General features: G+C 44.5%; 1 protein-coding gene and 1 pseudogene across 1 annotated transcript; both read right to left on the bottom strand.

Annotated features, from left to right (window-relative positions):
• Positions 1-11,675: 11,675 nt before the first annotated feature.
• LOC103260356 (sulfotransferase 1C2) lies at positions 11,676-41,484 on the bottom strand. The gene is made up of 8 exons (XM_008058003.2): positions 41,410-41,484; positions 35,465-35,639; positions 34,912-35,037; positions 27,819-27,916; positions 15,834-15,960; positions 14,946-15,040; positions 14,636-14,816; positions 11,676-11,940 (listed from the first exon to the last, which is right to left on the bottom strand). The coding sequence occupies exons 1-8, from the start codon at positions 41,476-41,478 to the stop codon at positions 11,828-11,830; spliced, it is 984 nt and encodes a 327-aa protein (XP_008056194.2). The 5' UTR covers positions 41,479-41,484; the 3' UTR covers positions 11,676-11,827.
• An 11,141-nt stretch (positions 41,485-52,625) lies between these two features.
• On the bottom strand, positions 52,626-53,024 carry LOC110595632 (annotated as a pseudogene).
• Positions 53,025-63,685: the final 10,661 nt, after the last annotated feature.

Raw genomic sequence — 63,685 nt, 5'->3', positions numbered from 1 at the left:
ACCTCAGCCTCCCAAAGGCGCGGGATTACAGGCTGAGCCACCGAGCCCGGCTGGCTGCTGGTTTTATGGATTTGTCTTTGGACTGTCAAAGTCTGAGAGACCCAGGAATTTATTTGGACAACAATGCCCGGGGTTCAAGAGCATACTTAAATATGTGGGGGTGGGGTGACAAATGAGAGACAACTTACCAGAGGCATGGAAAGGTGTACTGTGTAGTTATTAATGTTTTAAGGTTTTTGTGAAGTGGCTTTGCCAACAAGAAAGAAAATAGCAAACAAACCAAGCACTTTGTCTTTTACCTGTCAGGTTCTTCTTGCCTCCCTAGGGAGTGGCCCTAGGCAGAGGCCATCAGTTGCCCTCCAAGATCCAGTCCAGTCCACAGGGAAACTCAGAAATCTTGACTAGAAGGAAAAACTATAGTTTTTTACCCTGTCCGGCTGCAGAGGTTTGATGTTTTTCCCTGGGATTTTTGGCATGCTGAAGTGCAGCCTTAGTCAGAGTTTTTAGTTGCCATCAGGTTTTGACATAATCCACAGAGGGTTACCAGTTAGGAAACGAGAGAGAGAGAGAGAGAGAGAGAGAGAGAGAGAGAGAGAGAGAGAGAGAGAGATTTCAGAAATCTTGGTGAGACCTTCAGACAATTTCAGGGTTAGGAGGGTGTGGAGGGGCACAGCACTGCTGGAGCTGGTATGCTGGAAGTGCACTGGTAACCAAAGATTTGAGTAACACAGAGATTTGCAACACAAAGAGATGAAGAGATTTATTTAAGAAAAGACTACTTTTCACAGACAGGTGCTTTGTGTGCAGGAGGTAATGGAGCGGGATTTGGGGCTTTTGCAGTGGGACTGGAAGCCTTGAGGGTTTGACGGTGATTAGAAGGGTGGGAGGAAGACAGAAAGGTTTGAGCAGAGATCGGGAGGTGCTGTGTCAGGAGCAGAGGGGGCTAGGAGCATTTGAGAAGTAGAGCAAGGTTTACAAAGAGAGGGTTGAGAGTGAAGAGTGAAGAAGCCCGAACAGAAGGGATTTCTGACCATTTGCCTTTGCAGTGGTCGATGTTATTGAGGTCCCGTACAGTTTTGTAATGGAGAGCTCCCCTTTCTGGCCACTGGGATCCATGACTGAGTTTGTATTGTGGCCAGACCGTATTGCGAGAGAAGATAAGTCGTTTGGGTTTAATTTCCTCTTGGAAACCCAAGGCCTTTAAGTTTTGGAGAAGGCATTCTAGAGGAGTAGATTCTGAAGGTTGGGACTGAGGATTTCCCGTTGTAGCCGAATAGGGAGAGTGGTCCAAGGATGAAGAAGGATGAGGAGAAAGGTCTGAGACAAGGCATCCCTGTTCCCCAACCTTCTCAGAGAGCAGCGACGGCCTGCCGGGGAATGAACGTCCTCAATTTCAGGGCCAGACCCACTCGAGGGTTGTGGGGACCCTCCCGCCTAGCTCTAGGACTTGGAGACGAGAGACAAGAGAGGGAGAGAGGATACGACGAGGAGTTTCCCTCACCCTCGTGACCGATGGATGAAATGTGAGATGGTGCGTGGATGGCGATTTAGCCAGGCCAGGGGAGAATCCCGTTCCAGGGCTTGTCTTGGAGTCTCGGCAAGGTTAAGGGGGGCAGACCACTGGAAGTGGGCTCGGGAGAGAAAAGTCCACCCACTTGTGGTGGATATTTTCCCAGGTTGAAAGGAGCACACACTTTACGTTAGCCGGAGAGATTTTAAGGTGTGTCCTTAGGGCCGGTTTGGGATCAAGCCCTGGGAGGGAGACGGGGGAGTGGAACGAGAGAGGGGGCGATCCAGCAAGTCCTAGACAAAAACTGGGTTTCGGCACCAAAAATATAGCATATGCAGAGGAGGAAGAGATGAGCTGCTGGTGGTTAAAAAGGTTTATTAAAGAAAAGAAAAGGCGGGGGCTGACTCTAGAGAGAGAAACCAGCAGCCTTTGTTCTCTCACAGGCCACTTATAAAACCCCAGTCTTAGTCGGGCTCGGTGGCTCAGCCTGTCATCCCACGCCTTGGGAGGCTGAGGTGAGTGGATTGTCTGAGCCCGCGGGTTCAAGACCCACCTGGGCAACTTGGCGAGACCTCATCTCTACAATAAATCAAAAATTAGCTGGGCGTGGTAGCGCGCACCTGTAGTTCCAGCTACTCGGAAGGCTGAGGCGGAAGGATCGCCGGAGCCCAGCAGGTCGAGGCTGCGGTGGCCGGGAGCGGCCACGGCACTTCAGTCTGGGCGACAGAGTGAGACTCCAACTCAAAAAAACAAAACAAAACAATCTAGTCAATCAGGCATAATTAAACTATACTTTTTATCCTTTCTCATTACTATACTACTTGGAACCCTTTTAATTATTATCTAAAACCCCAAGTAATTTCAAGCACAATAGTCTTGGCTTATCGGGCACTCACCTGGCCTTGAAATGCAGATGTCGGTATTGCTGAGGCCAGTTCCACGGCCTTGAAGTGCAGATGTCCATATTAAATCGTCCACATTAAATCAGTCACTCTTAGGATATTGCTAATTACTTGTCTCTGAAATGTAGTTTTAGGAAAGCAATCACTGACCGTCAGTACCAGGATGTTATCAGTCACGTAGCTTTGGGATGCGGGTTTCGGGAAAGCAGACATTGGCAGTAGAGCAATTAGTAACAGGATGCTGTTAGAGCACAGCGTTAGCTTTTGGGCCGTTGCCTCTCTGTGCTCCGTTTGCGAGGTTTATATGATGAGTTGTTTTGATGACAACCTCCTCTTCCATTCCCCTACAAACCCTATCACAGCCCGTTTTCTTTTCTTCTGTCTCACTCCAGCAATCCGCTCCGTATCACTTCCAATCTGCTCCTCTTTCCGTCTTCACTGTGGTGTCCTCAGCCCGGACGCCATCATCCATCACTGCCACACAGTTGCCAGTGCCTGCAGTATTGCTGCTTCTTTGTCCTTCCGTTGTACTGTGAGCCTGGGTCAATATTGGCGTTCTCTGCTTCCAAAACAGGGACGGCTCTTTCCTCAGCCTGTGTGTTCTCTGAAGTCGAACGCAGCTCCTCTCGTGGCTTTACTTCCCGGCCGCGGGTGACCCCCATCCACCTCTTGAGTCTCGTACACAGGCGCCTCCTAAGCCCCTTGAAGCCCGCCATCCCCCAGAGGCTCGAGCCCGAGGCCTCCACACCCTCCACAGCCCATATTCCACAGCTCCCAAGTCTTTAAAGACCGCTGACTCTGCCCCTTTCGGCATTCCTGGCTCATCTTCTCAGAGCCCGGGGCCGTGCCGACCTCAGCCTGAGGTCTGGCCGTCACCACCACGGGTGTGGTCTCTGGCTTTCCTTGTTGGGCTTCAGCCATCCCCACCCTTGAGTGCCCTTTCTGAACTGCAGTTTTGACTTGGCCATTGGGTAAAATTCTTCAGTGTCACCCTTCTACCCTCATGGAGAGGCCCAAGCTGGAGTCTGCCACAGATGTGTGCTGTAGATCTCACATGGGTTGCCTTAGGTCCCTGATCCTGTTGGCATCTGGCCTCAGACTGTTATTCAGCAATTTCTGCCGCCTGCAGAAACTGGTTGCTTCCTGAGCAGACCAGGAGGCTTTCTGACATTCTAAATGTGCTTTTCTGGCCTCTCCCTTGTTCCAGAGGCTGATGGTGTCCATGAAGACTCAGCTCAGGCCTCACCTCCTTGGGACAACACCTGACTCCTTCAAGGCTGCTTCAGGTGTCTTCTGACCTTGTCCTATCGCTGTCTTTGTTGCGACGGTCATTACCTATGCCCCCGGTAGAGCCGTGTCTAACCTGGCTTTGGTGGATGGTGGTGACCTTGCAGCCACTCAGTGAATAGGCAAGAATGGGTTTATTTTGTAATCTGCAACTCCATTTGCTGTCCTTTACAGGTGAGTTGTTTGGATTTGATTTTCAAGAGTGGACTTGGACTTGGCAAGGACTACGTTCTTATCTTTGAGAAGTACAATGGAAATAGCTACTAATTCGAACCAAGAGGGATCTTTTTTTGTGTCTCACTCTGTTGCTCAGGCTGGAGTGCAGTTGCACGCTCACGGCCACTATGGCCTCGACCTGCTGGGCTCCAGTGATCCTTCCACTTTAGCCTTCCAAGTAGCCAGAACTGCAGGCATGTACCACCATGCCCGGCTAATTTTTTTTGATTTATTGTAGAGATGAGGTCTCACCAAGTTGCCCAGGCTGTTCTTGAACCCATGGGCTCTGGCAATCCTCTCACCTTGGCCTCCCAATGTGCTGGGATTATAGGTGTGAGCCACCATGCCTGGCCAAGAGGGACCTTTTTGTGTTCACCTTTGTACCCTGGAAAAATTTATCTTGGTGTTCAGTACATGAAGATACTAACCGATGCTTTTGCATCAAATAACTCTAATATATGTCTTGAATGTGAACCGAAAATATAAACCCAAACACTACAGGGAAAAAAATCTACCGGAAGGATCTTGCAGTCTTGTCTTCTACTCTGCCTTGTTACAAAATCAATTTCTGGAAGCATGTGAGGTTTTCTTCTTGATTCATAAGCATGTATCAGAATCGTCCAAGGACTTGTTAAAAACACAGATTGCTGGACTTCATTTCCAGCGTTTCTGATTTAGTAGGTCTTAGACGGGGTCTGAGAGTTTGCCTTTCTAGCAAGTTCCCAGGTGACGCTAATATTGTGGGCTTGGGGTCCACACTTTGAGAACCACTGACCCAGGAGCTAAGAAAGCCTGTGGAGATGGAGCACTCCTGGCAATCAGCTTGACTCTAGAAGCTGGTGCTGAAGCCGCCGAGTTTCTCATTGGAAAAACGCATTGAATTGGCTCTGTCCACAGCCAAAGAAGTGAAATCTTGACTCACCAATATTTAGCCGTGTGCCGCTGATCCTAGAGAGTGTCCCAAGGTTGGGACTTAGTGTGACTCTGTCACTATCCTCTGAACAGACAAGAGCTTCCTCTTAGGACGTGGAATCTGTGTAAAAGCTTTTTTTCCCCACCTCTTGATTATGCAGGAACAAAGGCAGTCCGTGGCTAAATATTTTCTCTCGAATGCATTTCCTTGGCGGTTCTCATGGTTGGTCTTATCTGAACAGGGAGACCTCCCGGGCTGGGATGGTGAAAGGGTCACACGCGACTGCTCACCAGACTGGCCTTCTGGATAAAGCCATTTGAACAAAGGATGCTTGCTGTGTCCAGGTTCTCGCGGGCATTCCTCAACATCTCCACTGTGGACCGTCCGGTCCAAACTCTCCTGTGTCCGTGTCACCCCTGGCTGGCTGCACTGCGGGGACAGTGGAGTGACAATGCTAACTGCGTCTCGCGTGCCTTTCGATGGAATCCCTTGCCTCTGATGTTATCATGGCAGGCCTGTAAACCCACCCCCGCAGTGCTGAAGGCAGCAGCTACGGTGAGTAAGCGACTGTGTTATCAGGCCAAGCAGCCCTTCCACCAGTGTTTCTGCCTGTTCTTCTCACTCCTGGTTCTGATCCATCACTCGTGCGTGCATTCAGAGGTTTGTCGGTGTGGGAAACTGCGGGTGGGAGGTGTGGGGGGGTGAGATTGGCAGTCGAGGGAAACTGCCAGGGGAGGGAGGGGCACACCTCATCAACAAGGATGCCAGCATAATCAACGTTTGAGGCCCTCCTGGGCAACTTGGTGAGACCTCACCTCCACAGTAAATAAAAAAACTAGCCAGGCGTGGTAGCGCACGCCTGTCATTCCGGTTCCTCGGAAGGCCGAGGCGGAAGGATCGCCGGAGCCCAGCAGGTCGAGGCTGCGGGGGCCGGGAGCGACCACTGCCCTCCAGTCTGGGCGATGGAGTGAGACTCCAACTCAAAAAAAAAAAAAAGAAAAAAAAAAGAAAATCTACTGACATAGTCTCCTGAGGGGACAGGGGACCGATCATTAGAGGCGATTTGCATTTCCCTTGTGTTTTTAGTATTCTCCACTTCACAATAATTGGCCAACTTGAACTTTTTTTTTTTTGAGTTGGAGTCTCACTCTGTCGCCCAGACTGGAGTGCAGTGGCCGCTCCCGGCCACCGCAGCCTCGACCTGCTGGGCTCCGGCGATCCTTCCGCCTCAGCTTTCCAAGTAGCCGGAATTATAGGCATACGCTACCACGCCCGGCTGATTTTTTTGATTTATTGTAGAGATGAGGTCTCGCCGAGTTGCCCAGGTGGGTCTCGAACCCATGGGCTCGGGCAGTCCACTCACCTTGGCCTCCCAACGTGCTGGGATTACAAGCTGAGCCACCAAGGCTGGCCGACCCAACTTGAACTTGGATGGTTGGTTTGGAGTGGTGGGAAGAAGGAGCAGAAAAAGTGTGGCTGGGGAAAGAGAGGCCGGAGAGGACAAGGTCGAACGGCCCACAGGCTGGCTCCATTCTGCCCTCCAGCTATGCCATTGACCAGGCTGGGCAGAGAGGAGCACCCAAGTTGCTCACTGCAAACACCCAACACTCTGTCCAGCGACGGCCTGACCTCCGAGTCCTCTGACTCATCATAGCAACCTGCTTGGGCGAGTTTAGTCCTCCATGGAGAGCTTGAGTGCGTTGTATCCCTTGGGTCAGATGTATTGCTGCATATGAAAAACAGACCTCATAGAGAATCCGTTAAGTATTTCAGACCAACTTGTTCTTTTCAGAGAGATCTGTGAATCTGTTGTATTTCACTTGCAGATCTCTTCCTTTTCTACTTTCTCTGTTCTTCCTATGAATCTTCAATGGTACCTCGTACAGTTGGCACTAGAGAAATGTCTCTGCAATTAAAATGAAAAAGGCCCTGGCATGGTGGCTCATGTCTGTAATTCCAGCACTTGCGGGACTGAGGCGGAAGGATGCTTGAGCCCATGAATTCAAGAGTAATCTGTACTACATGGTGAGACCTTGCTTATACAAAAAAATTTTAAAAAATCTAGCCAGGTGTAGTGGCACACACCTGTAGTCCCTGCTACTCAGGAAGCTGAGGTGGAAGGATCGCCTGAGGCCAGGAGTTCGAGGCTGCAGTGAGCTATGATTGCACAACTGCACTCCAGCCTGAGTGACCAAGCAAGCCCCTGAGTCTTTTTTTAGGGGGAGGTTAAAAACGTATTTTATTTTATTTTAAAGATGTGGAGTGCAAGTCGGGATTGGGTATACAAATGGTCTGCTGACAGGTAAAGTTTTGAGTCTCCCATTGGACCTCATTTAACCTAAATTAGGGTCAGGCACCCTTACTGATGTTATGCACCTTCTCTCTTCCTTCCTTCCTTCCTTCCTTCCTTTCTTTCTTTCTTTCTCTCTTTCTCTCTTTCTTTCTTTCGCTGGTGTGTCCCAAGCACCACCGCTTCTGGCCACCATGGTAGGGAGCCGACTTTGGCATCTGAGCCCTCCACCCTGCTCTCAGGGTGGGCCAATCAGGTTGCTCTTCACATGAGTCCGATGTTCCAGGGACTGCTGGAGGCTGGGAGCTGAATCAGATCAAACCTCACCTCAACCCCTCTGCTGCTAGGTCTACCACTCTGGTTGCACACATCTATGGTCCAGTGGGGGGGGTAGGGAGATGCTCTCCGATATCGTGCCCTTGGAGTGTCCTCTCTGGGTCAGCGGTGGTTGATCCCAGAGGGATGTGGAGATCGCCCCTTGTTCTCCGTATGCAGGCTGGTCGGGATTGGGGGAGCTAAATCAGGTCTCTGTCCAGGTTCCTGGACAGATAAAATGACATCCATCCATGTCTTCTCCTCTGGTGGGGCTCAGCTCCAGGTTTCCTCCCTGCACCTTCTCCATGGTCCCTGTTGCCAGTGATTGGCCTGTTGCCATAGGTGGTGGTGTGGGCTGGGTACCAGGTGCCAAGGGGCGGCTGATCTCTGCTGCCTTTTCCCGAGCGATGCCCTGAGAACGGTGGATGTTTCTCCGTGGGGAGGGGAGAATTCAGAACAGTAGTAAATTTCAGCTGCTTCTGCAGGGGAGCCCCATGTGCTCGATCGTGTGTCTCCTCTCCGTCAGACATTCGCTTACCCACTCGCGCGCACACACACACACGCGTGCAGATTTGTCCTTAGGCACACTTACCCACGCAGAGGCTCACGCTCTGGCGGGTTCTGTCGCCATCTTGCTAGCCCCGCTCCTGACTCTTTTTTTCAGAAAAAGATATTCAGCAGAGAATGGGTATCCTCCTCATCAGTCTTAAATCTCCCCTTCCCCTTTTGTAGCCAGATGGCAGGGGCCAAGGGAGGAGGCCAGCTTTCTACCTTTTACCTGAACCCTGAAAGATTCCATGCCCTCGGCCACTCCCTGGCCCTCTGGACCGGTGCTGTGCCCACCCACATTCTGCCTGGGTCTAGCCACAGGAGGCAGACTGAAATGCCAGCCTGAGGGTGTCGCTGTTTTTCCTGCAGGCTTCAGGGGCTTCCAACTGCTCCTAGGGTAGACTTACGTTCTGCCATGGCCATCGAGGCCCCGTAGAACCCCCACCTTCTGGTTCTCTCTTGAGCGCCTGCTCTGGCCCTCACCACCCTTCCTTCTAGTCCTCCAACAGGCACCACGCCCTCGCCACCATGAGACTGTTCCTGGGTCTCCTTCTCTCTGCCCAGCCTCTCTCCTGGTTAAAGCCAGCATGTGCTTCCGCACACGGGAAGGAACATCTCCCTCGGGAAAGCTGTCCCCCAAGCCCTAGCCACAGCTGGTCTGGTCATGGCTTCTCCTCGATGGGTGTGTCATGACTTCACGGACATTTGTTTCACACACTAGCCTGCACAATACGGCAGAAGGCTTTGCCCACCGTGTGTCTCCGTTATTTGCACAGTGCCTGACACAGGGGGTGTCGATGGAGAATGAATAAATAAATACATAAGTGAAGGAAGGAGGGCTGTGACTCTAGGAGAAAAGCAGCATCTTGCGATGGTTCCTTTTGGGCTGTTGGCACACACAGGCGCGGGGAGAGGACATGCTGAGCTCCCCCCTCAGCTTTTGCCTAAATATTAAACCCCGGGGGCTGGTTTTGTATCTTGTGTTTCTGCTCCTGTGTTTGCTTGAACTGCGAAGGACGGGTCAAGGTGCAAAAGGCTGGGCTTTGCCATCGTGGTGGCCCTCCACCTCGGCCTGGACTCTCATGTGTTCCTGGCGGCATGTAGTTTCCGCTGGCTGTTAGAGGCCTGAACGTAGATGTGATCTGTAGGTTTAAAGACCCACAGCCCCATGTAATCTCATGGCACGAAGCTTCAAAACCCTTCGACATACTAAACCTCACAGTTGCTGTGTTGGTTCTGAGATAGTGAGGGACAAAGAAGGAGAAAGAGTCTAACCCTCAGAAAAGAGTAAGTTTCAATTTTAAAGCTAGTATTCCAAAATCAGCAAACGACTCCCATATAAACACAACATTGTGCTTACTAATCAAAAATGTTACACCTTGCAGTTCACATTCTTTGTCTGCCAAACAGGCTTCTGCAACGTCTCCTAAGCCCATCCGTGCATTTCCTTGTAAAACCCAGGCTTTCCAAGGAAACTGCTAAGCCAATTTAGCAAGAACTCCCCCCCTTCAACATTTGATTAGGCTCTCTGTACACCAGCATCGTCCAGATAATGCCCGAGCACCCTGGTCTGTCTTCAGCAGGAATCCTGTTAGGCAAATTTAGCCAGGACCCTCCTCCTCCTCCAATGACCCTAATGTTTGCACCTCCTGGTCTCCTCCTGGCTGCGTAGCTGTACACACCTGCTAGCCCATGCTATATGGAGTTGAACCCAATATCTCTCCTCTGCTGGGACGCCATTGCTGTGGTTCCTGTACTGCTGAGATAGTTCCGAATAAAGTCTTCCTTACTCTGCCTTAACGAGTCATTGGATAATCACTCCTTGAAAAAGACCAAGCAACAAGCCAACCAACAAATCAGAATGTAGTTTGTGAGATGGGACCATAGCTGACCCGAGGGTCAACCATTTTTTTTCTAACCATCTTTCTTCACTGTATAACAAAATTATCTTTAGTATCAATCATTAATAGAGACACATAATAATAATACTGGTTAGTAAAGAAAAGTCAATGAAGCTTTCCTTTTATTCAACTTTGTGTACAGACTCATGCCAGTAAAAAGAATCAGAATAAGTCCATTTTACTCAAACGAAAATGTCTCTAAAAAACACAAATCGGACAGCTGCTGATGGAAAGCTTCATTTTCTTGATTCATTCCTGAATTTTTTTCATTCCTGAGTTTTAAAACAAATAATTAGCCCTTAGAAAAGAATAAATTTCAATTTTAAAGTTATTCAAAATCAGCAAACGATTCCTGTATAAACACAACTTAGTGCTTACTAGTCAAAAATATTACCAGTCAAAAATATTACACCCTGCAGCTTACAGTCTTTCAAATTTGACTGTTTCATATTCTGAATATAAGTGGAAACTCCAAGTGGTCACAGAGAATGACAGAACTGAAGAAGCTCAAGGTCTGCTTCTCTTCCTTACCATCACTGTTGGTTGGCTACCACCATTTATGCTGAATCTGGTATTTAAGCAGGAACACCCATAGGCGGACTGCGTTCTCTGAGTTATGGGATCTCTGAATCCACTTCCACACAAAGGTGAATACGACGTGGAACCAACAAGCATTCACAATCTAGTAGGGACACAGACCGCTTTTTTCTTTTTCTTTGCCACATTAAAAATGTGCTTATTTGAAGCTTATATACCTATGGTTAAAACTCAGTAGCAACCCAACAATTACTTAGAACTTAGACCAACAGGAGTTTCTTTCTTCTCATCACTGACATTGTTGAGAATTGCCAGTATGTCGAGATAACAAAAGGCACCCAGAATTTTAGGGGGCTGGATGCAGCCTCTGAATCCCTGCTCCTGGGGTAAACTGGCTCTGCCGCCTTCAGATTCGGAAAGGCACTGTTGGGGACTAAAGGAAAAGGGTCACAGTTGGGAAATTCTGGTTTGTCATAGTCATTTATCCACACATTTGTTCATTTGTCTGACCGCTCTTCCTGGGCACAGGTTGTGTGCCAGGCACTACACTGAGTCCTGAGAGTAAAGGAGACACGAAACTGAACCCCAAAGAACTCACACTCCAGTGGGACGCACAGAAAAGACATTGACAAGTAAACGCAGAGCCACAAGGCTACAGCTGGGATAAACATGGGAAGCTGGGACAAAGACGGCCAAGCTTGGTCAGGGCATCCCCCTGAAGCCGGGACAAAGAGCGCCTAGCTTGGTCAGGGGCTTCCTGAAAGGATATCCCTGAAGCCGAGACCCTATTGCCTGCCACATTCAGGCTGACACTGTTGACACCAGTTCCGTCTCCTGTTTTCTGCTTTCACCAGGATGCAACTTGGGCTCTCCAAAGGCCGCCTCATGCGTTCTGTTTCCTACACCCCCTAGCGCCAGGACTCGTGTAATCAGGTACTGGTTTTCTGACATCTCTGTGCCCTTCTGTTTTACTCCCTACCCACAGCAAGGGCACTCAGACCATGTTTCCTCAGGACTGACTGCACCAGGGTTGCCCTAGAAGTATCCCCAGGATCAAGCCCCTTTTGCCGTTCCCTGAATGGCCAGGACAGATGTTAGAAAGTTTGTGTTATCAATAAAGCTATAATCTAATATCTGTACTTACAGGCAAGGTATTATGACATTGTATGAAAGTATTTGAATCTTATATTCTACTTAGTTTATTAAGCTATTTTATTTCTTACTTTGGAAAGGATAGATGAGAAAACAGGTATTTGTGGTAGCATGCCGTTAGTGATCACAGAGATGGTTTGTATCATGTTGCATATGTTTACAATGTGCTTTCAGGGATTCTTTTGGCTGATACAGAAGGATTGAAGACAGCATCTGCATTCCTGCCCTCCACCCTTGTATTTTATTCAGTCCTGCTTAGAGATCCAGGCAGAAGTTTATGGAGCTGCCTTCCATCTTTTTTCGGTAGATTTCATCGAACCTCTCATTCTGGGCCACAGTGAAATGGTTTTTCCAATCCCCCACAGTTCCTAGAAGAGAGAAGTTCAGACAGGAGTGTCACTCTCTGATGGAAAGACTTGGTGGCCCCGAGTAAAGCAGTTGAGGGCCCACACTGAACCTGGGCTGTCCACGTGCTGACCACCCACAAGTCCTCTTTCAGGGACACCTGCCCACCTGTAGCTCTCTGCTCTGAGAAACATCCCTGGGGCTCTGTGCAGGGGTATGGGCATCTAAATCAGCTGGATAACTGACCCAAGGGACCTAGCGAACTGGCATGCCCTGGCTAGACCTGTAGTATATTCACACTATGGATTACTACCCAGGCATGAAAAGGAGTGAACCACAGACAAGCCACCACCCAGAGGAATCTCAAAACATTATACTGAGCAAAAGACACAAGATACAAGAAAGCACATTCTGTGGGATTCCATTTATGTGAAGTCCAAGGACAGGTGCGATCAATCTGCAGTGACAGAAATTAGAACAGCGGTTGTCTCCGGGGCTAGAGATTACTAGAAAGGGGCATGAGAGGAAACTCTCTAGGGTGGTGAAAATATTTGGTATCTTGATTGGTGTGCTAGTGGCATGGGTGTATATATTTATATAAACGTGTAGAACTGCGCCCTTAAGATCTGTGTGCTTTTGCTATGCAGATTGTACCTCAGTAACAAATAATTTGGGGAAAATATGAATAAGATACTATTTTTAACCGAGGAGTAACTTAAACTAATTTTAAATAGGAATCTATTCTTTGTCTCATCAGTGCTTCCTCTGGAAAATTATACAACAGAAATAAAAACATCAGGAATGCATAACTCATGTGCCAAGATATTCATAGAGCCATAAATTGAAAACAACAACCATAGTATCTATCTATAGAGAAATACCTTGGTGTAACCTGGGGCCACTCAAATCAGTGGGGTACATGAATCTACACTCCTTGCCCTGGAGGGATGTCTCAGATTCTGGTAAGTGAATGTGTAAAATACGACCACGTTTTGTGTTTTAGAGAGAGAGCTCTCATCAAGGTAACTTTGTGCTTGCATGAGCCCGAGGAAGGAGCCTGTGTAGACAGGTGCATTTGTATAGGTCTAAAGAAGGGATCCTCGCAGAATCATCGACAGTGATTACCCAAAGATAAGAGAAAGAGAATTATTTGGCTTATTTTATTAGCATGGAATGCTGTTGTAGATTGGAAAATTCAATGAAACAAATTTAGATACTTGCAAAAAAAAAAAAGGAGGAAGAAAAGATATTAGAAAGCAGTTTTCCACTGTTGTAGAAAGTATATCTTTATCAAACAGAGAGGGAAGGGACTTCCATATTGTTGGTAGTTATTTCTTGAGAGTAGGGTTCTGGTGGAAAGATTTTTTTAAAAATAGAATTTTATATGTCTTAATTTTTTTTTTAGAGATAGTATCTAGTTGCCGAGTCTGGAGTGCAGTGGCCTGATCTTGGCTTATTGCAGTCTTAATCTCTTCTTGGGCTCAAGTGATCCTCTTGTCTCAGCTTCCCACTATAGGTGCATGCCACCATGCCTGAACAATTAAAAAAATTTTCTTTGTAGGGAAGAGGTCTTGCTAGATTGCCCAGGCTGGTCTGGAACTCCTGGCTCAAGTATCTTCCTACCTTGCCCTCACAAAGTCCTATAGACTATAGATGTGAGCCATCACTCCTGGACCAATTTAATTTTTTTTTTAAACAGTGACATGTATGGCTCTTTAAATGAGAAAATGATGAAGTGTTTTTTCTTCAAAAATATTAGGTGTCCAGGCTTGGTAGCTCAGCCTGTAATCCCAGCTCTTTGGGAGGCCGAGGCGAGTAGATTGCCTGAGCCCACGGGTTCGAGACCAGCCTGGGCAACTGGGTGAGACCTAATTTCTACAATAAATCTAAAATTTGCCGGGCACGGCAGCGTTCACTGGCTACTTGGAAGGCTGAGGCGGAAAGATCGCCGGAGCCCAGCAGGTCAACGCTGGGGTGGCCATGAGTGTGCCACTGTACTCCAGCCTGGGCGACAGAGTGAGACTGCAATTCAAAAAAAAAAAAAATTAGGTATGCCGTTTATAATTCCTCTTTTGGGAACGGAAATTAAGACATATTGAAAAGGCGAGACAGTTCTCAAGAGTAGTTGTGGTTGACAATCATGATGCAGAGCAGGTTTGGGCCACGGTCAAGCCCAAGTTATGAGCACAAAGGGAGTCATCAGAAGCTGCAAAGTAGGAAAACGTCCAGCGGGTGGAGACACGGAAGCTGGTAAGTGGAGGAAGACATGCATAGCTGATATGTGGACAGCAGCTGACCCTGGAAGTGGTGGAGCCTTCGAGAAAGAACCACGCCTACTGCCGCTTAGGCCGGGACCCTTAGACCCGGGACCCCTGCGAGGTCTGGACCGAGAGTGGCTTCTCCTCCTCGTTATCTCCAAGACTCCATTTCCTTTGCTCTCCATGGAATCCTCACAACAATCCCTTGCCTCGGGACTAGCTTCCGGGTCTCTCTGTTTCTTGCACCCCATCCTGGAGCAATACCCCAGAGCTCACTCTTCTAGGGCAGGATCAAGTCCCTAGTCTTATTAGAAACAGATGATTATGAGTATCATAAAATTAATATGCTCCTATTAATAAAACACAATATGGGAATTAATAAAACACAATATCGCCTTGCTAGGAGGCAGGCAGAACGTTACAAGACAGGCTGAGTACTTCATAAAGAGGCCCCACAAACCTTTTCTCATGAAGGGGGAAATGGACTGGTCCAGGATAGATTTGGGAACCGTAGAACGATTCGTCATGGGGTTTTCCTTCATTTTCTCAAATGACGTCTCCAGAACAATCGTGTCGAGCACTGCTTCATCCAAGTGCTTCCCCATGAACTGCATCACCTTCTGAATTTCGTGCTTGGGATCCTGTGACGAGGTTAACGTTGGGTTGGAATGGATGTGAGTATCAAAAAGACACACATCGATTCTTTGGGACATTCCTTGAATTCCTTGCACCTGGGTCTGAAGCGGGGCATTTGAAGGGCCTTGACTCACCCTTTTGATGTCCTCGTAGAAGAGGAAGAGAATCTGGTATCTGTCTTTCAGCTCCCACCACCCTTTCACGTGGTCAAACCAGGAACCCCAAGCCACTGAAACACACAGGAAAAAGAACGGTCTACAAAGGGATCATAAAAGCTTGAGAGTTAAGGATTTCATGTCCCTGAAGTGCATTGGAGAGAGAAAAAAACACATGCTTCATTAAATAAGTCCTAAGGGTCCTCTCTGATAGCTTTTGAGGGCAATGTGGATTGGGACAGCCTTGGGGTTATTTGCCCCAATGTGCTACTTAAAGCGACTTCGTTTATGATATGTAATCACATGGGGGACAAGGATGCCCTTCGAAGGAATGGCTCTACAGGTCACATGACCCAGAATAAAGGCTTTTTTTTTTGAGTTGGAGTCTCACTCTGTCACCCAGACCGGAGTGCAGTTGCCGCTCCCGGCCACCACAGTCTCGACCTGCTGGGCTCTGGCGATCCTTCCGCCTCAGCCTTCCAAGTAGCTGGAACTACAGGTGCGCGCTACCACGCCCGGCTAATTTTTGGATTTATTGTAGAGATGAGGTCTTGCCAAGTTGCCCAGGCGGGTCTCGAACCCACGGGCTCAGGCAATCCACTCACCTCAGCCTCCCAAAGCGTGGGATTACAGGCTGAGCCACCGAGCCCAGCTTAATACAGGCTTTTGCATGGGGTGGAAGACGTCTGCTGAGGGCTGTGGATAGACACTGCCAAAGCAGCCAGGCTGCTTCATCCAGTCCCAGCCTGTGGTAGGTAATGTCCCAAGAGGCACGCGCCATTCTAGGGTATCCAGAGGTTAAGTGTGATGCCCTCGACTCATGCTAGCTGGAGCGAGAATGCAAGGCTGGGAAGGGTTTCCCCTTACCTTCTCCATTGATGAAGGCTTCAAAGTACTCTTCCCAGGTTCCAGGGTCAGGAAGCACTTGATTCATTCTTTGAAAATGGTAGTAGGAAACCATACAGTCTTTGGCATTTCGAGCGACATAAAGGAACTTGGAAGTAAGAAGAGAGGTGGATGAAAGGTGTTGTGAAAAGTGGCTCTCCACTCTGTAGTGTTGGCGATGGGACTCGTGACCGCTCTCTCCTTTGCCTATTCCTGTTTCTTTGCTGACTCTGCTCTCTATTTTGAACTCTGTTCTACTAATTAGACCATCGATTAGCCTGACTCCTAATTGTCCCTTTGGTACCGGAAGTAAAGTCTTTCCCTAGAAACTATGACCTTGCCGTCTGACTAAGGAACTTCCCTGTGGACACTGACGACCCCTCTAACGCACCAATCTCAGTTTCCCAGAGCTACAAGGAGGTTTCACGGCTAAGTGTCTGGGCCACAGAGCAAGACAGTAGTTCCTATTTTTCTCCCGATCTCCTCAACTCCAAAGACGGCTGTTTCTGATCACTTTGGTTCTGCCCAGACAAACGTCCCTCCAGGTTTCACCTTGGCCCCAACTTCACATCCCTCCACCCCCCAACCTTTCACTTTAACCATGCTTGACCTGTTATCTCACAGGGACTTTTAGGACTCCATTCACATTTTATCAGCACTGATCCCAAAGGGATCTCTTGACCAGCCAGCTCAGATCTGTGACCCGTTATTTCAATGCTGTGATTTTTTTTTTAAACCTTAAAGCAATGGTTCTCAACTGGCGATGATTTTCTTCACCGGGGGACAGGGTCAATGGCTGGTGGCATTTTTGGCTGTCACAACTTGTGGTGCTGCCATGGCATCTGAGTAGGGGTCAATGATGCTGTTCAACATTCTACGGGGCACAGGAGAGTGCCCTGCTCCCCACACAAGAAGTGAGGGCCCAAATGTCATGGGTGCCGTACGGTTCATGTCCTTTGCATTCTGCATTCTGACCCTCTGACCTTCCGGGGCCTTGCTGACTCTGGAGGGACTGCCTTTGCAGGGCAGCTCATTTCCAGATATGCAGTAAATAAGCAAACCAGCCAGTCCAGAGCCCACATCTGCACCCACCTCAGTTTCCAGGCTCTTTTGCTCTGGGCGGCTACCCACCTGCCCCGAGCATTCCAGGACGGGTCACCAGACAACCAGACAACTCGGCACAGGTGGAGTGGCAGCCCAGGTGGACCGGCACAAAGACCCCCGCTGGGCCAGACCCCGTGAGCGCGGCTTCCTGCAGGGCTGGTGGCCAACTCAGGGCGGGTTGGGCCCGCCTGCGGGTGACCCGGCTGCTGTGCACCGTCTCCCCAGCCGTATTAGAAAGAGCCACAAATTATTCAGCCGTGTGTTTTTCTTATGTGGTTACGCTACATAGGTCTTATCTGATATCTTTGTCTAAACCAAATCCACACATATTTTCCTCTGTAACTTTTTAAAATTAAGGTTTTATATTGAGCTACGGATGCATTTAAAGTTAATTTTGGCTATAGTACAATGCATGGATGTTAATTCACTTCTTTTGCACACGAATTTCTAGTTGCTCCAGCCACATTTGTTTAAAAGACCATCCATTCTCCATTTGGCACCTTGGGACCTTTGCTAAAAATCAGTCAAGCGTCCATGTGTGGGTGTACGTCTGTCCTTCCTGTTCTGTTTCATTGACTTATTTGCATGTTCTGTATCTAAGGATGCGTTCTCTTCATTATTATGGCTTTATAATAAATCTTGAAAATGGGTAATGCCATAAAGCACCTCCCATCCCCCACCCCCGCATCCCCCCATCCCGCCCCAAGGGCTCCAGCCGCAGGAGAGAGAATCTGCAGTGACAGAAGTCGGCCACAAGGTGACGCGAGGGGACACGGACTGAATCCCCAAATGGACCCTAGAACGGGGGTCATCTAATAGCTTCAGAGCATCCAATAACCAAAGATGGAAATAATACCGTGCATCGTGTCGGATCACAGTGGAACAAAAATAAATACTGCCACCCACAAGATCCCCCCCAAACACACAAAACAACATGCTGTGGAACGACTTCTGGGACAACACAAAAATCAAGAGAGAAACAAGTGAAAACAAAGACACATCAGAACCTTGGGGATGCCGTGAAATCAGTGTTAAGAGGAAAATTCAAAGCATTGCACGCACATGTCAAGAAGACAGAAAGATCAAGTAAACAGCCTGATGCCATACCAGAAGGATCCGGAAAGGCAAGATCACATAAATCCTAACTTCAGCAGACGCATCCAGATCTTCAAGATAAAATCACAGTTGCAGGATATAGAAGACAAAAATATCATAGAAAGGATTAACCAAACAAAAAACTGGTTCTTTAAAAGGATAAATAATATTGACCCTCCTCTGGCCAGATTGACTAAAAAAAAAAAAGAGAAAATCCAAATAAACACAATTAGAAATGCAAAAGGCAAAGTCACAACTGACCCTGAAAAAATTAAAAAGCTTTTCAGGGGTTACTATGCATACCTATATGCAAACAAACTAGAAAACCTAAAAGAAATGGAGGATTTTCTGACATCACACAACCTCCCAAGGTTGAAACAAGAAGAAATTGAAACTCTAAACAGACCAACAACAATCTAGGAAATTGACTCAGTCAGAAGAAGAAATTCCCCCACCACAAAAGGCCCCAAACCAGATGGTTTCCACCTGAATTCTGCAAGACATACAAGGAGCAATCTTTTTGACAATATACCAGGCAATCGAGAATGATGGATATCTCCCCAACTCATTGTATAAAGCCAACATCATACGAATACCCAAACCTGGCAAAGACCCCAAAAGTGAAAGAGAATTACAGGCGAATCTGCTTGATGAACATAGATGTGATAATTCTCAAGAAGATTCTAGCAAATTGGATCCAACAATACATCTCAAAGATCATCCACCATGACCACGTGGGCTTATTCCTGGGATGCAGGGCTGGTTCAACATTCACTAGACCATAAACGTAATTCAGCACATTAACAGATGTTAAACCAAGAGTCACATGATTATATCCTTAGATGCAGAAAAAGCGTTCAATAAAATTCAGCATCCCTTCTTGATAAAGACCCTTAAGCACCTAGACACAGAAGGAACATTCCTCAAATCAGTGAGAGTCACCTATAATAAACTCACAGCCAACATTCTGCTCAATGGGCAGAAGTTGGGAGCATTCCTCCTGAGAATGGGGATTAGACAAGGATGCCACTCTCACCTCTCCTGTTCCACATAGTGATGGAAGTTCTGGCAAAAGCAATCAGGCAAGAGAAGAAAATTAGGAGTATCCAAATAGGAAAAGAGAAAGTTAAACAAGCTAACCCTCTTTGCAGACCATATGATACTATATCTGGAAAACGCTAGAGTCTGTCAAAAGCCTCCTCACACTGACAATCAACTTGGGTTAAAGTCTTCGGGTACAAAATCAATGTGCAAAAGACTTGCATTTCTATATATCAGTAACAAGCAGGCAGAGAACCAAATAAAAAGCAAAATTTCATTCACAATATAAAAACCTTGGCATCCACCTACCCCGAGAAATGAAAGATCTTTACAGTGAGAACTACAAAACGCTGCTCAAAGGAATCAAAGATGACACAAAAAAATGGAAAAACATTCCATGCCCATGGATCAGGAAAATCAATATTGTTAAGATGTTAATCCTACCCAAGGCAATCTACAGATTCAGTGTGACACCCATCAAATTACCAACATCATTTTTCTCAGACCTGGAAACAACAATACAGAATTTCATATGGGAAACAAAAAAGAGCACGAATAGCCAAAACAATCCTCGGCGAAACTAACTGAGAGGTATCATACTTCCAGACTTTAAACTTCATTATAAAGCTACAGTGGCCAAAACAACCTGGTATTTGTACAAGAATAGACATATAAGCCAATGGAACAGGACAAAGATTCCAGAATCAAAAACACAGTCTCTCAACCAACTCATCTTCAACAAACTCATCAATAACAATCACTGGGGAAAGGCAACCACATTTAGCCAATGTTGCTGGGAAAACTGGCTAAACACATGCAGAAGAATGGAGCTGGACCATTACCTATCACCATATACAAAAATCAACTCAAAATGGGTCAAAGACCTAAACATAAAACCTCAAGCTATAAGAATCCTGGAAGAAAATGTAGGAAACTCCATTATATACATTGGATTAGGCAGCGAATTCTTGACCAAGTCCCCAGAAGCGAATACCATAAAAGCCAAGATAGGCAAGTGGGACCTTATCAATCTGAAAAGCTTTTGCACAGCAAAAGAAACGATCAAGAGAGTAAAGAGACAACCCATAGAATGGGGAAAGATTTTTACTAATTATCTATCTGACAAAGGCCTAACATCCAGGATCTAGAAGGAACTCAAATGAGGCAAAAGGAAAAAAACAAAACAAAACAGACAACCCCATTAAAAAGTGGGCAAAGGACATGAACAGTCACTTCTCAAAAGACAACATGCATGCAGCCAACAGACACATGAAAAAATGCTCAACCTTACTAATCATCAGAGAAATGCACATCAAAACTATAATGAGATACCATCTTACCCCAGTAAGGATGACCATCCTTAATAAATCAAAAACAATGGATGCTGGCATGAGTGTGGAGACGAGGGGATGCTTCTGCACTGTTGGTAATAGTGCAAACTAGTCCACCCGCAATGGAAATTAGTGTGGCGATATCTAAAGGGACTAGAAATTGATCTTCCATATGATTCAGCAATCCCCCATCTGGACATATACCCAGAGGAACACACATTGTTCTACAAAAAAGACACCAGCACATGCGTGTTTATTGCTGCACTAGTCACAATAACAAAAACATGGAACCAACACTACTGCCTATCAAAAGTGGACTGGATAAAGAAAATGTGGTACATATACATGATGGAGTATTACACAGCCACAAAGAAGAACAAAATCAGGACTTTGCAGCAATTGGATGGAGTCATCATACTAAGTAGACTGTCATATCAACAAAGAACTGGGCATGTCATAGAAACAAAGAATATCGCATGTTCTCCCTCATAAATGGGCCCTGAACATTGGTCACATTAGAACAAGGTGGCGTGTGTGGGAGGATTGGCAGTCTCTGGGCACTGCTGGGAGGGGTGGAGAGAGGAGGGTAGGGAGCATGTGACAACAGAAAGGGTACCTGGTTCATTACCAGGGGGTGTGAGGGACAGTTAGAAACCCAAACTTCACCTGCATGCAGTCTGCTTGTGTAGTTAATCCTCACTTGTGCCCCACATTCCTGTAATAATAACATTTAATAAAAAAGAACAGAAGAATTTCTAAATAATAAATAATAAGAAATAACACACATCCCAGGCCCCTTAGAGCAAATGCTGAGGTTGACAAATCCTGCTCTTGGAAGCATTTCCTCTGCCACTGTCTGCCATGTCCTAGTGTTCGTTTCCTCTTCTTCAACTTACCAAGCTGCCAAGCACCAATGAAGAAAGTTTTTTACAGATATTGATTTTTAAAAAATCCATTGGTGTTATTAAACTTTAAAACCTTGGGCTGTCTTTCATGCTCTTGCTGCTTGATAATAATATTATTAATCTCTCCTGCACACTCTCTCATATTTTTTGCACCCAGCCATAGGACTCTCTTTCTTCCTCAAAACTTCATCCCATATCCCTCTCCGATTTCACTAATTTTCTCTTCAGCTGTATCTATTCTGCATTTCAGACTGTTCTGGAGTTTTTAATTTCAATGATTATGCTTATTTCAGTTATAGAAGTTCCATTTATTTATTTAATTGTTCTTCTTCTTTTTTATTTTTTACCACGGGTTTGTTATCGAGGTATGTTGCATGATGGCGAGGTTTAGGCTTCTATCGAGTCTGTCATCCAAATGGTGAACATGGTACCCAATAGGTAGTTTTTCAGCTCTCACTTTCCTCTCTTCCTTCCGCCATCAAGAGTCTCCAGTGTCTGTTCTTTCCATCCTTATGCCCATGAGTACCCAGTGTTTAGCTCCCATGTATAAGTGTAAGCGTGTGATATTCATTTTTCTCTTTCGGTGTCAATTCACCTAGAATAATGGCTTCCATCTGCATCCACATTACTGCAAAGGACAAGATTTCATTACTTTTTATGGCTGCATAGTATTCCATGGTGTATGTGTACCACATTTTCTTTATCCAGTCCACTGTTGATGGGCGCATAGGTTGAATTCATGTTTTGTTTTGTTTTTCAGTTGTGAATAGGGATGCCATAAAGCTACTGGTGCAGGTATCTTTTGGTAAAATAATTCATGCTCTTTTGGGTATATACCCATAGTGAAATTGCTGGGTTGAATAGTAAATCTATTTTCAGTCCTTTGAGAAATCTCCAAACTGCTTTCCACAGGGGCTAAACAAGCTTACATTCTCACCAACAGTGTATGAGCCTTCGCTTTTTTCTGCCACCTTGCCAAAAACCTTGCCAATACTGCCAACCTCTATTGTTTTTGACTTTTTAATAATAGCCATTCTGACTTGTATCTCATTATGGTTTTGATTTGCATTTCTTTGATGATTAGTGATGTCGAACATTTTTTCATGTTTGTTGGCTACTTGCATGTCTTCTTTTGAGAAGTGTCTGTTCATGTCCTTTTCCCCACTTTTTAATTGGGTTTTTGCATGAAAAGATTCTGGATATAAGTTCTCTCATGGATGCATAGTTTGCAAATATTTTCTTCCATTCTGTGGGTTGTCTCAACTCTGTCAATGGTTTATTTTGCTGTACAGAAGTTCTTTAATTTAATTATATCCCACTTGTCAATTTTTGTTTTGCTGCATTTGTTCTTGAGGACTTGGTCATAAGTTCATTGCCCAGGTCAATGATCAGGAGAATGTTTTCTGGGCTTTCTTCTAGAATTTGTATAGTTTGAGGTCTTACATTTAAGTCATTAATCCATCTTGAGTTAACTTTGTGTAAGGGGAAGAAAGGGATCCAACTTCATTCTTCTGGATATGATTAGTCAGTTTTCCCATCACTGATTATTGTCTTTTCTTCAAAGTTTGTCAACTTTGCCAAAGATCAGTTGGCTGTAGGTCAGGGCCTGTATTTTGGGGTTCTCTATTCTGTTCCATTGATCTGTATGTCTGTTTTTGTACCAGTCCAAACATACCATGTCCAAATGTATGGACCTTTTAATGTGAGTGATTCCTCCAATCCATGAATATAGAATGTTTTTCCATCTGTTCATGTCACCTTTGATTTCCTTCAGCAGTAATTTCTAGTTCTTCCTGTAGACATCTTTTACTTCCTTGGTTAGATGCATACCCAAGTTTTTAAAAATTTTGTGGCTATTGTAAATGGGATCGTGTTCTTTTTTTTATTAATCAATATTTTTTATTATGGTGTTGTGGGGTACAGTTAAGGGTTAGGTATACAAGTATGTTTCATTCAGGCACCCTGTTGATAAGAGGTATTTCCCTGTCCCCAGACAGATATTTGCTGCCATTGATCCCATCTCCCTCCCCCCCCATAGTTTCCCACTACTGTCAGTCATTTTCTTATAGTATTACATTGGATGTTAAAGTTTCCATTATATGAGTGATAAGTGAGAACATGTGATACTCGGATCTTTGTTTCTGTGGGATCGTGTTCTTGATTTGTTTCTCAACTTGAATGCCTTTAGAGTATAGAAATGTTGCTGCTTTGTGAATGCTGATTTTGTGTCCTGAAACTTTAAAGTCAGTTATTAAGTCTAGGAGTCTTTTGGTGGAATTTTCAGGGGTTTCTAGATATAGAATCATGCTGTTTGCAAAGAGAGATAATTCGACTTCCTTTTTTCCTATCTGGATACATTTTATTTCTTTCTCCTGCCTGATTGCTCTGGTTAGGACTTCCAGTACTAGGTTAAATAGGTGTGATGAGAGTGGACATTCTTGTCTTGTTCCAGTTCTTAGGGTGAATGCTTCTTACTTCTGCCCATTCAATATGATGTTGTCTGTGGGTTTGTCATACATGGCTCTTATTATGCTGAGGTATGATCTTTTGATTCCTAGATGGTTTTTATCATGGAGGGACATTGGATTTTATCAAATGCCTTTTCTGCATCTACTACTACTGTGTAGTTCTTGTTTTTGATTCTGTTTTTGTGGTGGATTATGTTTATTGATTGGCATATGGTGAACCAACCTTGCACTCCAGGAAGAAAGCCCACCTGATAATGGTGAATGATTTTTTTTTGTGCTGCTGAATATGGCTTGCTGGTATTTTATTGAGGATTTTTGTTTCTCTGTTCATCAAGGATATAGTTCTGTAATTTTCTTTCTTTGCTGTTTGCGTTTTTGCCAGATTTTGGCATCAGGGTGATATTGCTTGGTAAAATGAGTTAGAGAGGAATCCCTCCTCCTCTATTTTTTGGGACAGTTTCAGAAGGTCAGTACCATCTCTTTCTTGCATGGCTGGTAGAATTCAGCTGCAAATATTTCTGGTTCAGCACATTTTTTCATTGGTAGGTCTTTAATTATTGATTTAATTTGTGGCTCATTATTGGTCTTTTCAGAGTTTCAATTTCTTCTTGAGAAATTTTGTGTTTCTAAGACTTATCTATTTCCTCAAGATTTTCTAGCTTACATGCAGAGAGATGCTTATAACAATGTCTGATAATCTTTTGTATTTCTTTGGAATCTATTGCAATATCACTTTTTTCATTTTTGATTGTATTTATTGGATTCTCTCTCCCTCAATTGGATTGATACTCTACCAATCTTGTTTATCCTTTCAAAGTATCAGTTTTTGGTTAATTTATCCTTTGTATTTTTTTAATCTCAATTTTGTTTAATTTTTTCTGTTTTAGTTATTTCTTTTCTTCTGCAAACTTTGGGTTTAGTTTGTTCTTGTTTTTCTAGTTCCTTTAGGTGACATCAGGTTGTTTATATGAGATCTTTCTATATTCTTGATGTGGGCATGTAGTGTTGTAAACTTTCCTCTCAGCACTGATTTGTGGCATTCTAGAGGTTTTGGTATGTTGTGTCTTTGTTTTTATTTGTTTCAAAATATTTCTGTCTTGATTTTGTTGTTTGCCCCCAAATTATTTAGGAGCCAGCTGTTTAGTTTCTATGTTTTGTTGTGGTTTTGAGGGTTTCTTTTCATGTTGATTTTTAATTTTTACTCCAGTTTAGTCAGAGAAGATACTTGGTATAATTTTGATTTGGTTTGGAATTTATCAAGGTTCGATTTATGACAGAGCATGTGATTGATCTTAGAATATGTTTCATGCACAGATGAGAAGAATATATATTCTATGGTTGTTGGGTGAAGTGTTCTGTAGATGTCAGTTAATTCCAGTTGGTCAAGTGTCAAATTTAAGTTTCCAATTTCTTCGTCAGTTTTCTGCCTCAATGATCTGTCTAAAGCTGTTAGGAGGGTGTTGAAGACTCCCACTGTTAATGTGTGACTGTCTAAATAATCTCTTAGGTTTAGTAGTAATTATTTTATAAACCTGGGTGCTCTAATGTTGAGAACATATACATTTAGGATAGTCAAGACTCCTTGTTGGATCAAGCTCTTTATCATTATGTAATGTCCTTCATTGTTCTTTTTTATTATCGTTGGGTTAAATTCTGTTTTATCTGATACAAGAATAATGACCTTTGTTCTTTTTTGTTTTTAATTTGCATGAAAAATCTTTCTCCATCACTTTATCTTGTGTATGTAGGCATTGTTGGCAGTGAGATAGGTCTTCTGAAGACAGCAGAAATGTGGGTCATGTTGTTTTATCCGATTTGCTTTCTGTGTCTTTAAGTGGGGCACTTAAGCCACTGACATTCAAGGTTACTATTGATATGTGAGGTTTTGTTCCTGTCATAGTGTTTTAATTTGATGCTTTGTATTCTCAGTTTTGAGGTTGATTTTATATGATCATGTGGGTTATGTGCTTATGTGTGCTTTTGTGTTAGGTAGTATCATTCTTTCATTTCATATTTAGAAAGCCCTTAAGTATCTCTTGTAGAATCAGTCTGGTGGTGACAAATTATCTTAGTGCTTGCTTGTCTGGGAAAGATCTTATTTCTCATTCATTTATGAAGCTTAGTTTGGCAGGACAAGATATTTTTGGCTGAAATTCTTTTTCTTTAAGAATACTGAAAACAGGCCTCCAATCTCTTCTGGCTTTTAGGAGTTCTGCTGCAAGATCTGCTTGGGAGAGTAATAGTTCTGCTTCTAAAAGTAATATTTTATCCTTTTATTTTTTATTTAATATTTAATTTCTTTACACCACTTAAATGCACTCCTCTTATATTTATATCTGATAATTACATTGACTGAAGTTCTTGAGGTCTAACTCTGTTGCTTGCTTTTTTCTGAAGACTCTCTGTCATGGCAGTTTGTTCCTTTGTACATTTTGCAATGTGGAAGAGTGAGCTCAAGTGAGAAACCCATGGGGCATGAGTTGAGCTGTCCCTCCAGAGTAGATCTATGGACAGTGGCAATGGAGACACTCTATGCTAATTTCTCAGTGTGTAGCTTCCTGGACAATGCCGAGTGCAAATGTGAATCTGAAATCTGGAGAGAGGAAACCTGTGGCTACAATTTCTTGTGGGATCTGACCGGGAGGTCCCCTTGGGTCTGTCTCTGCCTCCTCCACCCCTCTGTTGAGGAAGGAGCTCCTCAGTGGTCATAATTTTGGTTCCTCATTTTTCTGGCTCCTTTTGCTCTAGGTTTGATCCTCTCCCTATGCAGCCTTTAAATGGTGTTGTTGTAAATTAGTACAGCCATTATAGAAAACAGTGTGGGGCTTCCCAAAACACTACAAGAACTACCATATGAGCTAGCAATCCCACTACTAGGTATAGACCCAAAGAAATTGAAAATTATGCCAAAGAGATGTCTGCATTCCCATGTTCATTGCAGCATTCTTCTCAACAGCCAAGATCTGGAGGCAAGCCAAGGGTACGTCAATGGATGAATGGATTTAAAAAAAAGTTGTATGTATACACAATGGAATATTATTCAGTCATTAATAAAGCCAGGAAATTAAAAAAAACTCAATTTGCTGGATCATCCTGGTCACTAAATTTCCCCAGGAAAGCTCCAGTTTCCACTTGCCTCTCTGAATTTCATCTTTTAAAGGTAGGGATTTTCCTCACTTTATTTTGATCTCAGCTATTCATTTGAACGGGAACTTGTGGTTTGTTATGCAGCATTTCTAGGTGTGTTATACAAAAGGACTTCAGGATATCTGGTTTGCCATAGTCCCCAAAATGAAGTTCTCTGTCCCCTTATCCAACGTCACTGAAAGGACTGAAGTCAAGTGATGTGCGTCCCTCCAGCTGCACTCCTGTTCCCCGGAAATATATCTTTCTCAGCCCTTCTTTCCTCTTCATTGCCACCTCTGAAAAAACAATGTCCCACTTTCTCACCACGGCCGATAGCTCGGTTTGTACCCATACTCCACTGACTCCACACTCTCTCATTCCTTGCTTATTCAGCAAGCATTCTCTAATGCCCTTTATGGGCCAGGAGCTTTTTAGACATCGGTGTGCGTACAAAGTCACAGAATAAATAAAACAAGGAGCCTAGAGTCTAGCATAGGCTGAGGCCGAGTGACCCTCGAGAATGTCGCTCCATCCATTCGTCCGTTTACCCTTTGCAACAACCTTCTAGTCTTTTCCTCTCACTCTTCCCTCCCTGGTCTATTGCATGAGTCTGCCTGTGGCCCGCAGCCTAGGGCCACTATCCTCTTCACGTCCATTCACCATTAGCCTTACTGCACGCACCGCCGCCTCCCCATGTCCAGTTCTCTCCAGAACTATTTGAAGCTGTCAGGCGACTGTCTTGCTGAGCACAGAACTTGAAGTTTCTCTTACTGCTGCTAAGCTTCAGAGACAGTGGAAAGGCACATGTGAAGATGGATGTTCTCAGTCGGGGTCTGGAGGACGCGCTCTCTGTGGGCTTACCCTCCTTCCCGTCACGGGAAGCAGCTGCTGTCTTACCTTGCAGTTGTTATCCCAGAAAGATGGTGGCAACAGTCGAGTGGGAAGGTGAGTCCTTAGAATCCGTGGAGAGGGCATCATTTTGGCTTTTTCCACACCTTTAAAAATAATTCAAGAGGAAGCATCTTCATCACACAAGTGCTGCATGGGAACCTTATTGTCCAGACTCTGTCTCTGTCTAGAATATCCCACCTCCGGTCTGTCTTTCTGATAATCTTCTATTCTGACTTTCTTTTGGGATTTCCCAATGGGATTATTGATGTGCCCTTCACTTTTGTAGAATCACACAGCTTGAGAGCTGGACGGGAGCTTAGAGTGAATTCACTCTGTCGTGAGGAGACGGGAGCTGAGAATGGGCAAGTGATGTCTTGTTGAGGCGGAGCGAGACAGGACCAGAGAGCAGGCCTCTCACCCCCCTGCCGGCCAGAGCCGACCCCATGTGCCTGCAGCAGGCTGTGCTATGTACCAGGCCTATTTGCAATCACTTGTTTCATCTCTAGAAACACAGACACTTGCTCGCCTGTGAGTTACGATTTCTACCCTCTCGTTTAAAACTCCTTCTGGATGCTTGCTCTGTGCCATCATTGCGTGAAACTGAGGTTAGGGGAAAAGGCAACACAGAGAAGGAAGACACGGGCCTTCTCTCTCAGGATTTTCCACTCTAGGGCAGGAAATGTGCAAATAACATCGGGGGGAGTTGGCTTGCCATAGTGCTGGGAACCAAAACCGCTCGAAGGGTCTGTAGTGAGACGCTGTTGTGAGGTGGCACTGCTGCATTTAGACCTTGACATACAGCTAATGGGCAACAATCCCTCTGCATGAAGGGTCAGGGAGCCTGACTGAATGGAGGAGGATATTTCTTTTTTTGGAAAGCAAGACTTCTTGAGAAGACAGAAATGTCCCCACAGTGGGAGGGGACACGAAAGGGTCGCCCGGGTATTTCTAAAAAGTAGAAACAAGAACTGATAATAGAATTGCATTTGATTCTGAATGTGCAACAACAAGGTATGCTCTGAAGCAACCTTCCACACGCCCTCCCACCTCCCTGGCTTGGTGTGATGTCTGAAGATGACCAAGCCTCCTGTCCTAAGCATGTAATCCAAGGACCCCTGAGCACTGACTTGAGCTGACCCAGGAGCCAGGTCCTCTCCTGAGTCAGTACCTGGCTGTCCAAAGATAGGGTGGGGACAGAAAAAAGAAGATGGCACTCTCTACCCCTTGCCTCACGTTCTGGGAGGACCATTGCCACACCTTGATGTTTCAAAAACTTCATGCCAGGAAGTTACTCTGAGTGCAATCTTCCCTCCCCTTGTTGTGAATTTGGCTCCTGGACAATCTTTCAGTTTTTGAGTGCTGTGGTGTTGGCTGTTCTCCCGAGCCTCAGGAGAAGGGAGACTTCCTGCCAGATCCAGGAACGAGGATGAGAAGGAGCCCTTCACCTGGGAGGGACCAGGTCTGGAGCTGATGCTCTTGTTACTGACACTTGGAAATGTGAGTGACTCAGATACCTTCAAATCACAGCTGCTTTTGAGCGGTTCTGACCAGGCAGCTTTTCTGCTTGGAAGCCTTGCATGGTCTCTAATACGGACAGCTTTCAACTTGTTCCCTAAGCTGCGTGTATCTCTGTGTGTGAAGGGGCTTGAAGGTGATGCAGAGGGGTTATGCTTTATTCTGATCATTTTTTATTTCATTTCTATGTTGGGAATGCCCAGTTTTTTTTGAGAAGCTGTGGTAAAATACATAAACATAAAATTTACCATCTTCATCACTTTTAAGTGTGCATTTCAGTGATATTAAGTACGTTCACATTGTTGTGCAAACATCACTACCACCCATCTGCAGAACTTTCTCATGTTCCCGAATGGAAACTCTAGCCCCATTCCACACAAACTCCTCACGACCCCTCCCACAAGCCCCTGGCACCCGCCCTTCGACTTTCTGTCTCTGTAAATTTGACCACTCCTAGATACTTCATGTAAGTAGAGTCATACAATATCTGCTTTTTTGTGGCTGACTTATGCCGCTCTGCATAAGGTCCTCAAGCCTTATCCATGTTGGAGCGTGTGCTACAATGGCCTTCTTTTTTGAGGCTGAATAACTTTTCATTGTATGTGTAGACCACAGCTTGTTTATTGACTGGTGGACAACTGAGTTGTTTCTACCTTCCAGCTACTGTGGATAATGCTGTTATAAATGTGGGTGTACAAATACCTGTTTGAAACTTTGTTTTCAGTTCTTTTGGATATATGATCAGAAGTGGAATTGCTAGATCATATAGTTCCAATAACCTTTTTTTTAAATAGAAAAGCATTTTGGTATTACAAAGAAAATTTGGAAAACCACTTTTTTTTTTTGAGTCGGAGTCTTACTCTGTCGCCCAACTAGAGTGCAATGGCATGCTTACAGTCACCCCAGTGTCGACCTGCTGGGCTCAGGTGATCCTTCCACCTCAGCCCTCCAAGTAGCCGGAACTACAGATGCACGCCCGGCGAATTTTTTTGATTTATTGTAGAGACGAGGTCTTATCAAGTTGCCCAGACTGTTCTTGAACCCCTGGACTCAGGCAATACTCTCGCCTTGGCCTCCCAAAGTGCTGAGATTATAGGCTTGAGCCACCACGCCTGGTAGAAAACTTCCAGATTCTTCCGAGGCTAAAAGCACGGTGACCTGGACATTATGAAGACCTCCTCTGTCATCATGCACTTGCAACTTCTGATTAAAATACAACACACACTCTTAAAACATACTACTGGTCTCACAAAAAAACATAAGGAGAGCCTCCAGGAGCCAAAGTCCAGAAGAAACTGCAAAATGGAGAAGGGGCAGAGGCTTTGATGACAGCTGCCCAGCGTTGGTTGGTACCCCTGTCCCCAGGCCCCTAATTCTCTATTCTGTGCCCCCTGCTGGGAAGGTGGGGAGGCTGATAGGCCAGGTTTTTTTAAAAGGCATAGAGTAGGGACAGAGAACCATGCACCAGGCTGAACAACCTGCAATCTCAGAGGAAGGGTGAGAAAGAAAATCTTCACTTACTGGCAAGGGGAGACAAGGTCATGTCCTTGTCTTTGCCTTGGCTCTGGGCAGAAGCAGAGGCTCCTTGAGGATTCATAACCACAACGCTGTCCTCACTCTGCCTTCATGAATGTGAACTCACACTGTCCGCATGGTCCAGAAATTAACTTAAACTGTTCTAGACTGGAAATTCTCCAACACAGGTGTGAGATCAGGGCCACAAAATTGCAAAGCAAATGAGGAAACAGGCCTCATGAGCAAGACTAGGAAAAAATACATAGAGGAATTAAACCCCAGGGACCTCAGTTATTGGGTGCCTTGATAATGAATATAAATAAATATGCTTAAACATGTGCAAAGAAATAAAAGAGGAAATCGAGTAAGGAACAAGAGACTACCAAAAATGTCTGACCAAAGATTTATAAAGCTTCTAAAAGCAGAATCCCACAGTGCTTAGGGTCAAATAGCAGAACAAACATAACTGACAAGAAAATAGTGGCAGAGCTAAAGAAGCACAATGTAGAGAGACACAGAGATGAAAAAACTAGGATAAACCTTCACAGATACAGAAGACAGAAGCGAAGGGCACAGGTGGAGTTTGACTGTCAGTCCCAACCTTTGTAGCAAGACCTAGGGAATCTGCCAGAAAGTCAGACCTGCAGCTGGTCGGTTTCCTTCCTGGTACCTGGCTCTCATCTTCCAAGTCACACCTGATTCAACGTTCTGTGGGAAGTAGCAATCTGGTGCCTACAAGTGGCTTGGTCTTCTAACTGGGAAGTCTGTACTCAGTCATCACAGTCCTCCTGTGGCTCATGGTCATCCCTCCTGCTGATGACAAGAGGAAAGGACTCCCCCTCCTCCTGATTCAGCCCTCCTGGCGGTCTCCAACCAGATCCCAACTTTGATGCCAAAGAACTCCGACAGGTGAGAGATTCTGTGGGTTTGGGCTTTGCCTAAATCCATCCACCAGTGTTTTCTTTTGCAAATATAAGTGCATTACACATTCCTCTCCCCTCCCTTCCCCCTCCTCTCTCTCTCTCTCTCTCTCTCTCTCTCTCTCTGCATCTCTCACTCATCAGTGCTCCAAAAAAGCACCCTGGGGTTGCCTCACCCTCCAGGCACACTCCCATGGTTGCTCAGACTCCGGTGGAGAAGTGCGGGGTTAGAGAGTGTGCATGACACACCCTGGGCCACAAAGCCCATTCTCATGTCCGCCAGCCTGGAAGAAGGGGGCAAATGGAATCATTTTTGGCCTTCACCATCTGCACCTAGATCTTGACCGTGCCTTGGAATTTGAGCCAAATGGCAAGTGGCTGTGTAGGATAAATCAATTCAGCTAGTACTGTGAAAACAGCTCCAAGGGAGTTCACAGTTAAGCAGAACTGGTTTCTTACCATCAAGGAGCTTGCGGTCTGGCAGGAGAGATAGGCGGACGCCCAACAACATAATGACAGCTTATCTTCTAGGTGTCACCTCCTAGATTGTTTTTTGGTCACTTTCTCCTCACACTGACAGTAGCTCTCTGTTATCCTCTAATGAACATACTCACTGCTTGTCATTCGATAGTCTGCATTTGTCTCTTCCATGAGATCCTAACTGATGGAGGGCAAATGGCTATGAAGTCATATGAGTAGCACGGGGCCCACAGTGTAAATGTTGAACGGAGTGGATCATGCTTGGATTTCACGTATGTACAGTTCACACACACGCACACGTGTACACACACATGCACGCGTGCGCACACACACACCTCCTTAAAGCCTTTCCAAACCTATTCTCTTTGGGTTGCCGATCTGATGCCCATGGAATGGCTCTCTAGCTGGAGTTGGCAGGAGGGCAGACAGGGGCCTGGAAGGGAGAGTGGCTATTCTGGGCACTGGCTAATCTGTTGTCCAGGGGTTCCTCTCCACTCCAGGACCTGCCAAGGGTAGTTGGGACTCTTGACTAACACCAGTGAGTCTATGCCAGCAAGCACTCTCCTCCTCTCAGTGCTGGTCTTCACCTCATGGGCAGGGGTGATGTGCTCCGAAATAAAGCCACTCACAGCTCTTCCCACCCAGCATCTGTCTATCTGGCGGGGAACCCCTGAGGCTGCTTATAACCTTCCTGGACACAGGACACCTTGCGTCATCAAAAGCCACCTACCTTGCCTTCTTTACAATGTGCCAATCTAGGTGACTGGTTACCATCCTTTCTCAAAATTCTTCAGCTGCTGGGATTGACTCAAGGGAAGCTCTCGCCTGGTTTCCGTACTGACTTAGTACTGGACACTTGGTTCTCCACTGCCAAGAATACCTCATTAGAAACCTTGCTTTAGCCGGGCTCGGTGGCTCAGCCTGTAATCCCACGCCTTTGGGAGGCTGAGGTGAGTGGATTGCCTGAGCCCGAGGGTTCGAGACCCACCTGGGCAGCGAGACCTCATCTCTACAATACATCAAAAAAATCAGCTGGGCATGGTAGCACACGCCTGTAATTCCGGCTACTCGGAAGGCGGAGGTGGAAGGATCGCCGGAGTCCGGCAGGTTGAGTATGCGTTGGCCGTGTGCGGCCGCTGCACTCCAGTGTGGGCGACCGAGGGAGATTCCAAGTCAAAAAAAAAAAAAAAAAAGAAGAAGAAACCTTGCTTTGGCCTTCCGCTTTCTTTAATCTCCAAAATTGTCAGAGACGTGGGCAGGAAGTAGGACGAAGATCAGAAACGGGTCTTGAACGATCAGGGAACACATGGAGTCCTGGGACAAGAGATTTTGCCTGGGGAGGTGGTTGTAATAACGCTTAACACATAAATAGTATCTTCTAATCATCAGGCACTGTTTCAAGCTTTTTATGCATAGTAAACTAATTTAATCTTCATGACAACTCCTTGAAATTAGGTACTAATTCTATCAACATTTCGCAGCCAAGGAAAGGGTTACACAGAGAGGTTATGTAACTGGTTAAAGGCCGTGGGGTGAGTGACGGAAGCAGGATTTAAACCTTGACCATCTATACCCATTATGCCATCCTGCTGCTTGAGGGCAGAAGACCAGACATGCATCCAGTGGCAGTCTCTGGTTGCACATGGAGTGGGATCATAGCTCAACAAGCAGAAGGTGGCTGGTGTTTGGGGTCAGGACTCCACAGACAGTTCAGAGCCGGGGAGGATCAGGCACTGGATTGCAAGGCTGATGGTCACCTACCCAGCTAAGAATGGCGAGAGCCAGAGGAACCAGAGGGGCTGAGTGGTAGGAACATAAGGAAAAGCAAAATGTCTCGAGGCTATCCTGACTCAGAGATACCCCTCGCCCAGTTTACACAGGGCTGCATGCATCGGATCAGGAGCTTTCTGTATTCAGGCATTTGGAGAGATCGAGCAGACTTCTGTCAACAATTGCGCCCAGTCCAGACTTCATGCTAGAGCTGCATTAACTATACGTCTTTATGGCTCCAACCACTTGTGTCCCCAGTTTTTTATTACACGAATCTCTGCCATGCTGGAATTTAGGGAAGTATGCCTTCCTCTTATTCTTGTTCTCAAAAGACTTCCGGCAGCTGCCAGTGAACCCAAATGGCTTCTTTGGCCTTCCGCTGATCTTTTTTGAGCCTCCTTTTTTGATGCGAAGAGAAAACTTCCAGTTTGAGCATTACCTGAAAAAGGCTTCTTTACTGACTAGGAATCATTGACTCCAAGTGGGGGTTGTGTGTGTGTGTGTGTGTGTGTTGTGTGCGGATGATCAGGCATTACCCTGTCTGGAGCAGGCTTTTTGGGGGTGGGGTGCAGAGAGAAGAGAATGCAAATTGCCTGTAAAAAACATTTCCCTGCCTTTCTGTGTGTTCTCTTCCGTTGCACATGACCAAAGAGAGGGTTTAAGGAGGAAATAGGGAGGGATCTGACTCTAGCACGCGTCTTTCTTACTTGGTGATTCACGTTTGCCACATGATCTTCGAAAATACGAAGGCAGAGGAGGAGGGGAAGATGAAAGGAGGAAACACGGCAACAGAAGTGAGAGAGAGGAGAGGAGAGGAGAATGGTGGGAAAAGGGGTGAAGAGACAGAAGAGAGAGGAGAAGCCAGAACGGAGCCGGAGCAGCCGCGGAGATGCTCTCACCTGAGGGCTGTGGGGGCCGAGCCCACTCGATGAAGGGGTGGCGGTGCTGGATGATGGCTCGCTGGCACTTCTCCACGTTCCCATTCTGCTCAATCATGTCCACGATTTCCTGAATCCACGTTGTCCCTGAGGCAGGGAAGGCAAGGATGAGAAGCAGACACCCGCGAAGAAGTCTTCCCAGGAGTTCTGAGTAAACCCAGGGAACGTGGAGCCTGGTGTCTGGGGAACCCGCCCCTCGGGTCACAGTCCTGGCAGCTAGGAGGGATGGACATCCGTGGGAGACAGACGGTGGGTCTCGGCAGGGAGTCGAGTAGCACAGGCAAGGCTCAGCCCACCCGAGAGCGGTGCGTGGTGGCAGAGCACAGCAGGGGGGCCTCAGGCCTTCACGTGTGTCCCCAGGAAAGCCTGGGGATGTCGGGCAACCCCACTGCAAGCCTCCTCATGGCGGGATGAAGAAGAAGCGGTTTCCTGTGCAGGGGAACCTAATTTAGGTGAGACGCCTCTGCTGGCTGAGTGGGCCGAGGTCTTTGCCGTCTCCCTGCCCCACAGTCACCTGATTTAGGGTAGGTACAGATGAGGAGGTCATCCGACTTGGCCTCAAAGCTCTGGATCTGGCTCCAGTTGTCCACGCTTGTAGCCTGCAGAAGGACCCCTGCCACCTCTCTCAGTTGTGTCTGTTTCTTCAACTCTGTGCTCAGGGCCATAGTGTCTCGGGGGTGAGGGAGTCCCTCTGGGAAGAAAACAGAGGAGACCTTTTAAAAAATGGTGGTAAGAGCTGGGCTCGGTGGCTCAGCCTGTCATCCCGCGTCTTTGGGAGGCTGAGGTGAGTGGATTGCCTGAGCCCGCGGGTTCGAGACCCGCCTGGGCAGCGAGACCTCATCTCTACAATAAATCAAAAAATCAGCTGGGCGTGGTAGCGCATGCCTGTAATTCCGGCTACTTGGAAGGCTGAGGGGGAAGGATTGCCGGAGTTCAGCAGCTCGAGGCTGCGGTGGCCGGGAGCAGCCACTGTACTCCAGTCTGGGCGACAGAGTGAGATTCCAACTCACAAAAAAAAAAAAAAATGGTGGTAAGATGCACATAACATCAAAGTGGCCACTTTAACCGCTTGTAGGTGTATAGCTCAGAGATATTAATTGCACTCCCATTGTCATACCACCATCATCACTATCTGTCTCCAGACCTTTCTCATCTTCCCAAATGGGAGCTTGGTCCCCTTTAAACCAGCATTCCCTGTCGCCGCCTTCCCAGGCCCAGCAGCCATCATTCTACTTTCTGTCTCTACAGGCCTTCCGTAGGTGAGGCCCTGGAATATTCGTCCTTTTGTGAATGGCCTATTTAACTTAGCTTGATATCTTCAAAGATCGTTCATGTTGTAGCATGTGACGGGACTTTCTTCCTTTTTAGGGCTGAATAATATTCCATTGTATATTTGTAACACATTTTACTTACCCACTCATGCCTTGATAGAACCTTTTGGCTATTATGAATAATGCTGCTACAAACATGGGTGTACAAATATCTCTTTGAGTTACTGCTTTCAATTCTTTTGGGCATATACCCCAAAGTGAAATTGTTGGCCATCGGCGGAACTGCTATACTCTTATCATACAACGGCTGTACCATTTTATTTTCCACCAGCAGTGCACAAGGGTTCCAGTTTTTCCAAACGGTCACCAGCACTTGTATATTTTTGGTGTGGTTTTGTTTTTGGTGATAACATCTTATTGGGTGTGAGGTGACGTCTCAGTATGGTTTGAATTTGCATTCCTTGATGATTAATGATGTCAAGCGTCTTGTCATGTGCTTATTGACCATTTACAGGAGACATGTCTATCAAATCCTTTGCCCATTTTTGCAATGGGTTTTTGTTGTTGTTGTTGATGTATTGAAGGAAGATTCTAAGTGAACAAACAGAGGAAGGCAGGAGAAGTGGAATAATTGGCTCCTGGGGTCTCAGAAGACAGTTACTACGACTGCTAATAGTGAAATGACAATAGTTGAAAGCTAGCATTTATCAAACTCCTAAATTTGCCGTAAGTGGGCTGAGTTCTTTATATATATTAACTTGTTTTGTCTCTTGCTTAATATGAGTGATAGAACTTTAGAGTTGGAAGGGTCCTTACAGCAATCTAACAGTAAATGATTGCTGGAGACTGAATAGAAGAATCTAGTCCAGCAGTGATGGACCAGGTGAGGGAACTGGTGTCCAGCTTAGCGAGGTTAGTTTTCATGGTGGCTTCTGTCCCTAGAATGAGTCAAGCCCTTTAGGATACAGACTATGTTTTCAGAGAATGAAAGGTGATTTATTTTTGGAAAAATTTCAAATATAAGAAGCAGCTGTGTTTATAATATATCAAAGAAGACACAGTTTGGATGATTCTCATGAGATTGTGGTATGCTCGACTTCAGAAGAGAAGAGACGAGAACTAACATTTCTTACAGGTCTTCTATGTTAGGTCCTCCACAAACTTTACTTTCTTTTTTTTTTTGAGTTGGAGTCTCACCGCATCGCCCAGACTGAAGAGCAGTGGCATGCTCCCGGCCACCGTAGCCTTAACCTGCTGGGCTCCGGCGATCCTTCCGCCTCAGCCTTCCAAGTAGCCAGAACTGCAGGTGCCCGCCACCACACCCGGCTAATTTTTGATTTATTGTAGAGATGAGGTCTCACTAAGTTGCCTGGGCTGATCTTGAACCCGCAGGCTCAGGTAATCCATTAGCCTCTGCTTTCCAAAGTGCTGGGATTACAGGCTGAGCCACTGAGCCCGGCCTATTTTGGTGTACTTCTATCTGTCTTTTTCAAATATCTATTGTGGTAGGCAGAATAATGATCCCCAAAGATTTCCATGTTCACATCCCTTAATATATTACACTACGTGACAAAGATACTCTGCAGAAGGAGTTAAGACTAAGGACCTTAAGGCAATGAGGGTGTCCTGGGTTATCTAGGGGCCCTAACATAACCACAAGGTCCCTTAAAAGTGGACAAGGGGACAGAAGAGCCAGGCAGAATGATATGGTAGAAGAAGAGGCTGGAGAGATTTGAAGCACGAGGATGACTCATTCTGCCATTTCTGACTTGAAGACAACAGAGAGCATGAGCCAAGACATGCCCTCCAGAAGCCGAGAATGAATCCCTGCCAACAGCCAACAAGAAATGGAACCTTAGTCCTACAGCCACATGACTCCGAATTTTGCCAACAACCAGAATGAACTGGGAAGGGATTCTTCTCCAGATGCTCCAGGAAGGAACACAGCCCTGCCCTGCCAACTCCTTGATTCACCCAAAGACACCTGTTTGGACTTCTGACTTACACAGGCGTGAGATAATAAACTCATGTTGTTTTCAACTGCTAAATTTATGATAATTTGCTATGGTGACAACAGAAAACTATTTATACATATGCATATGTAAAAAGAAAAACTATAAAAAAACTCATTGGATGCTGCAGAGTTTGGATGTGGTTTTTCTCCACCAAAATACACATCGAAGTTTAATTGTCAATGTGGCAGCGTTGGGAGGTGGAATCTAGTGGCAGGTATTTGGGTCACGGGGTCCGTTCCTTCATAAATAAATTAGTGGTGTCTCCTGGGAGTAAGAGAATGCAGTCTCTTCGCACATGCCTGTTTTTCTTTTTTTTCTTTTTAACTTAATTATTTAATTTAATTTATAAGATGTGGGGTACAATTCAAGGTTAGGTATACAAATGTCCATTATGCAGATACCCTTGTTGATGAGATATGCCCCTCCATCCCCGGCAGTTTCCCACTACTGCCAATCCCTTTCTTATAGTATTATGGTAAATGTTCAGGGTCTGCTTATGAGTGAGAACATATGGTACTCTGTTCTTTGTTTCTGTGATAGATCACTGTGTATGATAGACGCTAAATCCATCCAAGTTGCTGCGAAGTCCTTGTGTTTGTCCTTCTTTATGGCTGTGTAATATTCCGCTGTGTATGTGTACCACATTTTAAAAATCCAGTCCAGTTTCGATGAGCAGAATGGTTGGGTCCATGTTTTGCTATTGTGAATAGAACTGCAACAAACCTGACATGCCTGCTTTACTTTCTGCTTGTCTGCCATGTCTCAATGCAGCAGATGGTCCTCCCCAGAAGCCAAGCAGATGCCAGCACCATGCTCTTGGACTCTGCAGCCATTTGAATCATGAGCCAAATAAACCTCTTTTCCTTATAAATTATCCAGTCTCAGATGTTCCAATACCACAATAAGACTAAGACAGATGCTATTATAGCCTCGATTGTGTTTCTCCTAAATGCATATGTTTAAGTCCTAACCCCCAGTACCTCAGCATGGGACTATACTTGGAGACAGGGTCTTTAAAGAGATGATTTAATTAAAATGAGGCCATTAGGGTGAGCCTTAATCCAGTGTGACCGGTGTCTACAAAGAGACACATGGAAAAAAGACCATGTGAAGACACAGTGAGAAGGTGGCTGTCTGCACACCAAGGAGAGAGGCCTTAGGAGAAATCAAACCTGCTGACTCCTTAATCTCAGACCTCCAGACTCCAGAACTTTGAGACCATACATTTCCATTGTTTAAGATTCCAGTCAGTAGTATTTTGTTACGGCAATCCTAGCAAACTAATACAGATACCTTTGGTTGAAGTTCAGAAACCCAACGGTTTCTTTTGAGAACTGGTAAATAAAGTAAAAGAATTGATCATTTGTCTTGATTTTCCCATATTTCTTGTACCTCTGCACAACCAAATTGTAGGCGAAAGGATATTTGTCTTTATGGAAGCATTGACACAAACAGATGAACAATAAATTACAGAATTGTAATGTCCTTTTGTGCCTTGATGAATTACATAATCTAGCATCTAACATTCAGGGCTCCTAATATCACAAAAGAAAGATGGTTAGACATTGTGTGCCTCTTGATAAAGAACACATTGTCTATGAAATGGTACTGCCACAAATGTTGGACCTGAACCTGTCTCCAAATACTAGTTTACAGAAAAATCAGAGAACAAAGAAACAAGTTAAACTACACCACTGCAATTAAATCAGCAAACTCTCGAAAGTCTACAGGACTACAACACACGTCCTTCAGATAAATGGCGAGGGAATTTTTATTTTTATTTTTTGAGTTGAAGTCTCACTCTGTCTCCAGGCTGGAGTGCAGTGGCACGCCCATGGCCACTGCAGCCTCAACCTATAGGACTCAGGTGATCCTTTCACCTCAACCTTCCAAGTAGCTGGAACCACAGGCATGTGCTACCACACCTGGCTAATTTTTTAATTTATTGTAGAGACGAAGTCTTGCTAAGTTGCCTGGCCTTGTCTCAAACCTGTGGGCTCAGGAAATCCACTCGCCTCAGTCTCCTAAAGTGCAGGAATTATAGGCTTGAGCCACTGCGCCCAGTGGGAATTTTTTAATTTTTTAAAATTTTTTTGAGTTGGAGTTTTATTTTTTTGAGACTGGAGTGCAGTGGCCGCTCCCGGTCAGCACAGCCTCGACCTGCTGGGCTCCGGCAATCCTTCCGCCTCAGCCTTCCAAGTAGCTGGAACTACAGGCGCGCACTACCATGCCCAGCTAATTTTTTGATTTATTGTAGAGATGAGGTCTTGCCAAGTTGCCCAGGTGGGTCTTGAACCTGCGGGCGCAGGCAATCCACTCACCTCGGCCTCCCAAAGTGCAGGAATACAGGCTGAGCCACTGAGCCCGACTGGGAATATTTTTTTAATGGAGGGGTTTTGTCTTGTAATAGTGCATCATACGCATATTTGCTTTGTTTGGTTTCTGTATTTGTGGTACACTTAACAATACAAGATTGAGTTCGGAATATGAATCTAGAGGGTGGAGCAGGACCATGTGTCATCAGCACACATGGTCACTCTCTTGGAGAGTTGGACACATGGCACATAGATTGCCCCTTAAGCAGCCAGCCAGAATCTTTTTCATTCTTCCAGGCTGGTTTGCACAAGGCCTCTTTTGTAAAGCATACCCTGATTCTATGATAGACATAATTGCTCCTTCCCATGGGACTCTGTAGAATTTGTGTGCAAATGGCAAGAGTCCTTACTCCCAGTCCTGTAACTACTTGTCTGTAAGTCACGGTCCCTGGAGTACAGGGGCTGATCCAGTGCTCTTGTATCTAAGCCAGTGGCTGGAATGAAAGGAAGGCTTTCACAGGCAGAAGACGTAGCCTTGGCCAGAGAAACCAGCTGGCCCTGGGGGAGGGCCTGCGGAGGAAAGGACATCTGGGAAAAAGTCAGGGTGGAAGAGAGAGATGGTCTTATGGGGGAAACAGCATTGTACGTGATTGCCTGGGGTCCCAAATTTCTAAATCTAGCGTTGTTAGACTAGGGTTTATTGGCTCCAAATGTCTTTTATAGCATTTTTTCAGGTTTTTGGGATCTTTTCTGTCTTGAGAGAATCCATCTATACTGTAACACCTATATGGCTAGAGCAAAGATAAAAAATCAAACGAATGAGACAAGTACAGAATTTCTTTTAAGCCGTATTCTTACCTTCACGTTCCAGCTGAAAGACAGCAGCCCAAAGGCCTGACCAAGGGTCAGTGGACACAGAAAGAACATTCCAAGGAAGCATTAGGCTTATTTCCTGGGTACGGCAATTGAGGAGGCTCAAATTACCCATGTGTCCGAGGTACAGGGGTGCTTAGCAAGGAGCGGGCACTTTAGGAGGCTCCCAGCATCAACGCTAGAATCAGGACACACCAGAAACAAACCCCGTGACCTGGCCTGGGGAGGCAGGACTGCTTACTGCTCCATGATCACTCAGTGTGGCCCTGCCCGGCTCTGCAAATCTCAGCTCCCCTGAGTTCAGGCAGATTCCCAGAACACTCTGCAGCCCGCGCTCTGGCCCCTCCTTCTTCCCTCTGGCCCAGAATCTTAAACAGGTAGGGCTTGGGGTTGGGGGAGGAAAGCTGCCTTGAGAACCCAAAGCATCCAGGTGCAACCAGGCTCCTGCTCCTGTGGGGACCTTCCTTTTCCTGGCTTCCCATCCTGAGACTCGCTTTCTGGATCTACGAAATGTGAGTGACACTGACGTGGATCGTCTCCAGTGGTAGGTTTTGTTTTAGTCTTGAGAACCCCCAAATTCATTTCGGCATGGTTTCTTTGGGAAATGCCTTTCAAGTTTCAAAAGAAAGTCTATCTGAGCACTATCAATTTTTAACTGAGACATTCTGTGTTAGTTTCTGGTCCTCGCTGTCACCTTCTTATGAGAAGATAATTGAACCCTTCAAAAGCAGAAGAAAGTAATCATGTGACCAGTAATCTACCAGGTCTTCCTAAAGTCCAAATACACTTTTAGGATTTCTCACGTCACTAGGCAATGTTCTATACATATGTTAGAAATTGAATATTCTAGCAAATAACAGATAATATAGTAAGCAAAACAGCATATTGCAAAATCAGGTCTTCAGAATGATCTTTGTAAAAACAGCTTTGCCTATACCAAACTGTATGTACATTGTGTTAGCAATACATCTCTTGGGATGGGGTTGTGTGACTCTGGGGTGGAAGCCAAGCGTATGGGGAAATGTCTCCCACTGCTCCTTCAATCTGTTTTTGTGGCGATAACGCCCCTCTAGTTCCAGGTGGGATCTTGGGCCGTTCCCATGTCCCTCCTAGTTAATTGACAGTACTGCTGTTACTTTACATGAGAGCAGCGGTACCTCTGCAATTAGATTTTAATCTTGGATCGAGACTTTTATTTTGGTCAGAGGTGAGGCTTCTCCCATCCCTTCGCACTCAGACCCAAATTTAGGGAACGAGATAACGAGATAGAACTGGTTCTGTCCTCTGTGTCCCCCAGCTCTGCCCTCACTCACTAGCTGTCGGGTTGGACTCTGCTAGGACCACAGATGGGAAAAGGAGAAGAAGGAAGGGAAAGGGAAATCGCTTACACGGCGGGGGACTTTTGTGGTTTCTGACCTGGCAGATCTCTGAAGCCGAGCCTTTCTCTTGTGGGACACTCGGATGTCCTCTTTGGAGATCCCAGACCGGCTCATGCTCACTGGCCATTCTTAGATCATGGGTACACTTGCCCTGGCTAGGGCCAGGGGCTCTCCTCCCAGCTCTGGCTCTTTGTCAGGGAGCTCCACTGGGACTGTCTCTTGGGTAGTCCACACCGGTCTACGGGCAATGCTGACCATAGTAGTCATCATCGTTGACTGCCCATCAACGGTGGACTGGAAATAAGATGTAGAAATAAAATGTAGTCTATGTCCACAACGAAATACTATGTAGTCACAAAAAGAATTAAATCATGTCATTTGCAGGAACGTGAATGCAGCTGGATGCCATCCTTCTAAGTGAATTATCACAGAAGCAGAAAACTGAATACCACGTGTTCTCATTTATAAATGGGAACTAAACCCCAGGCACACAGGGATACAAGAATGGGAGCAATCGACACTGGGGACAACTAAAAGGAGAAGGAAGGAGAGGACATAAGGATATCGTGCTCACCACCTGGGAGGTGGGCTCGCCAGAAGTCCCAACCTCACCATCGCCCGATTTACCTATGTCAAAAAACTGCACATGCATTCTTTATCTAAAATAAAATTTAAATGAAAAGAAGTAACACTGTGCTTGTGTCTGCCTTTTGCCCAGCATTGTGTCTGTGAAAGTAATTCATGTTGTTACATGTAGCTGTAGTATTTTTTTTTCTTTACTTTTTCATTGCACTGCAAGAGTGAAAGATGAGCCCAGGAGATGAATTCATCTATCTCATTAGATGTACAGATATTTAGCTTCAGTAGGCACTGCCAATGTTTCAAAATGGTGGCACCAATTTACTCACCCTCGCTATATATCAGCAGCAGTAGTGAATATTTTAGAATGATCCCACTTATAATGACATCAGAAAACATTAAATACTAAGGAAGAAATCTAACACTGGATGTATTCATACCACCAAATGAATCCAATTGAAAGTTAAAAATATCCAAACAAATGGAAGGATTTATTATGTCCATACATTAAAAAAATCAGTAGTGTAAAGATGTTAATTCTCTTTAAATTGATCTATAGATTCAGTGTAATTCCTATCAAAATCTGAGAATTTTTTTCTAGAATAGAATTGATAAATTGATTCCAAAATTTATATAGAAACACAAAGAGCCGAGAATAACCATGACAATCTTGAAGAAAAACGAACCTGCAGAACTTACACTACCTGGCATCAAGAGTTATTACTAAATACCATTAATTAAGACAGTGTGGTCTTTGCACAAGGATAGACAAACAGACCAATGAAACAGAATGGTGAGTCCAAAACACACCTACATGTAGACAGCCACCTGATTATGAGGGGGTGGCACTGTGATGGAGAGGGATATGGAAATCTCTCTCACACCCATGTTGTCGTTAATATTTTTCATATTGGTTCCTAAGTCATAACCATACCTTGGATGTGGGCTATGATTTCCCACTTATTTATTGGAAAGGTCACCATACCTTTTCAATCAGTAGTGCTGCGTCTTTTGGATATCCAATTGGAAAAAACTGAATCATTCCCATTGTGTATTATACATAAAAAAATCACATCTTAGTGAATTGTAAATCTAAATGTGAGAGGTCAAAACAATAAAACTCTTACAAGAAAACATAAGACGATATTTTTTTGACCTTTGAGAAAGTCAAGATTTATTAAATAGGTTAAAATAAGCACCCACTGTACATGAAAACAATCATTAAACTGGATTAAATTAAAATGAAGAACATCATTTATCAAAAACACCATGAAACGAGTAAAAAGGTAAGTCAAGAAGTGAGAGAAAATATTTGCAATATGTAAGTTGCCAAGCAAATCTAGATTATATAAAGAACTCCTTCAAATTCACGAGGAAAAAGATGAACAACCTAGTATAAAAGTGAACAAAAGACTTGAACAGGTACTCTGTAAATGATAATTTGACTAAAAAGACAATGAAGATATTAACATCAGCAATTACCAGAGATGCTTAATAATGATGTAATATGTTTTACTATGTGATTGGTGCTGTTTTAGGAATCATACATTTTTACTATTTCATATAGACCTCTAGCAACCCTGTATGGTGGCTGCTATGATCTGTTCCCCTGCTTTGGCGACACCAAAGTATTTGAGGGGTAAATGGTCTGTTTGTCTATCCTTGCACAAAGACTACACTGTCTTCATTAGCGCATGTCCCAAATCACCGCAACAGAACTAGGATGTGAGTTCCAGCAGATTGCTTCCCTCATTTGGGCTTTTGGACACCACACCACTCTCCCTTTTAGGCCCGTCTTGGGTAGCTTTGCTTGCTGGTGAAGGTAGAGTTCTGGGATTGGCACCGCATGAGGAGCACTTGCAGGGTCACTTCCCTCAAGGCCAGACCTTCTGGCTGGATTTTGGGAGGCCAAGGGCCTCAGCTACTTTCTCACAGCAAAGCCATGGCCTGAAGCCCCTCCCCAGATGCCCGCGGGAACTCTGGGCCACATCTTTGCAACAGTTAAACTCACTCTATCCGTTCTGGAAACCATTTGCTCATCCTTGGGGCTTTATATCCTAAATGCAAAGAGTAACTTGATGGGTAGAATGTGAGGCACCTTTAGAAGTATCACTTTTTAAAGACATTTTTCTCATGAGTCAGGGTCGTCTGAAATTCATTCTTATCTTTTAAGGGACTAACACTCTCACACACTTTTACAGATTAAAAGCATATTTTAAGTTTAATGTTGTAATTCATTTCATTTAAAAGACCAACTCAAGGAAAAGCTACACATACATTCTGTCTGTCTGTCTGATTCTGATTACTTACAATTGGCGTTGGAAGGGGAGCAGTGTGTCACCAGGCTAGGAAGTTGGGATCCGGCTCCAGGTTTTGCTGAAAGGGCCTTTGATCAGGGCAAGCATTCAGGCTCTTTGAGTACACCGACCCAGGGTTAACTGGCAGCCCAGAGTCCAATCACCGCTGGCCCCACCAATGAGATGTGTGGCCGTATCTTGGCAAAACCGCAGGTCATATGCTGCTACCGCTTTCTTATCCAAGAACTCATTTTCTGGGATCACCCTATCAGGGTTCTGATTAATGAGTTTACTTTTGACAGCATTGACCACACCTAGCTACAGAAACAGGGTTGGATTTCTGTCCTCTGGAGACAAGTGCACACAGGACGAATTGATTCCCTACTGTGGGAGGAAGTGACCGAGTATGAAAATGAGGCCACCCTGTGAGGACCATGTGAGATTTAAGTGCAGTTCCTGTGAGATTTAAGGAAGCTCACTGGGGATGGCTGCTCATTTAAATATTTGCTCCTGGCACCTGATACAGTTAGAGAAAGCCAGAAACTGCTGGAGGCAGAAGGGGGAGGCTGGAGATTCTATAAAAAGATGGACAAGATCCCAAAGGACTGTCCCTTCAGAAATAAAAGAGAGCGAATGAAGAGATATTGAGATTTCCATAGTAGACTAGTGAGTACTATCATTCACGCATTCATTCCGTCATTAGCATTTGCTGATCACCTGGCACTGTGTTAGACACTGAGAAAACAAAGAAATAAGAACTTTGTAAGACCTCTTAATAATTTATGAAGTTTAGCACTTGAATATGGGCTACTTCTCTCTATTTCCAAATAGTGAGGAGACACACAGCTCTTAAAACTATAGGACCTGTAACTCCAGTCTCAGGGCAGGTGGAAATGGAGAACTGGAGCGTGCTTCTCTTTGTGGAATTCTAAGCAGTGAGAAAGGCCAGAGGTCCAAGAAGCGGGTGGTAGCTTGGGAGGAGAGGAGGAGGAGGGAGATGGAATTCTGGGGGCCCATGGGAATGAGGAATATGGCCCAGGGGCAAGCACACTCTCCCTGTTTTTCTTCCATCAAATCTGTCCTCTAGGCAGCAAGCCGAGTTATCCTCCTAAAAACCGCAGTGGCTTTGCCCTGTGCGTGGCAAGGGTCAGCAAACTTTCTCTGTAAAGGATCAATAGTGACTATTTAAGGGTTTTAAGGGTTTGTGGGTCGCATGGTGCTAGTTGCAGCTGTTTCACTCTGCCATTGAGGTATGAAAGCAGCTGCAGACAATACTACACGGATGGGCGGGGCCATGTTCCAATAAAACTTTATTTGCAGAAATAGATGGTGAGCTGTTGTTTGCCCACTCCGGTATACAGAGTAAAGAGGAAACTCATGACTTAATGAAAGACGCTTTCAGTAAACGTTTTGCTAACTGCACCTCTGGCTTCTTTGCTGTCATTCTCCCTCTTCACATGGTGGGGTGTCATCTTGAAGGACTTCCTGTCACTGCTCTTTTTTTTCATTTTGTAGCAACTTTACATACAATTCGCACACTATACAATTCACCCTTAAAATGTACAACTCAGTGATTTTTAGTATATTTACAGTGTTGTGCCACAGTTAATTTTAGAACATTTTCATCTCACCTTGCTTTCCAGACTTAGGCAATTACTAATCTACTTTGTATTCCTGCAGCTTTGCCTAGTCTGGACATTTCATATAAATGGAATCAGATAGTATGCAATCTTTTGTGACTGGCTTCTTTCATAATGTTCTCAGTCTTGCAATTTCAATCTCATAATCTTTTTTTTTTAGTTGGAGTCTCACTCTGTTGCCCAGGCTGGAGTGCCACGGCTTGCTCACAGCCACCCCAATGCCAACTTGCTGGGCTCCGGCAATCCTTCGATCTCAGCCTTTCAAGTAGCAGAACTACAGCCATGCACTACCACGCCCGGCTCGCTTTATTTATTGTAGAGACAAGGTCTCACCAAGTGGCCCGGGCTGGTCTCGAACCCGCAGGCTCAGGCAATGCACTCGCCTTGGCCTCCTAAAGTGTTGGGATCACAGGCTGAGCCACCGAGCCTGGCTTCTTATAATCATTTCAAGGTTCATCTGTGTTCTATCATGTATCAGTATGCCATTATTTATGGCTGAATAATATTCTGTTATATGTTATAGACCACATTTTGTTTATCTGTTCATCAGCTTGTGAACATTTGGGCTCTTTCCTCCTCAGCTATTATGAGTAATGCTGCTCTGGTCATTTGTGTACAAGTTTTTGTGTGGACCAAACTTTCCACTTCTCTTGAGTATAAATACCTAGGAGTAGACTTGATGGGTCAAATAGATAGATAGATGATAGACAAACAGAATTTAAACTGTTTTTAAGTGTGTTTGGCCGTATATGTACAGCTTCATGCCTGCACACCATGGGCCTTCACAGTGATGTCTGCCTGGCCCAACATTTCCTAGCAGACCTTCCTGTCTTCTAAGAATTGGCCTTTGCAAATAACCTCTGGGCATTTAGGCTAACGTGCAGTTATGTCAAAGATGATCCCAAACTGAAAAATACTTTGAAATCGCGAAGCAATCTGTACACAAAGCTTTAGACAGCATGTCTGTGATAAAGGTCTTGGGTTTCAGCTTTGTTTCTGGAAGGTTGTCATAACTGTCTGTTGTCAATCAACAGAACTGGAAGTCTTTCATTTCTCAGGGCACAGTGATCTGACTCAAGCTTCTCACTCAAACGTGGAAGAGCACACTTATATCCTGTCAACCCACCCAAGGACATTTCACTTTAAATATATCTCTGGTTAAGTAATGGGGTTAATTTTTAAAAACGATAGAAGATTACTACCTTCCAACCGGGTGAGGGATGGAAATAAGAGAACATTCTAAAGATCCTTCCAACCTAGAGCCCATGAACTTGAAATTCAGATATAAGTAGATACTCCTCTCCCTCCAAAAACTCTAAGTGGCACCGCCATATGGTTTGCTCCCACATCTAAGTCTCCAGTCCCAAATCTTCTCCAGGATTATTGTATTTTCACCCACCCTGTACATCTTTCCGTCTCCACAGGGAATACCCACCCATGACACCTCAGTCTTGGAAATGTATAAAATGACCCTTTTCCTCCTTCTTTTCCTCAACTATTTACTGCATCTGATTTCTAGTTGCTGTTCGTGAGAGAGCTGTTTTCATGAGTCATCTTCTCTTTGTTGTACAGAAACTTAAATATGGTATAAATGTAACGATACTTAAATATTATGAAGTAAAGGCAAAACATCTTATGTTACCTGATGTTACCTGATAAAAGAAAGAAAACAAAGACATTTGCCCAATCTATATTTATATATACACACACGCACAGAGTCAAAATAAAAAAGGAGTGCGTACTCATGACAATGACAGTTCTCATTTCTGTAAATAGTCACGTGGTCGTAGCTGGTATTTGTAACTACCTTCTTCTACTGCCCATTCCCTATTCCTTTTAGCAAACACCTCTGTGGGTTGTGAGTCTTTACCTGGTGGATTGACCCAAACCTTCGCCCTAAAGTGTCTGAGCCATCAGTAGTCCTGCCTGGATTCAGTTGTTTTAGTTTTCCACTCACCTTCGTCACACAACTTGGTGTACAAACACTCAGAGATCTCCGGTATTCCACATAGATTCTTCTTTATCTCTATGGTGGAGGAGGAGGGTCATGAACATTTGGGACACTACCTGCAACTTCCTTGTGTCTTCAGGGTCTGCTCAGGCCTGATCATGTATGCACCACTTCCATTGGATCATGGAGTGCTTACTCTGCGTGTTCAACTTTAAGGGTTAGTGAACCGGACAATACTTAGCTCATGATGGCAGGTCAGGTGGCATGGCGACTTGGGAGCCCAGGCTTCATTGCTCAGTCTCTAAGAAGGCCCAGCAGCATGCCAAGAGCTATCTCTCCGAGGTAGAGTAGTTTTCTGGGGAAGACAGCAGGGGCGTGTTCCAAAATCCTTAAGATCTGTTTCCTTTGCCAAAGGCTCCTGACAGCACCCTCATCCACTGCTGACACCAGAGCACAACTAGAACTGCTGCGTCATGTGGCTCAAGTGGCAGAGCAGCCTACACCTGTTGCCGAGTCATCTCTTGCTTTGGATCCCACTCAAACACAGCAGCTTTTCAGACCACGTAGTAAGTGGGCTGCAGTAACACACCTAAAAATGAATGCGATGCCTCCAGAATCCAATGCCTTACTCTTGGTTGCAAGAGGAGCCAGATGTAACAACTTATCTGTCCATTAGAAAAAATGTTTTAACATGCTCCTTGCCTCTGAGCACCTAGAAATTTCACTGAGGCGGAAGGCCCCTGAATTTGGGTCAGATATATTTCCCACTCTCTGACATGCAAATATCTTACCGTTAAGTTCAGAGTGGTAGCTACTTTTCACTCACTGGGTCCAGTCAGCATAATGTCATCAGTGGAATGGACCTGTGTGATATCTTTTTTTTTTGAGTCGAAGTCTCACTCTGTTGCCCAGACTGGAGTGCAGTGGCCGCTCCCGGCCACCGCAGCCTCGACCGGCTGGGTTCTGGCAATCCTTCCGCCTCAGCCTTCTGAGTAGTTGGAATTACAGGCGTGCGCTACCACACCCGGCTGATTTTTGATTTATTGTAGAGGTGAGGTCTCGCCAAGTTGCCCAGGCGGGTCTCGAACCCGCGGGCTCAGGCAATCCACTCACCTCAGCCTCCCAAAGGCGCGGGATTACAGGCTGAGTCACCAAGCCCGGCTCTGTGTGATCTCTTATGGAAGGGAAAGGTGATTGAGATCCCTGAGAATTAAATTATGACACAGGGCTGAAGAGTTAGTATATCCTAGAAGTAGGACAGTGAAGGTGTGTTTCTGGCCTTGCCAGCTGAAGGCAAACTGCTTCTGGTGGGCCTTATAGATAAGGATGGATAAAAACAAATTTACCAGATCAACAGTAGCATACCGGGTTAATTTTCCCAAGCAATGAAATCGTATTTGGTATACACAGCAGCTGTGATTGGATTCATCACCTGGTTAACCTTACGATAATCCACTACCATTCTCCAAGATCCATCTTTCTTCTGCACAAGCCAAATAGGAGAGTTGAATGGGGGTGAGGTAGAATCACCACCCTGCATCCTCCTTCAAGTTCTTCTTTTTTTAATGTTGAAAATGTAATTTTAATAGAGAATTCTTCATCTTAATAGGAGCACAATAAAATACACCACATTCTGAGGAAACTCCAGAATTATGAGAATGAGAGTGAAGAAAATTCAGATGGGCTATGATATCCATTACCTTAAACTACAAGAGACAAGATTCCACCGAAGGTCAACATTTACATAGTTAGGACCCGCTACATTTATGGCTTAAAATAACAAGGGTCAGGAACTAGAGATAGAGGCAGTAGGGAGCAGTTTTGTAAGGGGAGGAAGTGCGAGAGAAGAAAACAATCCTGAATACCAAATTCAGGATTAACAGGAGCTCCCATCGCCACGCCAAGTCTAGTGGGGTGAAATCAGGAAAGGGCACCGGGGCAGGAGGATCTCCTGAGGAATCCCTTCTGCTACGCTGCTGGAGATCTGCTCATCAGGTGGTGAGGAGACTCACTAATGCTTCGGCAAACCCCAGGCGAGGGTCAGCACGCCAGACAAGAACCGAGAAAAAGGTCAGAACCCAAGTTTGAGGCAACAATGTGGCCCAACAGGCGAAAGTCCTACACGTTGGTCACAACTGCTTTCTTTGCTACGACTGACTGTCTTGGACAGTGATTTTCACACACCACAGCCAGAAGCCAGTGGCCATCTATCCAACCAGACAACACATGTTTAATTCAAATGTCCAGGAAATTAAAAAAAAAAGCCAGATGCCGATGCCTTATGCACGCACAGGGCCAGCTTACAAACATACCATTCAATAATATCGCAACACAAATTTGCATTAATGAAAAGAAACTGGCAAAATCCATCTCTTTCATTTAATTTGTAAGATGGTGAAGACCAACACAGAATGTTCCACCAGCGTTTTAATGATTAAATACTGTTGTCACATTGGGAAAATGAAATAGACACAGTGAAATAAACTGTACAAGGCAAAGTAGAATAACAAAAAATATTTTACGAAAACATAAGATTTACAGAAGTCTCCAGGCAAGCCATACAAAATGGTCACAAGCTCTATTTGAAGGGGGGAATCTACACTTGACAGCAAAGTCACAATGCCATTAGTGAGGGCTGTGATGTTCCCATTTTGGTTCAAACAATCAAGCTTGTCCATCTACAGTGTCTAAATCAGGGGTCCTCAAACTTTTAAAACAGGGGGCCAGTTCACTGTCCCTCAGACCATTGGAGGGGCAGACTACAGTTTAAAAAAAAAAAGGAATTTGTTCATAGTTTTTTTTTTAAACTATAGTCCGCCCCTCCAACGGTCTGAGGGACAGTGAACTGGCCCCCTGTTTTAAAAGTTTGAAGACCTCTGGATAAAGTTAGACTTGGCTAGAGAGCATATTCTAAAGAACTAGTTGGCTACTTTCAACCAATGCTATTAGATCACCATAAAAAGGGGAAAAGAAGCCTGTAAATTAAAATAAAACTACCTCCCCTCTCAAAGAAATAAAATAAAGAGAAACACCCACGCCCCTGCAGCTAACCCGACAACTACCTTCATTCACAGCGCTTCATACTTAAACCATGATGGGGCAATGAACAAACGCAGAGGCCGCTGCTTTTACACGCTGTGTGACAATCCAGATGATACTGCTAGCCTCTGCTCATGCTTACGACAGTGAATCAGGACAAGACAGAGATTTGCTAATGTGCATTGAATCCTCAAAGGACGGAAGATGTCTGGGCTTTTATTCTGGATGTTTCTAAGCCTGTGTCTGTTAAATGCAAACAAAAAAGGAAGAAGTCTTGGCAGAATAGAAGTGACGGGCACTTGACGATCAGATGGATTTAAATATCATTCATGGCATATAGCCTAGTCCATGCTCTAGCTGTTTCTATGGCTTGGACCCTGTTGGTCTTCTGTTGCTCTGCGAGGTCGTTTGCTAGCGGGTCGTCTGGGTTGGGAGCACTTAACAAAGTCTGGATCGAGAGCAGGACAGTGCTGATCTGCCGTGCCAGGGACCACTTATTTTAGGGGCTGCCATTGGATATTCTTCTGGAAGGAATAGTTCAAGTTTAAAAGCCCCTCCCTCGAAGGGGGAATCCTGGGGGCCAGCCATGACCACATGAAAATAATGGGCGTTACTCTCATCTGGTTCTGCTTTAATGCCAGGAACCGGTTCCACCAGCACACGCTGGGTCTCCTGGATGATCTTGCGGGGCAGCCCGGCCATCTTGTTAGGTCCCGACTTCCCAAGTTCTTCTTGATGATGGCACTAATCTCTGCAATCTCTCCAGGAATGCAGTACTGCTTTTGGTTTACTATTTTTCTAGGTAGGGGCAGTTCTGGTGGCTTCTACTTGGCCCTTCCTAGCATAATAGCCCTCACTCCACAGGTCAAGGAACCAGTCAAGGATTCTGCCAGCTGCTGAGTATGTCTACACCAACTACTCATTTCAGAACAGGAAAGTGCCAACAAGATGGGTTTAGGGATACACTGGACACTCTGTGAGATGGTTTTAAGCCAAAGTTCCATTGATCTCCCAAGCTCCATAAACCCCTACTCTGGTCAGCAGGATAGACTGATGTTTTGGGTTTCCTGGACTTGGTATCAGTTCAGAGGCTGTGCATTCAGTTCCTAAGTCTGATCATTTCCTTCTCCTCAATGGTACCCTGGTAAAAGATGATAGGTCTCTTCTAGGAAGCATAGGGGAAAGCTTAATAGTATACATTTTGGTAGTGTACTGGGGTCCTTCCTCAAAGGAAGCACAAACAACACAATGGAGACAGGTACAGTGAGCTTCATCAAAATTAAAAACTTTTGTGCTTCAAAGGACATTCTCAAGAGAGTAAACGTGTTTTCCCGGAAGATGGCAGGTTAGAGACTCCTAGCATGTCTCAACCACTTGGAAATAGAAAAATAGTTTGTAAAGATCAACTCTGTGAGCTTTATTTCAAGAAAGAAATATTTCAACCTCAATGGAAAACAGTGTGGAAATTTCTCAAATAACTGAACAGAACTACCATTTGACCCAGCAATCCCACTCCTGGGCATCTACCCAAAGGAAAATAAATCACGATATAAAAGACATCTGCATTCATATGTTTGTTGCAGCACTATTCACAATGGCAGTCATGGAACCAACCTAAGCATTGATCAGTGGTTGACTGGAAAAAGAAAATACACACCATGGAATACTATGTAGCCATAGAAAGAATAAAATCACGCTCTCCCTTTGCAGCAACACGGATTGAGCTGGAGGCCATTATCCCATGTGAACTAATTCAGAAACAGAAAACCAGTTACTGCATATTCTTACTTATCAGTGGGAGCCAAACAAAGGGTACACGTGGACATAAAGATGAAAATAATAGACACTGGTGACTCCAGAATGGGGGAGGGTAGGAAGAAGGTGAGGGTTCAGAAATTGCCTATTGGGTACAATGTTCACTATTTGGGTATGGTTACCATAGAAACCCAATCCCTACCAGCACATACTATATCCTTCTAACAAATCTGCCCATGCACCCCCTGAACCTAAAATGATATTAAAAAAAATAGAAAAAGAAAGTTAAAAAAATGCTCACAGAAGAGGAGAAACTATTTGTAAATCATATATCTGATTAGGGATTTGTATCTAAAATATATAAAGAACACTTACAACTCTACTATAAAAGGACCAATAGTTCAAATAAAAAACGGGCAAACTTATACTCATTCTTCATATTTCTTTGATCTGTGGGGAAAACATTTTGTAAGATATAGAAGATAAGAGGAAGAAAAAGAACAGGTAGAAAGCAGAAAAATGTAGATCATCCTTACGAGCCAGAAAAAGTGCTGAGAGAGCGCATGACCGTCAGGAAGGAGTGCAGAAGCTGGCCCGAGGTCCAGAGCTGGCCGAAGCTGATACTAGCTCCTTTTTGGTGGACACAAGCAAATACCTCAGATGAGTGTGGGCCACATGGGTGGTGCTTATTCACTTTGTGCCTTGCCGTTTAGTCAGACCAGGAAGACTCTCATGACAGCTGAGGAGATAGTCTTGGTCAGCCCACTTGAGCCACCTCCACCTCCACCAAAGAGTGGAACAGGAGATGCAAAACCCAAGACCATCTGTGTAACTTCTGCTCCCGTTCGATAGGAAATCTCCCTCGGTCACCCACGAGAGCCACTACCCCTGTCTTTGTGAGCATCCCCCTCACATCTTCTTCCACCAGCCTTGCTGTTGTCTTTGCCAGGGGTTTCAATGACTTCAACTCCTGCCCCCTGAGAGTCTCCCCCACCTCCACCTGCAGCTACTGCCTTGTAAGCTCCAGCAAGACCAGCTTCTCCAGCTCCTCTTCATATTGCCCTGGCCTTTCTGATCCAGCACCTTCTCCAACTGCTCCTCTCCACGGCCCTCTCCACTAGCAGCTAGTGCTGCCTCAGTGCATGGCTGTGCCAGTCCATCCATCCCACAGGGTGAAGTCCAGGGCCGACTCCACTCCCATCCCAGCTCCTCTGCCGCTACCTGGCATGTGACTGTCTTCACCTCTCACAATTGTAGCTCTCGTTCCTTCTCCCGTTGGCTACATCCAACTCCCTCTGCTACGGCCCCAAGTCCCATGTTCCACCAATGCTCTCATCTTCTCCAAGACGAGTTATGCCTGCTCATGAGCCAAGGTGTCATCTACCCACCCTGCCTCTCTCATGGATGCCAGAAACGCACTTCTGGAAGAAATGCAAAAAGGTATGCAGCTACGCAAAGTAGAAGAACAGTATGAATAGGGGGCCAGCCAAGAACACATTGAAAATGATGTTGCCACCTTCCTATCTTTCCATATTGCTATGGAGTATGGTGATTCAGGAGACGTTTTGTAATTTGATGAAGTAAACTGGTTGGAGGAAGAAAAATGCATTGATAAATATTACAGACTCAATGCAAGTGACCTTTGCAATGGTTTTTCTTTGAAAATGTTTGGTCAGGTTAATGTTTTGCCTTCATTTCCTTATGATAAGTAACTCTTTTCTTCCATAACTTTTTATTCCTAAAAAGTAATGTTTTGCCTTATCATAAGTAATGTTTGACCTTATCATTTCCTTATGATAAGTAACTCTTTTCTTCCATAATTTTTTATTCCTAAAAAAATTAGAATGTGTTTCAAACTCAATGCTTTAAGTGTTTTATTTTTCTGGAAAGACTTAATTTGGTCAAATATACCATTAAGTGTTAATCACGGACAACTGTAAGGGTAGCAGATTCAGTTAGCTGACATATCATTTTTTCCAATATGAATTTTAGGATTGTTTTTTCTAATTCTGTGAAAAATAACATTGGTAGTTTGATAAAGATTTCACTGAATCTTTAGATTACTTTGGGTAATTTGGTCATTTTAATAACGTTGATTTTTCCAACCCATGAGCATGGGATGTTTCTCCATTTGTTTGTGTTCTCTACAATTACTTTCATCAGAGTTTTGTAGTTCTCCTTGTAGAGATCTTTCACCTCCTTGGTTAAATATATTCCTAGGCATTTTAGTTTTTTAGTTGCTACTGTAAATGGAATTGGGTTCTTGATTTGATTCTCAGCTTGGTCGCTATTGGTATATAGTAGTGTTACAGATTAGATGTGTTAATTTTGTATTCTGAAACTTTACTGAGTTCATTTATCAAGTCCAGGAGTCCAGTGGAGGAGTCTTTAGGGCTCTCTAGCTATAAGGTTATATCACTGGCATATAGAGATAGTTTGATTTCTTCTTTTCCAATTGGGATACACTTATTCCTTTTTCTTTCCTGATTACTCTGGCTAGGGCCTCCAGTACTATGTTGGATAGTAATGGTGAAAGTGGGCATCCTTGCCTTGTTCCAGTGCTTGTTCCAGTGTGTTCCACTTTTCTCCATTCAGGATGATATTTCTGTGGGCTTGTAATATATAGCTTTTATCATTTTGAGGAATGTTCTCTCTATGTCTATTTTGCTGGGGGTTTTTAATCAAGAAGGGATGCTGAATTTTATTAAATGCTTTTTATGACATCTATTGAAATGATTATATAATTTTTATTTTTAATCTGTTCATGTAGTGGATCATGTTTATTGACTTGTGTATGTTCACCACCCTTGCAACCCTGGGATAAAATCCATTTAGTTGTGTTTTAAAAAAAAATTCTTATTTTAAAGATGTGGGGTACAATTCAGGGTTAGGTATACAAATGGTCATTGTACAGGTAAAGTTTGGGCCTCACTTTGGTCCCCACTTCACCTGGTTTGAGATCAGGTACCCTTATTGAGGAAGTGTGCCCTTCCCCACCGGCAGTTTCCCACTACTGCCAATCTCTTTCTTTAGTATTATGATGATTGTTCAGGGTCTGCTAATGAGGGAGAACATGTGGTACTCAGTTCTTTGTTTCTGTGATACATCACTGAGTGTGATAGACTCTAAGTTCATCCAAGTTGCTGCGATGTTCATAATTTTGTCTTTCTTTATGGCTGCATAATATTCTGCTGCATTTTTTTTTAAAGTCCACTTTCAATGGGCAGCATGGTTGGTTCCATGTTTTCACTATTGTGAATAATGCTGCAATAAACATGCACGTGCAGATATCTTTTTCATAGAATGATTTGAGTTTCCCCAAGTATATTCCCAGAAGGGGGATTGCTGGGTCATATGGAAGGTCGATTTCTAGATCTTTTAGGAATGGCCACACTTTTACACAGAGGTTGTACTAATTTACACTACCAACAACAGTGTAGAAGTATTCTCTTTTCCCTGCATCCTCTCCGGCATCGGTTGTTTTCTGATGTATTGATGATGACTATTCTGACCGGTTAGGTGGTATCTCAGTGTGGTTTTAGTTTGCATTTCTCTGATGATGAGTGAGGCTGAGCACTTTTTCATGTGTCCGTTGGCTGCCCATTTATCTCTTTTGAGAAGTGTCTTCTCATATCTTTTGCCCATTTTTTAATGGGATTGTTTATTTTATTCTCTTTGGCATGTTTGAGTTCCTTGTAGACCCTAGATGTTAGACCTTTGTCAGAGGCCTTTGCTGGCAAATATTTTTTTCCCGTTCTGTGGGCTGTCTCCTCACTCTCTTGATGGTTTCTTTTGCTTTGTAGAAGCTTTTCAGTTTGATGAGGTCCCATTTGTCTATCTTAGTATTATTATTATTATTTTTTTTTTGAGTTGGAGTCTCACTCTGTTGCCCAGACTGGAGTGTAGTGGCCGCTCCCGGCCACCGCAGCCTCAACCTGCTGGGCTCCGGCGATCCTTCCGCCTCAGCCTTCTGAGTAGCTGGAATTACAGGTGCTCGCTACTATGCCCGGCTCATTTTTTGATTTATTGTAGAGATGAGGTTTCGCCAAGTCGCCCAGGCGGGTCTCGACCCTGCGGGTTCAGGCAATCCACTCACCTCAGCCTCCCAAGGTACGGGATTACAGGCTGAGCCACCGAGCCCAGCCTTAGCATTATTTTTAAGTGCTGTTGAATTTGGTTTGCTAATATTTTGTTGAAGATTTTTGCATCTATGTTCATAATGGATATTGGTCTGCAGTTTTCTTTTTTCATTGTGCCCTTTACTGACTTTATTATCAGAGTGATTTTGGCCTTGTAGAATGAGTTAGGGATGATTCTCTGCTCTTCAATTTGTACAATAGCTTGAGTAAAATTGGTGCCAGTTCTTCTCTAAAAGTCTGGTAGAAGTCAGCTGTGAGTACATCAGGTCCTGGATTTTTTTGTTGTTGTTAGGAGACATATAATTACTGTTTCAGTCTAACTACTTGGTATTGGTCTGTTCAGAATTTCTCTTTCTTCCTGAAATTAAGATGGAAATTAAAATATTCCTTGAAACGAATGACAACAATGAAATAAATTATCAAAATCCCTGGGACACAACCAAAGCTGTGCTCAGAGGAAAATTTATAGTGCTTAAGGCCTACATTAATAAGACTGAAAGATCACACATTGACAACTTAACATCACACCTCAAGAAACTAGAAAAACGTGAATGAACCAAACCCAGAGCTAGCAGAAGAAAAGAAATGAAGTTCAGAGCAGAACTAAATGAAGTTAAATTTCATGGAAAAACTCAATGAAACACATAGTTGGTTCTTTGAAAAGATAAATAAAATTGATAGACACTGGCTAACTTAATTAAGAAATGAAGAGAGATGACTCAAATTAGCCCCATCAGAAATGAAAAAAGGTAACATAACAACTGATGCGACAGAAATTCAAAAGATCATCTGAGACTATTATGAACACCTCTATGTAAACAAACTAGACAATCTAGAGGTAATGGATAAATTCTTGGAAACATACAACTCCCCAGTTTTTGCCATATCTTTATTGTGCGCTTTGTGAACTTTAATTTAAAGAAAGCACTGAGATTGAAATATCAATATTTATTAGTGAGCCTTAGCCAATTTACTGATGTTTTAAAAGAGGAAACTGCTTTGATTACAAGAATCACTCAGAAAGTACATTTAGCTCTTAGTGTGGAACTATCTTAAATAAATGTCTGTTTTTAAAAAAATTCTTGCTCTATTGTTTTTAAATACTTAACTTACTTGAATGTTTATTAACCTTTTTCCTACTTACATACTGTGTGGTATAATTTTACTTGTCTGTAAGAGTTAAAAATTCTTCCTTGTTAAATACTCTGACTTAAACATACATTTAATTACATAACAGTTAAGAATAACAGTCTGATTTTTTAAATGAGCAAATAACTTGAATATACATTTCTCCAAAGAAAATATGCAAATGGCCAGAAGCGTTTGAAAAGAAGTTCATTATGCTTCATTAAGGAAGTGCAAATCAAAACCACAATGAGCTACCTACCTCTTCATACTCACTAGGCTGGTTATAATAAAAAAAGAAAAATAGTAACAAGTGTTAGTGCAGAATTTAGAGGAGCCAGAACCCTTATATGCTGCTGGTAGAATGCAAAATGGTACAACTACTTGGAAAAATAGTCTGGCAGTTCCTAAAAAGTTTAAACAGAGTTACAACTGTTTGTTTGCAGTTTCCAGTCACTCCAAATGGCTGGATTTGGTCCATGGGTCACGGCTTTTTAACCTCTGTAAGCCAACAGCCCATGAATGTGGAGAGAGCTGTGGGCGCTGATGATGGCCTGGGTGGGTCTTCCACTTACAAGTAAATCTCTGGAGAAGAAAGCTGATTATCAGATTCCTCTAGTATAAACTTAATCACCAAGGTGAAAAAAAATACAGTGTAGGAACCATGAAAAGCTAAACTTTGGCATGTTAAATTTTTAATGATTTTATTTGAGCAATGATTCATGAATTGGAACGCTCCCAAGTGATTTAGTGATTTAGAGTGACTTGGAGGAGACACACGAGAGGAGACTTTCATAGAGTGCAGAGGAAAGCAAAGCAGACAGAATATTTGCTTGGTCAAAGTGGAGAAGTAGTGGAACGTCCCCAGTTAGAGTGTGGCTGGTGGTTCTGATTGGTTAAGGTCATCTACCCTGAGTGGGGTTTTGTTTGTTTCTATAGGAACCCAGGGCACGGGAGGCACCCGGATCTAATGAACTCCTGGGTAAATATTTTAACAATTCTAGAAAGACTTAAGAATGTTTATTCCTGCGCCTAACCTTCCTCTCTGTCATTTGTTATTAACATTCCTCACACTTGAGTTCAGACACACAGCCGAGGACAGCCTTGTGATCTGGAACCAGTGTGTGTGTGTCATGGCTGGATGCCCCAGCCTGCTCCCTTGGTCACTCAGGAGAGAAGGCCCCGCTAGTTTTGATGAGTGGGAGGGAGGGAGGCGGACCCCTGCTCACCTTGATTGGGAACATGTGCTAAGCTTCCCTTCCCTTGCAAAGATTCAGGTGCCGTGGTGTCTCTCCATCCCAAACCCAGGCATATTTCCAGGTCACCTGAACACCTGCTCACCTGCATCAGCAGCCTGAGTCCCCTCTCCCTCCCTGTGCAGAGATCTTGGTGCAGCAGGGCCTTCTGCACTTCATGCCCAGGCATATCTCCAGGCCTTCGGAGCACCCTGTCACATGGATTAGCAGCCTGAGCCACCCCTCCCTTCCTGTACAGAGATCTTGTTTGGGTGGTGCTCTCTTTGCTCTGTTCCTGAACATATTTTCAGGCACTCAGTGTATCCACTTGAATTAGCAGCCTGAACTGCCTCTTTTCTTCCTTGCAGAGATTTTATTGTCAGGGGAGTTACTCTGCTCCTCGCTGGGAGACATATTTTTAGGCGATTGGTAGACACGACCAACTGAATTAGAAGCCTGAACCGTCAGGCGCAGAGATCTCTCTCCACTTGAGGCCCAGATATATCTCCCAGCATTTGAAGCACCCACTATTCTAGACTAAGGGTTTAGGCTATCACCCCTTCTCATGCAGAGAACTGGGGGCAGCAAATTTTCCAAAATCCATGCTTAGGCACACCTATGGGCACTTGGTGACCACCTACCATTTTCCCCTTTGGAGCTGATGCTTGTGCCTGCCATTGGTGAACCTGTAGGTGGGCCTGCTTGGTCCAAGCCAACCCATCTTGGTCCCCTCCTCCAAGGTTGGGCAGAGAGCTCAGACCACTGTGCATTACACACACATCAAGCCATTGCTTAGGCAACAGAGAGCTTCTACCAGTAAATAAGAGTTAAGTGTTTACTTATTCTTGTTGGATGTGCTGGTTCTTACACATAAACACTACCTACTGGCCTGTAGGCCGAACAATAGAAATCTGCTGATGCAAGCACGTGGCACTGGGGAACCAGATTCCTGAGACTCCTGCAATCCTGGCCCCATAGGAGGTAGTGAGCCTTCTCATATGCCCAGCACATTGCTACTATGCCAGCATCTGGGAAAACTAGCATACAAAGAGTATCCATAGCCAAGGAATGTATATAGGCTCTTTGTCACTTGAAGTACCCAGAGCCAAAGCAAAGGCTCCTATGCAACATACCTTATAGACATCTCCTCAACAAGGGAAAATTTCGATGCCGAAGCAAACTCAAAAAGAGAAGGAGAGCTAGCTTATCCAGATGAGAAAGAACCAGAGTATGATAGTATGAAAAAACACTGTTATGATAATTCCACAGGATCTCACTAACTCTTCAGCTGTAGGTCCTAACCAAAATCACATCTTGGAAATACCAGATAAATAATTCAAAACACTGATTTTAAAGAAGCTCAACGAGACCCAAGAGAAAGCTGAAGATCAATGCAAAACTCAGAAAAATAATTCAGCGTATGAAAAGAGAGACAGACATCATTTAAAAAAAACAAACAGAACTTTTGAAAATAAAATTCATTGAAGGGACTACAAAATACAGTCAAAAGCTTTCACAGTTGGCTAGACCAAGTGGAGGAAAAAGTTTCAGAGCCAGAATTCTTTCGAATTAACCCAATCAGACAAAATTAAAGAAACAAATAATTTAAAAAATGAACAAAGTCTTAAAGAAATGGAAAGGATTATGTGAAACAGTAATCCCCATCCTTTTTGGCATCAGGGACCAGTTTTGTGGAAGACAGGGACTAGGGGAGGGGGAGTGGTTTTGGGATGGTTCAAGCACATACCATTTTAAAGTTCACTTTATTTCTATTATTATCACATTGTAATGAAATAATTATACAACTCACCATAAAAAAGAGGTATAGACAAAAGTGGTAAATAAAATAATGGGTGGGCCACGTGTGGACTAAAATAAGCGTCAGATTCTGACTTAAAACCTACCACTAGATGCAACTGCACAACCGAAGAACATCAATTCACTTGTGACTCACTGATAGGGCTTTGATGTGAGTCTGCAAGCAATTGATTTATGATGGTCTCTGTGCAGTCAAACCTCACTGCCAATGTTAATCTGTATTTGCAGCTGCTCCCCAGTGCTAGAACTGGTATTGGTTCATGGCCTGTTAGGAACCAGCGCTAGCATCACTGCCTCAGCTCCATCTCAGACCATCAGGCATTAGATTCTCATAAGGAACTTGCTACCTAGATCCCTGGCATGCACAGTTCACAGTAGGGTTCATGCTCCTATGAGAATCTAAAGCCACCACTGATCTGACAGGAGGTGGAGCTCAGGCAATGCAAACGATGGAGAGTGTTGTAAGTGCAGGTGAAGCTTTGTTCACTTGTCTGCCACTCACCTCCTGCTGTGTGACCTGGTTCCTAACAGACCATGGGCCAGTACCAGTCTGTGGCTTAGGAGTTGGGAGCCCTTGCTGTAAAGTCTCCAAACCTGTGGGATATAGGTATTCCAGAGGGAGAAGAAGAAAAAGTAAAAAGTATGAAAAATCTATTTTTTTGAGGAAATAATTCAGAAAAAAATCCCTGGTCTTGGGAGAAACTTAGACATCTAGATGAAAGAAGCCCAGAGATCTATTAAAGATACATTGCAGGAATGTCCCTAAGGCATATCAGACTATCTGAAGTCAAAGTGAAGAAAAAAATCCTAAGAGCAGCTAGAGATAAGCATCTAATTGCCCATAAAGAAAATCCCATTAGACTTAACAGTGGACTTCTCAGCGGACATCCTACAAGCCAGAAAACATTGGGAGCTATTTTTAACTTCCTTAAAGAAGAAAAATGTCAGTCAAGAATTTTATATCCTGGCAAGCTAAACTTCATAAAGGAAGGAGAAATAGCCTTTCCCAAACACTTAGTGATTTCAATTTTGTGTAGAGGACGGCACACTAGCCAGGGGCTGGGGGATCCTGATTTAACAGCACCTGCCATCACCTGTCCATGGGGGCCACCCTCTCTTTATTTATTTATTTATTTTTAATTTTAACCAATATTTTTTATTATGGTTTTGTGGGGTACAAGTTAAGGGTTAGGTGTACAATTACGTTTCATTCAAGCACCCTGTTGATAAGAGGTGTTTCCCCATCCCCAGACAGATATATGCTACTGTTAATCCCATCCCCCTCCCCCCCATAGTTTCCCAGT

Source organism: Carlito syrichta, unplaced genomic scaffold (genome assembly GCF_000164805.1).
Source record: "Carlito syrichta isolate Samal-C Ts95f unplaced genomic scaffold, Tarsius_syrichta-2.0.1 Scaffold303183, whole genome shotgun sequence".
In the NCBI taxonomy this organism is placed as follows: domain Eukaryota; kingdom Metazoa; phylum Chordata; class Mammalia; order Primates; family Tarsiidae; genus Carlito; species Carlito syrichta.
Note: the sequence above shows the minus strand (reverse complement) of the source record. Positions and strands in the feature narration are given on the sequence as shown.

What these genes read in the sequence shown, in the direction of transcription:
- LOC103260356 (XM_008058003.2), bottom strand. Translation starts at nt 41,478, where the DNA reads ATGTTCTTTCTGTGTCCACTGACCCTTGGTCAGGCCTTTGGGCTGCTG. An exon ending in CTTTCAGCTGGAACGTGAAG is followed by an intron (nt 35,640 to 41,409) that starts GTAAGAATACGG and finishes TTCTTCCCAGAG; the next exon opens with GGACTCCCTCACCCCCGAGA. An exon ending in TTCCCCCTTCATGAGAAAAG is followed by an intron (nt 11,941 to 14,635) that starts GTTTGTGGGGCC and finishes TCTCTCTTCTAG; the next exon opens with GAACTGTGGGGGATTGGAAA.